Source organism: Pempheris klunzingeri, chromosome 17, assembly GCF_042242105.1.
Source record: "Pempheris klunzingeri isolate RE-2024b chromosome 17, fPemKlu1.hap1, whole genome shotgun sequence".
Lineage (NCBI taxonomy): Eukaryota > Metazoa > Chordata > Actinopteri > Acropomatiformes > Pempheridae > Pempheris > Pempheris klunzingeri.
The window spans coordinates 16,211,587-16,268,405 of NC_092028.1; the positions used below are offsets into that span (position 1 = coordinate 16,211,587).

Genomic DNA, 56,819 nt, shown 5'->3' on the forward strand with positions numbered 1-56,819 from the left:
TATTTCAGCGCCTCGTCTCATCCATCTCTCACCGCTCTCCATTGTCCGAGGCCGCATATAAATGACAGTGATACATACGGCACATTACAAAGACAAAGAGGTCGACAAGGCCCAGTTTTTGCCGTGACAAAACCACGCCACGGCTCGCCCTCGTAGCACTGCATGAAAAATTCACGGGAGCTGGGAATTTATCTGCCCCCTCTTTAACGGCGGCGTCCCGAGACTTAGCTGGCTGAGGTGTGTGCGAGGATCCCATTAAAATGCACTACAGAAAATGAGATTTGGAGGAGCCCTGTGAAAAACCATGCATGTAATCATCTCTCTTACCCTCTCAGTATATCTGCGAAGGATTTGGAGGAGGCTTTGGTTCCCCACCCTCTCTGCCCCTCAACCTCCCCCGTACCACACATTAATATTCATAGAGAAGATTCTGTCCTTGCTGTCTGTTGCTGCCTGTAGCCCACAGACTTGGCTTATTAGGAATCTAAAATACAGCTAGCAGACTCTCTGTTGGGAGAGGCTATTGTGATTTTCATAGACTGCCTGTGCAGACTGATAATGTGAAGTCAACACATGGACTCCTGTTTTAAATCCACCACACTATCCGTGCTTTTCTTGTCATTTCTTGTGTCTTTAGTTTCGGTAAAATGTCAGACTTTATTTCGCTAACCAGACTGAAACTGAAAATTCATGGCTCGCTGCTGCAGAGCGAGTTCACAGAATGACTGGTTGATCTTGTGGCTTGTTTTGGTCATCGCCGTGGCGGAGTGAGTCAGAGCGAAACACAATGCTCCACTTTGCCTTTCCTGCTTCGGTTCTTGATGAACATTAAATAGAAAGAGAGGTGACTCATGCCTCCCATGAACAGCCTCAGTAATTACATGCTCAAAGTCATTAAGTCCACCTTGCAGATCTCCAAACAACAAGCGCCACTTTGACTACTATCCATCCATCCATCTATCTATCCACACTGATTGTAAAATATATCTAATTTCTAAGCTCGCTTCTCTCCTCGTTTCTCTTTCTTTCTTAGAGGTTCAGGTGTTGTTGGCCTACATGCAGTATGCAAAACATCCACCTGTGCAGCACACATGAAATACAGTCACATATAAATAATAGGAAGCTCTAGAACTGTAAATATAGAGCAGGAGACTTGTGATTGCCTATTCCCATGGATGCAGCTGATATAAATGATTTAAAATGTTTTTTTTAACAGTTTTTCTGGTGGCATTTTGCCCTTATTTGACACAAGAGAGAAACAGGAAACATGGCAACAGAGCAAGTCGGTTCACATGCAGTGGAGGTTGTGATCACATGGTGTGTGTGTCTAAAACCACAAACCACAAGGACGCACACTCACAAATGTTTTTAGGCATACTAATGGCTGGAAGTTGGTGAGGTGTATTTAACCGCGTTGAAATTGAATTTAAGATGATGCACTGTGAGGCACAGCCCAAGACGACAACACGCGTAGATAAAAGCAAATGGTCAAAATGTTGGTCAAAGCTTCTGCAAACATTTGCCTGTGCCCTTCCTGACCCTCTTCTCCAGAGTACACCAAAGTGAGTAGAGTGCAGTGGAGTGTGGTCTCTCTCGCTCTCGCTCTCTCTCTCTCTCTCTCTCTCTCTCCCTCCCTCGCTCTCGCACTCTCCTCTTTCACATGTAAATTAGTCTTTAATCTCCGCTGCTCTAATAGACAACCATGGCAACAGAGGCAGGCCTAATGAGGCAGAGGCGCAGGTTAAAATCTGCCTGCGTGCTACCACCATTCGCACGATCAACAGTTTAAACACCCACACTCACTCATGTGACATATTCTCACATGCACACACACCTCTGCATGCAAGCAAGCATTGCACACATGCACATATCCACTCATCCCAAACTTCTGTTGCATTATGATTACAACAAAAAAAATGTCAGAAATCCCCGAAAGTTTTCAGAACAGTTTCTATATGAATAGAGAAATAAAGGGCAAAGCTGACAAATTGCCGTTCAAATTCAAAGCCGCAGCCATAACAAGCTATTTTTCTAAGCAGCTGTCTGAATAATTAAACAGTCCATTCAAATGAAGCAGGGAATTAATCACTGACTGTAATGTATGATGAATAAGAAATCATAGTGGGAAGTCAGTTGAAAATTATGAAAGAAAAAGATTAACTGAAGACATAACTGACCACAAACACACTCAGAATGAATTCATGCACACACACACACACACACACACACAGCTGATAAAGCTTTGAATACAGCGTTAAAAGGCTCTCAAGTAGTGCTGATTTCCATGTGAGTGGTACTGATGCTCCAGTGCTGTGGACTGTAATTTACAGCCATATTAAATCCATTAGACCAACACATGTTTTCGGAATAGTTCTACCCACAGACAAGCTTTTCAGCGTGCTGCAGTCCCAGACTTCAAACTCACAGACACATGCTTTACGTAGGCAGTGAGTAAATATGAACGTGGGGGGATGTGTGTGTGTGTGTGTGTGTGTGTGTGTTTGTTTGTGTGAGAGCTTCAATGCAACAGCATTGTGTTGCAATTATTTTAGGAAGAGTTCTTTGTTGTCCTTGACATTAAAAACCTGTTTTACTGGTTGTTTGTGGGACATTTTGTTTTTAGCTTCACAGACTTCCTGACTGTCACATCACCTGCCTCAAACACGCCCACACACACACACTGTATGAGTTAATATCTGCAGCATGGGGATTCATTCGTGCTCCTGGAACATGTGATACACGGATCCTAAAACTGAAACGGTTTGGTAATGAACTCAGATTGCATTGCTGATGCACTGCTGACATGTTGAGGGTTGTGTGTGTACACAAATGTGGTCATGGGTTTTTCCCAAACGTTGCATTCGTTCAGAGCTTCCTCCCGCAAAAGCTTGATTTAAATGTGATTGTTTCCCCAAGACAAACACGCCTAAAAAATGTTTATGCAGATGTTAAATGATGCAGTTTACATTCCAATAACACAAGTAGATTGGTTCTATAAGCTCCTGTGTAAAGGAAGGAAAATGTAGTTTCTGTATATATGAAATATTCACAGTTCCTGCTCTAAAATCTCTACGTCAACTGTTTTGCAAAATGACACATGAAATGTTTGCCTGCATTCAAATTTGCACAGATACCGCTGTGCCAGTAAGCACAACCTGTCACATTTGTGAGAGGCCCTCTCGCAAACCTTTTCTTTTCTCACAGCCAGAGAGCAGATGTTGACATGCTACTACAACACCTCTCATTGTAATTATTCTGTGTACACCGACACAGTGCTATCACCTCACACAGGGGTCTGTTGCTACACGAGCCTAATTAGTAATTAACAGTCATATAGTCATGAAAACACTGTCTATCGGGATTCACTGGGGGATAGAGGCTGTAAATGAGAAAACACAGAACATTTGAACAGAAGAACTGTATAACGACCTTTTCCACAATGTATGTAATATATAATGAGTGATAGGTTTTGCATTGATATGGGGGATACAGTGTGTTTTATCACTGTAACATGATTGTGTTGTTTTGTCTTCATAGAAAGGCGTAGGCTGCTGAAAGACTGAATACTCCGTCTGTCTGTCTTTGGTGCAATGTTATTTTTGCCCTGAGGCCCAACACAATTAACACCCACTGCCAAGTGGTAGGTTGTGTGTGTTGTGTTGTGAGTGTGTGCATGCATGGGTGTGTATATGCATTAATGTGTGTCTGCTCTAGATACATTAAATTGGTTTAATCTGATTATTCATTCAGACAAAAATTGCTGTTCTTCCGACAAACTGTGTGTTTTGCCGCAATTACGAATGCACATACATATCTGCAGCTGTATCATGAGGGAAATTTCAGTTTGATTGATTTAGATTTTCATAATTTCCGGCTCCTAATTAATTGCTCTTCAGATATTAATTTCTCAGCAAATGTAGAACAAACAGGCGATAAAGCTGTGTTTAATTTGGCACACAAAGAAGAAAATTACAGCAACATACACACACACACACACACACAAACATGCTCCGCTTGTCAGACAGCATCTGTTAAAAGAAACACAAATCTCCCCAGATTGACCACTCAGAGGCAAATCAATGGCATTTGGACATTTTGGAATGTGTCAGTAAATCAATTCAACCCCCTGCAACAAGAAACAATAAACCTTTCTTCAGAGGTAATAAAAGAGTACAGCCCAATCCATTAATTTATCGCTCCCTCCTTGAGTGTGTGTGTGTAAATGAAATATGAGTGGATAATCACAGGCCAGGAATTCTTCCGGCAGTCCAGCAGGCAGGTCGGTATGCCGCGCAGAGGAATGCGGAACCTGGAAAGTCAAAACAATGTTGGGTGATGGAATGAGGGGAAAAAATGATGAAGGACGTGAGGAGGGTCCTAGAGGACAGCAGCGAGGGAGAGGAAAAAAGGAGCGGCCACGGAGTGAAGGAGGAGGTGGGAAAGGAGGTTTTTATCACACTGGAATGAAAATATTCTCAACCTTTTTGTGGCATCCAAATCTGTCAAAGTAATGGGAGAGCTACGAGTCCATAACTCGTATTTAAACGCTCCTGGAGCCAAAAACAAATCCACCCTGCCTTGATTGAACATGCTTTTCAGGAACAAAAATATTTATAAGCACTCTGTTTAGGTGTTCTGTTTATTATGAAGCTCCAAAATCCCTCCATAAAGGGGGTTTACCACAATAATCACTCTTATTCTCCACCTTCTCCCTGCCTCAAACCTAATACATGTTACAGCCTCCAATGCCCCTTCCAGAATCACTCTAAATCTGTGTAAATAAGGAAATGCTCCCATTTCGATGCACACCGCAGAAGAAAAGATGCATGAAAAGATGCGTGAGCCCCGTAACACAATACAATTCAGAGGTGTGGAAATCTCCCCTCCTTAATCCAGAAATCAGTGCTGTGGAAAGAGGGATTTGGGGCTGTCACTGCTAAGCTCCTTGTCCCTGGTGTATTATTGGAGCTGTGGCATAGAGGAGAAACACTGGGAGGATGATGCCTCCGCTCACTGCATTGTAAACATGTTTCAGTGTTTGAGAAATAAGCATCTTGCCATAACTGAATTTCCAGGAGCAACGCAGGAAGAATGATGGCATCGACGGCGGAGGACGCTTATCTCCGCGCTGCATCTGTGTACATATGCAGCTCTGACTGCTGAGCTGCAATCTTTAGATGAATATACAGTATGTGATGGTGTATGGTGTAGGAAAAGTGGGAGAAAATGTGTGCAGAATGCAAGCGCGTGTAATTATTCATTAGCAGCCTTATACATCTTCCACAGCTCAAGAGCAGCCGAAAGATGATCTCACCTGAGTAGATAAAGTGCCGGCTGTTAATTAACAGAGAGATGTCTTGACATTATCCGAGAACTGTGAAATAGAACCTTGAACCTGCACATTCAAAGCATTATCAAATACATTATATGATTTGCAGATCTCTAAATATTCTTTGGAAACTAGATGTCGTAGCAGTAACAACAGCAGCAGAGTAACAGTAGAAACAGGGCTTGAGAGATTCTACATGCAGGAGCAATGCATAAGACATGAGCCATGTTAGAGAGGTGAGTGGGTCGCAGCTCCAACCCCGTGCTATTCATAGACCCTGCCGATAACAGGTTGACTTCTCTGGGAAAGCAGCAGGCAGGGAGGTGGGGAGCGGGAGGGGGGGGGGGGGGGGTGGTAGACGAGAGACAAAGGAAGGAGGGTGCAGGAGAATTCACCTGTGGAAAGAAACAGAGGAAGAGAGGAGGATGATTTAGGGTTGAAGCAAAAGGACGAAGCGGAGGATAATGAGGATGATTAAGCATCCTTCCATCCACCTGCTCATGACAGTTTCACATCTTTCTGTTGATGACAGGGATGGAGAAGAGGGGGACTGTGACAGAACGAGATGCATTGAGTGGAAAAGGGGAAAACTGGAGAGTTTCCAGACAAACAAACATCCACATGTCAGTTGCATTTCAGTGTAGGCCTTGAGGAAAAATGTGGAGGGGCGTCTTCTCTGCTCCGTGCCTCCTTAACGCGTGAAAATACACGTGGGAAACAAGATGACAGCGCGGTAGGACCGACACAACACGCAGCCACAACATATCAAACCGGCCTCATTCAGCGGTGGCAGCAGTCACACTGGCCTAATGCAGTCATGTCATCCATAAGCCCAGTGACTACGCCCTGTCTGTCTGCAGCAGAAGTTTCACACATTTTCTCTCAAATCTCCAATCTTAGACCTGAAGAAGTGACGGAAAAATGAGTAACCATTTAATACAGAACCAGGCCTTGCTCACAACACACACACCCCACTCTGTCCTGGATCTAGAAGCCAATGCATTTTCCATCCTGTGGGTCAGTTTCTTGATGCGTATGTGCTTTGACGTACAGTAGGATTTGGAGACTTTTACTTTTAGTGTTTTACAGGTTTGTATTGGTATTTTCATTTAGCAAATTATCTGAAATTATTTATTCTTACCATCTCATCTGTGGTCAGGAGGTCTGGAGTGTCTCCTCAATCAATGAAATCATCCTTTTTTTTTCTCTTTGGGGTTCTGGTTGGTTCCCTTAACTGCTTTACTCCATATCACGGTGTCCATGGCCTCCCCATCGAGGAGCTCTGCCAACGTAGCCGAGCCCTCATGCCAACGGAAATGGCTGCCCCTAATTTAGTTGAAGCGGCTGCATTCCTCGCCTAAAACAAAGCCGTAGCTGTTCACCATATTAAGGCGATCTTGCAACAGATACCAGCTCCATGTTGAAACGGACTCTAATCCCTCTTTTCATGCTGGCCTCTTGGTCCTCATCCAGTTGTACTAGAATTTGACAAGTGAACTCCCTGGGGCATACACACTCTCATTTTTTTCTGGCCTTAATAACAATAGTGATAATGCATTTTATAAATAACACATGTTTCATTAAATCTCAAAGGGGAAATGGGAGGGCAGAGGCACACAGTAATTAAAAGCAGGTAAAACAACAGGGAGACACAAAATCTAAAGACGGGACAAAAATTAGTGGTTGGCTTTTTAGTAAGTTATAAACACTGTGATAATTTAGAGAGAAATGTTTGATAGTCTGATTTCACTTCAGGTGGTCGGTAAGTGGGTTCAAGAGGTACAAAGCAGCTCTTCTGGAGGTCGAAAGCCTCTGTGGTTCATGTTAGACCTGGAGGCCTGAGCCAAGTTTGAAAAGTTATCTTCTTTTCTTCCTCGTTACTGAGTTTCACTCTTATATTCTTATTCACACTTGTCATTTTCCTTCCCTCCTCTCCTCCTCTCCTTCTGAGTCTCTATTACGCCTTCTCTGCCTGAGCCTGCCCTGACCCAGACGTCTGTTCCCTGTCTGAGCTCCTGCCAGATTCCTGCAAGGGGAGGAATGCGCGAGAGGGCCTCACAGAGCCACAATTAACATTTCGTCGGTGCTGCACCCACACCTATGCAGGGTGCTTAATGATGGCATATTCATGAAAGCAAATATTTGCACTGAAAAGCTGTCTCCCAGCGACCGCCGAGAGGTAGGGGAAGATAATTGAAAGGAGCTTGCAGCACTTCTAAAACAGCGAGAAGGGGAGATTAAAAAAAAAGGAGAGCTGAGATAAATGGAGGGCCGTGCTTTAAAGGGACTGCTGGTAGCGAGAGGATACCCTGTGAGGAGTGTGTAGTGACAGGAGAAAACCCTCTCTGTGGGGGACGGCAGCACATGCTGAGAGGGCACCGGCAACAGTGGAAAAAAAAATCCTGGCACATCAGTGTGGAGAGAGACGGAGAGAACAGGGGAGGTAGGACAGGGAGAGGGGGGAGGGGGTGACAGGTAGGGTGAAATATTTTTAGCGGATCGGGAAATCAGAGCAGTAAAAAAGACGTATTGTTTTAAAACGAGAAGAAAAAGACATTCCCAGTAAATAAAGGAGAAGGAGAGATGATACACTGACGGTTTTCCAAGAGGAGCAGACTGCATATCGTCCTCCATTTCCCCAAAGAACATCCCTCCCTACTGCTGCCCCCAGCTGGGAGCACACACACACACACACACACACACACACACACACATATACACACACACACACACACAGACACACACACACACCCACACACCCAGCCCGGCTGTCTGGTTGGGGGAAGGGTGCACTGAGATGCAGGGAGACGGGGAGGATAGTGATGGAGAGGGGAAAGAGAGGAGCAACAGAGAAGGATGCAACAAGAAGAGGGGAGGAAGGGAAAGGTGCGGAGGGAAAGGAAGACGGGATCAGGGAGGAGAAACAGAACGAGTGAAGAGGAGGGGAAAAACAAAAGAGGGGGGGGAGAAATTATGTTTCATATGATGTCTCTGTGTGTGTTCCTCCACCTGCACTGCAACGCTTACACTGTAAATCACCCACCTGACTCAGCATCCCACTCCGCACACACACACACACACACACACACACACCTCTCAATTCATCACCCATGTTCTCCTGCTCGCCACCACACACACACACAAAATTCCAACAAAATCCCCCTGCAGAGAAGTAATTCAGGAGTCAATAACACGGTACGCATGCACTCACTCAAACACAACGGCCCCCCCTCGAAACACCCCCCCCCCCACACACACACACACACACACACACATGCACAGACACCATCCCCCCTCCAATCACGCACATATACACATATATGATTGTGCACACGAGGGCACACACATGCAGCCCTAAACGAGACAGCTGGAGCTATCAAACCAAAGCCTGTGAGAGCCAGCTTTCTTCAGATGGATTTGAGATGTGGGCTTTACCGTATCATCTGCCAGCACACTGCTGGGAATGAGACGTCACATTCATAACAGCCTACTGCCTTATAAGGCAATTATCTCTCTCTCTCTCTCTCTCTCTCTGCCCATCAGTGGGGGGAGGGATGAGTGGTTTCAATTATGTGCGACAAAGACCAAATTAGGCACCTGGCAATTTCAATATGGCCTCTTTCTCTGCATTAAGCTGATAGGATGTGGTTTTGATGGGGAGGTAATGTGGTTGCATGCATCTCAGTTTCATGGATGAACGCACGCATTTGTTCACACAGTGGTAAACAAATGGCTTTTGAATTTATGAATAACCAGAAAAAAGATCACATTTCCCAACCTTGCGACGTCGTGCACATTAATCCTCCAAAAAAGAGATGTTCTTTTGTTATTATCATGGAAAGCAAACACTCCACACTACTGTGCACATTCCATTATGCCGGTCACACAAAGGCTCAGCAGCAGGCCGTGATCGATCCGTCCTCCGGCAGCTTTGAGGGCACATTGAGACTCTACTCTCATTGACTACTTCACAATCAATAGTGGCTGATTACTGGCTGGAAAAACTAGCTGGGGTATGTGATGCCGCTCTGCACACACGGACCACAGTGAACTCAAGATATACAAATGCAACCAGTTGCTGCTGGTTGAAACTCTCACCAGCTTGCACACAAAACACGCTGAATAATGTACGAGTGCACATTCACACAGACTGTAATGTAGATAATCTCTCTAATGAGGGATGGCAGGTTGCAGCTGCATGGAAGCTGTCATCTGTCGGACGGGGGCCATGAGAGATGGATTTCACTGCTGAAAAAAAAAAACTACAAATGTGTCAGTCGATTTAAATTTCTTCTCCCTCAATTTTGTCTAGCACCATCCACCCATAAAGTCAACCCATTACCTCCTGACACCTTATTTGAGTACCCTAAGTGAAGAACGGAAAAATCAACTCTTCATCGTGTATGAGTGTGCACTCAACCATCCCCTTTTTTCCATCTCCATGTATGGTGCTGCTGTGTAGCTGTGAGGGGACTCCTCTTGGTCTCTGCACCTCGCAGGCAGCTTTGCGTCTGCACGGCTCTAATCCACTGAGCTGCTAAGGAAAGAGTGCTGACGGTGCCCTTTTCCACCGACTATCTCCTAATCCAGCAGGCTGCGGGTCTGGGAGAATAATCCTGGATTAGGAAATCCTCCCCATGGAGCGACCATGGGGTCCCTTGTGGGGGCCCCCGTCACAGTCAGCTGTGCCTGAGGCGCCGTGCCTTTCACATTGTGAGAGAACATAACAGTCAATCCAAAAACAGGCAAACAGTGTCTGATTAGGATTGAATTGCATCAAACCTCGCCTTGTCGCCCTGAGGGTAGCTGCAGTGCTTATTGGAGATGAATAATAGTAAAGAGGGATAATGGTGGATAGGCCTTGTGATGTTACAAGTGCTTTTCATTTGAGGTGACAAAGATTTGGATTCAAAAGCGGCAGGAACTGAGCCCCCAACGAAGCACTTTGTTAGCACAGGATACACTCTAATTGGTGCATTGTTGGGGATACACTGTAAATGGTGCATGACAGCTATTATCTTAATGAGACATGTACTGTATGTGTGTGCCACACTCACCAAGTCTCGTCAGCAGAGAGGGAAGATGTAAGGTTGCACTGGCTGTAAATGGATCAAAAGGGCCTGAAAGAACTCATAACACAGTCATAGTTCCGACACATATCTTATTTACACACATTTCAGACACCAAGGTATTTCAGCTGTGAGTCAAATAAAATACCAGCATAGCTGTTTCACAAACAAATAAACCATAAAACGCTTTAAGCTGGGTTGTTGAGGCGACTATAAAGTTCTCCAGACATTCATAAGGAGTGACAAATGATTCATGTTACACAAGAGTTATCAGGATATTTTGACCAAGATAAGATGTGTCAGAGCCACAAACTCACTTGATGGTATGAAGTAACAATATGTCATCCAAACACAGGCAGAGAGTAGAGACGTTGTTCCACCTTAAATAACAGACAGTTTCTTCAAATTGATCAGTAATTAAGGTGAAAGGTTATTTTCATCATCTGCTATATTGAAATCAATGACTGCCGAGCACATGCGTGGATGCAATTAAATACAAATAAATGGTGCCGGTTGGAGAGGAATTTTCCTGCAGGTCAATGTAGAATTTGTATTTCAGTCACCATATCAAAGATTGATCCAGAGCTCATCTTGAGGCTGAGAGTCGGGGTTCAGATCATGATTACCGCGGCTAGACGATAAGTAATCAACAGGCTTTTTAATCCAGGTGCACGTGATGTTTTCTCTCAGCGTGCAATCACCAGTTTATTTACCTGCACGGTTGCCCAAGAGACACTGGAGCTTGCGTCAGTGCACATATCCCACAACCCCAGTGAAGCACAACAGGGGACAGCAGGGAGGCTTAATGCACTAATGGTTGTCAAGATGATTTTTAGCTCCGAGCTTTGAATTTCATCATCAGTGGTTGATTGTAATTACAGGGAAAAGTGATTTGTCCCTTCTTCTTGTCACAGTGAGCAGCTTACATTGAATGATGGGTAATTTTGTTTTCAATAGTTTGGTTATCTCTTAATGTAGCCATGTGAAGAAAAAATAATCGCAAAAATGAAATGCTGAATTATTCACATTTTTGTATATTTTGCAATATCTACACATGTCTCACTATTAGAGGATGAGGCTGACATTAGTCTGTTTGTATTAACAAGAAATGTCATTGAAAAAAAAAGACCAGAGCCAATGATTTGATTGTCCATCTCTCAGTCCTTTTTGATTTTCCTACCCTCTGTAGCACTCAGCCCCAAGTTCCTACTGAAGACTTAAATCTTTCACAGCTGTGTCTTTGTAAGAAAAGAATGAGTCACTGTCTAAAACAGCTGGGCACTGTAGTTTTACACCAACATTATTCAAGCAGGAGTAAATTATGAATTTGTTAGGGCCTATTTTCAGGAGTGGACTAATACACATTTGGTGCTCTGGTAGGTATTCAAAGCAGCAGAACGTGCATATGGGTCAAGTCAAATCAAACTACAGAGCTCCTTTTCATCACAGTGAAGGACCATATCACCCAGTACAACAGTGTGTCTATTAGTGTGTTATTCATATAACTATAACAGTTTTAAGAAAGGGGCTCTATGGCACAGTGGAATAAGACACATCAGACTTTGGCTGAACAGACAATACTCGTCAATTGGATCGATTGATTGTGGGTTTGGGTCTTTTCAAGGAATTTGTTGATAATTAGAAAGAAATATATATAGAGCCTAAGAAGATTTGCAACCGTGTGAATTAAAAACGCAGGGCATTACTACAGTACGGGATCGAAGCACTGTGCTGGTGGTGGCCTGTGATTTTGCGCTGTTTAAATATGCTCACATATGATAAGTCAACGTTGGGGATAATGGATTTTTTGGCAGCAACGTAAAAGGTCATGTGCATAAAAATAAAACATCTTCCAGGAGCTGAGTCATCCTAATAATAATAAGTAATAATTTTCAATCCTCTATGAATCATAGTGCTGTGTCTGAGTCATTCATTTCCCCTCCCTTGTTCTGGCTCCAACAAAATATGCAAAACACATACAATGTTTCAACCCACACACACAAATACACACACCAACAGGAAGAGTAATGGGCCGATGGGGGGGGGGGCTGAAAACTACACACAATAAAACATTCACGAGCACACACTCTCTCTCTTTGTCTCGCTCACTCTCACAATGTAAAAAAAAAAGAGTTAACGCGGCACATACCACGCTCCCCAATCCATCATAACACCTGTGACATATCTCAGAAGCATCGAGCATGGCAAAGACTCAAAACAACCCGTGAGCTCTAAAATACACAGAAAGTCATAACATATATCTTCACCCCCGTCACCCTCAATCCTCCCACTACCAGCTTCCCCTCAGTTCGCCTGCAGCTATTTTGAGAAACGCCTCATTTTCATTTCAATCTTCTGTATGATATAGAGCGCGGCTGCCATAAGCTGACTCCTTCACCTAAACGCCACCAACAGTTGAATAGAGCGCAGACGAGACAGGCTCGAAAGAGCAACTATTGTGATGATAAGAGGCCAAGTCAATCTATTTGCATTCAAGGGTGAAGAGACATCTATCTTTGTGTCTTCTTACACGAACAGAAAGAGGAGGGAGCGGAGGATACAGAAGACGACATGACAGCAGTGATCTTTCCATGTCATCTGTCACACCTCATCGCTTAATTTGTTTAAAGATACCACAACAGGCAAATTTACACAAGCAAACCCATTTGTTTCAACGCTGCATCTGAAGATGTTGTCATATATTGTATTAAAGCTGTTACAAATCTGTGGCTGTGGAGGAACATGGTTCTCATGCTTGTTGAAATAAGTCTTTCTGAGCTAAATAGGTGGCAACCCCACATTTCTTGAGTTCTCAATAGATACAGTTAAAAGAGTAACTCCAGCAAAATAGTACTGCGCCTCTATGAAGCTGGTGGACTTGCAAGAGGGGGATTTTTTTCTGTCTGTATGGGTTGTGTTTCTTTTTTAATTTCCTCCTTTTCTCAAAAATAGAAGATATTACAAAAAGACAGCACATATCACTTCTAAAACACAACAGGTTATTGGTTATGCTTATTATTCTCATCCTTACTGTAATGGTTTGAGCACAGTGATGCACAACATCCTGTGTTCCTGCTGCTGATAATTTCCCAATGGGAATATTTGTTTTATCATTAATTCATTCAGCCATTTTTAATGCATTTTTGCAATTTTTACTGTGAGTACGGTTATTTTATGTTTTTTGCAACTTATTTGTGTCTTCAGTGTGATTATTTGATTGTCCTGTTTTGTTTTTATTTCATGTTGGGTCACTAAATGGCAATACAACACATTTTGAATCTTGTAGTCTCTAATATTAGTAAAGCTCCATAAACACTTGATAATCTACACTTCAGTCCATGATTCAACTCAATAAGCCTGAGCCAGGAAAATCAAGTAATATCACTTCAGTAATTTTCTCACACTTCAACAGAAAACATTGTACAATTTCAACCAGGCAACATGCAGTGCTCCCCGTGGCTTTAATGTGCAAATTGGTGGAGTGCCCCTTTAATGTATCTCTAATGGATATACGGATAAAGCAAAATATCAGAGCATCGTTGCTCTTTCATTGCAACCTGTTCCAACAATATGATAATGACAAATAATGACATATCTATAGTAGAAATAAGCATTAAAATCCCAACAGCAGAGCAGCATGAAGCTCGTTCTTCTATGAGACACTGATGGATCAGCCTGCTGACTGTACCCCTGGAAGGCCCATTAACACCTCCAGAAGGTAGAGCCCAGCCCCCTCCATAAACAGCCCAGCCGGAGGTCCATCCTAATGGGCTAAGCTCATTCCCAGGCTGGCCTGCTCCAGGTGTGGAAGCAGCCCTGTAATTGATAATTAGGGGGCAATAACCCAGCATTCAATGCAGGCCTCACGACAGGAGAGTGGCCAGGCCCTAAACTGCCACTCAGTCGGAGGCAGGGGGAAACGAGAGAATTGAGGAGGAGGGGAGAGGAGGGCTGTAATTCAACAAGGGGAGCTATCGGTGGGTGGTAGCGGGTCGAGGTGGTTTCTTGGACGCGGTAACGTGTGCACACGGGAAGGCTTTAGTGTGTGATGCACGTGTGAAGACTGATAAAGCAGAGACGGAGTGTTGGAGAGTTTTTGACTACAACTCCGACATAAAGAACCACCACACAGCTCAAGTGCTTTGCGTAGGTTACTGATAGCGATGCTTGTGATACCGCAGGCTGCAGTAGTTGGCAGTAAGATGTAGTAAAACACCAGGGACATCAGGCTGGGCACATCTCACTCCACACACACACTTTTGTCTTACTGTTACACCACAGATCTTATCAGGAATAATGATGTACTAAAAGTCCTCTAATCTAACGCTGTGTAGAAATAAGCAAAGTCCTTCCAACGAACACGTTCACTTCAAGAGGGTCATATAGTTTTTATGGTGCTCATTGGATCCGTGCGTTGCTCCATCATCCACATATACAGTAATTTAGTTTTTTTTTCTGTGGATAAAAACTGCATTAGTCACTCAAATGACGCACAGGGAACAAGATTTGAGTAATGAGAAGTGGCGTTTTATTCATTTATGTATTTATTGTCATTTTCCCTTTATCTCGTTTTCTGCTATAAGCAATGCATTAGCCCTCAGAGAAGCTATCAATCAGGGGCTAATGGGTTGTAATTGCAGGCAGGCCCCCACATCAGAGCCAAGCGGGGTCTCTGGATAGCAGAATAATCACACGTACAGTAGAGAATTGCTTACAATGGATTAGGTCCCTGGGCGATCTTGGGGTACAGCACTGGGTAATTTGCAAGTCATTTTACTATTGAAACCCATAATACTCATCCCAGACATGTCCTGCATTAATCAACAAGGTTAATGTAGTGAGAGGTTAAAACAGAGACAAGAAGGAAGTGAGAGGGAATTTCAGACGTCACTGCGGATTTAAAAACTCTCCTGGTTGTTCGGTCATAATGTGCTTTTCTTCCAGAGAAAATGTTCCTAATTGTGTTTTCCTGGAAGCACCGAAACCAGAATACTTGTGCTGCCAGAGCCGTTCCCCGAGCCTTCCGTTCCCTTTCAAGGAGCCAGCCACCTGACGACGGTGTCTGATGCTATCTCCACAGCTGTTCGTGACAGTCAGTTGATCGCTGTCAAATGCCTGAGCCATCACACGCTGTCAAACAGCCACAAACAAACAGCAGAGGCTGATAAGACCGTGCTAGACTGTTTAGGGTTAAATTCTGGGCTGCCTGCTTTGCTGCCTTTTCTCCTGGGAGGCCTTATATTGTTTGTCAGAAAGCTGGAATGGAAATCCCCCCCTGAGGCAGAATTCACACCTCCATCTTTTAGAGCTAGTTAAAGAAGATACACTACAAAACAACGTCTTATCACATGCTATGTGCTTAGGGGAGTGCTTTGGATCGGCAGTGCCAAAGCTGGTCAGGTGTGGTGGATTTTTTCACACATTTCTTAAGTTGCTGAGAGCACAGCATTTAGGAAGAGGGCCAGCAAAATATTCACTTTACAGGTGAGACTGGTTTATTTCCTCAAACTGAGGTATGAGGTGAAAATGCCACAGATGAAAGTACGACATTTAAAAAAAAATATTTGATCAGCATCAGAGCAGTTTTTGCAATGAATCGAGATGCTCTCTCTGCAGGGGAGAATTTGTGAAAGATTCAGGAAACGGTGGAAAAAATAAACAATTCAAATTATATTTTTGTATCTGATGGGCTTTTGCATGGAATCTTTTTTTATTGTACTGCGTCAAGGAAAGACAAACAAGTTGAAAAGTTTTTTCTTTTCTTTTTTTTTTGATCAATCTAGTTACATTCTCCCTCCATCTGCAGTGAGTGAAGCTAAACCAGTTAGCTTGGTGCTAACAGCAGTGGTTCTCTGCTCTCCAGCCATGAGCTCCCTTGGTGATTGATGCAGGAAAACCAAGTAAAATATTTCCACACAATTAGTAAAACTGGTTATGAAATGTAATAAGGAGAATTATTGATAGACACGTAATTTAAAGGGAAATTCCACACTTGAATTGATTGATTGAAGTTTTTTTATATGCAGCTGCTTCATATAGTGGGATTATAGTACAACTTCCTCGTCTATTATTGGACATTTTACCAACATGGAATCTCTCACTTTGGGCGTTTTTTTTATGGATGCACACAGTAAACTTATAATTTAAAAAAACCTTGGTGACTGGAGAAATATAGTACGGACATTAAAAAGTCAAAATAGGAGAAAAATGTCTACCAATGTTTTACCAAGGGCAAAATGATGGCTAAAAACAATACACAGACTTTATGCTGTTACTTGAGCAATGTTTAATGATGAAAAGTATTGGTGGTTGTATTGTAAATCCCAGCATTGTTTTTACTTGGTGTCAGATCACAATCACAAGTCATTTATTGTCAGAAAGGCATTTATAAATTGTTTCCTTGGTACATTTTGGTTTTTAGTAAAACAATTTCTGCAGATGTTTCTTAAAAGTATGCCTGTTTTTTTTTTAAATTTATATCATTACCAAGAACAGGCTCTTTTTTTTGTGATGTGTACAGTAATACATCAGCATACCATAGAGCTTAACAGCAACATTTTACATTCAGTGATGACTGGTCATAACCCCTTTAAATAGGAGTAGTCGTTAATTAGGCTTGTGACTTACGGTGCCTGTGCAGACAATGTGGCTTCAATGAGGATTTTAATCCCACACACACACACGCACACACACACACACACAAGCACGATCACTTTCCCATCCTGCAATTTCGGACTCTGCTCATCTCGACGCAGTCACCCAATCGTCAAAACTCTGCGGGCTGCCAGCAAGCAGCTGCGAATGATGACTAATAGGGAAAAGGAGCAGTTATGAATGTCATTTGCAGAGACTGCTCGCTGAGTGCGAGAGCGGGAGACCACAAGAGAGACAGAGTGTGGAGGGGGGGGAGGGAGGGAGGGAGGCAGGGAGGGTGATTGAAGGTCTTAATGTTACATTTTAGCAGCAATTTGAAGACGTTTTCAACCCCCAGGAGTGTCACTCGAAAGCACTGAGGGAAAAGCCTCAGAGTGGAGACCATCTTTACATCTGGGACTTGCAAATCACAGAGGCAAGATTCAGATCACTATATCTCCCTGAATGAGCTCCAAATCATCCCTTTCTTCTCCATTTCTCTTGTTTTTTTTCTCTCTCCCAACTTTCCTGCTTTTCTTTCCTCTTTTCTCTCCCAGGTTCCCCCTGCGATGACTGCTACAATTAAAGAGACTAGTGTTTGGGTGGAGGGAGGGGGGGGGGCTGTCCTCTAACTCATTACCAGATGTTTAGAGGTCACTCCAGTTTATACACGCACACACACACACGCACAGAAGAGTTTGACACTGTCGATGAGTGTGAGGACCCCCCCCCCCCAAGAAAAGCCAGATACAATCATGTGGACTGATTCTTAGTGTTGATAGTGCGTTCTCATTCATCGTGAGGTGAAAGTGGAGAGAATGCTGGAGGTAAACAAAACAAAACACTGTGCTGATGATTTTTCACAATCCTGTCAACAAATGTTTCAACACAGAAGACAAACAGACGCCCTCAGTTTGGACAGCGCTGTCATGTCACCTCAGACAGGAAACTCAGACCTCTTGATGGTCAATGTGCCAATGTTCTAACTCCTATTGCTCGGCAGGTAAAGATGATTGCCTGCGTCTGACTTTATCAGAGGGAAATGTGCTTGGCTTCCTCCTGCCTGTGACTAAACACTGTTTTAACACAGAGAAATCATGAGAATGTTCCTTACCGCAATCAGATGAGGAAATATGCGGAGCCCTATCATGATGTGGGTGTTTGTCATGTAAACACATTCTTACCTTTGTTATGGGCTCAAGTGTTTTCCAACAAACATGTTGTGCCCTCTATATATCGAGAATCGCTCATGCAAGGTTATAATATTGCTAAATATTTGTAATTTTTGATATAAACGCAAACGGTACCGGTAATTTGTTATAATCCTATTTGTTGGTTAACCCTTCTTTGTTAACACTGAGGGTTCTGATATCATGTTAAAAATGTCCTGCTCCGGCTTGAGATATGCACATATGATTTGATATTCACACAAATATTCCGTTGTGAGAACACAGGAAAAAAAAATTTAAGTTCAAGGTCAAATCCTGTGAATCGATCTCCACTATTCATTTGACCCTCGGGCAGAGTCTGCACAAATTCAGGCCGGTAGCCTCAGACCCTGATGTGACCCCAGCCCACAAAGCCCATGGAAGTGTGCCAAGCCAGCAGCAGACTTGAACCTGAAGTAGCTCCAGACCAAAAAAAGCGCCTGGTGATTGTCCATTCTGCTCCAAGAGGAGAGCAGCCTCTTGACTTCCGGCCCGTCCAGCAGCAAACGGTCCTCATCGCAGATTCATGCGATACTGAGCGTTGCAAATAACATTCTGGTAAGGCAGTGTTCCACATTGCACCACATGAAAGTGACAAAAATCCTCAGAGAGATAACTAGAAGCAGGAGGTCTGGAGAGAGGAGTCAGAGGGCAGCAAACTAGTTCAGGAATCCAGCAGATGGATCCCAACCTTTGCTGCACTAACATGAGCCGAGACCAGCAAAGCTCCTCGAAGCCGCCACCTCAGGACTGTTTCCGGAAGGTGAAAATATCCCGGGTTTTGGAGCCTCTCTTGCCCTCCAATGGAGGTGTGGGGTTTGGTGAGGGCGCGGGTGTGGATGACGGGGAGGGTGAGGATGGCTGGGGGGTGGAGGTGCCTCCATAGGGGCAGCTCTGGGAGTCTGGGTGTTCACCAGAACACTCCACAGTGGGGATGTAGCGGCTGTCCCACATCCCCGGGCCACACAGTTTACAAAGGTCGTGTAGGCTGCAAGGGATTCTGGGTAGGAGGCGGAACTGGTAGAGAAGGCTGCGGGCCTGGAAGAGCGGGACGGAAAGTGGCAGAGATGAACTAAAACATGCAAAGAGTGGAAGGTGCTTTGGATTGAGAAGAAGCAGTCGGTGAATGCAAAACAGTCAGCTGCACACAGCAAATACAGTAAAATAAATCCCTACCCTTGACTCCCAGCTAAAACATAACAACACAGTGTCAAGGTCGGCACTGCGGTGGGTTACCTAAAGCTAAAAACCAGGCGTGTCTGCTCTTAGAACATTGCATGCAAAATCTCAGGCAACAACAAAAGGAGTTACGCCAGCTGCATGCTAACATGAACTGACTGCCTGTGGTTGCAGCAGTACTAACACAGCATCCATAAACATGAGCACAGCCTCAGTAGCAGGGATGCAGATCATAAATCCTCTGCATGGCATGGCAGCATCCCATTTAGCATCTCAAGGCCTCTGCGGGCAGGTTACAGTATATTAGAGCTGCTTTGCTGCCGCATTGGGCAGGGCAAACACAACACCACTTTGAATTAAATATAATGCAGTCGTGTGTGCAGGAATTGAAAGCATGATCATAAACCACAGACTATTTAGATATTCTGAGAGCGTTTAATGCTGCATACCTTGCGTAGCACCAGTTCTCCATTCATGTGCATGGAGAGGTTGCTGAAGTGGAGCAACATTTGGTCGGTGGCGAGCTGCTGTTCTGTCACGTCCTCCCCATAGAGAACAATGATGGCCACACAGAGGAACAGGTGGAAGTAGTCCGTCTACGAAGAGAGAGGGATTATTCACTTTCTGTTAGTGGAGGACTCGGAAAGGCAAGGAATAGAAATGCACAAAATTCTATTTTCGAGAAAAAAAGCTAATTATGAAAAACTTGACGAGTAAGACTTGTACTGTGTATTTTGTCAGTGTTGTGTATTACATCCAAATGTTGGATAGTCAGATTACATTTCAGATAACAAGAGCAGTTAAGAACAAACAATCTTGTTGCCTCCCGTTTCACAGAAAAATCAGATATCAATCATATACGCATGTTTCTGATCCATCTGGCATGTGGCATTCAACTTTCTAAACCAAGGTTTCGCTCTGCTATCTCCTCCATCAGCACCTGTAGCTGAAGATCAGAACCTCTTAAGGAGAGCCTGAACAGATGGCATGAGCCAGAAAGAACGATATTTGACTCTGCCTCAGCGACAAGAGGTGTTAAGCTCTGTGTCGTGGCAGCGAGCACGGCACAGATACAAGTTTACAGGAGCCTGATACAACACGGGGGGGTGGTGGGGAAAAACATGCTGCACAATTCATCGACTTAAGGTCGGAAAGCCGATCGTGCGGACTAAAATTTGGAACTGATAAAACTACAGACTACAGTTCATCTGCTTCAGCTTCCATCCTCCAGACACTGTTGTCAGAGGCTGGACTTTCCCCAGTTTTTTATTTTTTGAAAATAAAGGTCATTCTCTGAACTAGTACTTACGTAAGGCTAATTACTGTTAGTACATATATATATTTGCAATGCTGTTAAGCTTTTAGGAAGTAAATCTATCAATTTAAAGAGAGCCAAATCAAGAGGTGGCATTTTAAGACATCTTGAATTTTTAATGAAAGAATCACTAATCCCGGCTGAATTACCCCCTCAAAACTAAGAACTAATATGACATTTTAAAGGCATTTAGGGGGATTACAGTAGTCTGTGGTGACAGGCCTCAAAGGAATAACACGGGCTCTTTTACTGCAAACAATGTTAACTGTACATTTCCGCAAACCCGCTGAGAAATCTTCAAAAATCTGCTGCTGTAGTGAAACAGAATACTGCGTCTTTGCTCTCATTTATTCAGATTCCTTCTTACTAACTTGTGTATGCAAAGGAGGTGTTTAGACTTTGCCCTGACCTGGTAGTGTGCCCAGCAGGCCTCCCACATGCGCAGAGCCTCGGTGTCGGGGAACTCTCGTTTGAAGCAGAGCAGGATCCAGCGGTGGCAGAAGAGCAGCTGCAGGCCGTCCTCCCCGAGCCTGGTCAGGTGCTGATGGAAGCGGGGCAGCATGAGACGCAGCAGCTCCCGCAGGTACATCTGCAGACGGGGCACACGCTGTCTTACAAACACAATAAAACCTTTTCTAGTGATATCTTAGTATTTTTTAAGCTTGAATTAGTATTGTTGAGTTGTGAAAAGTGCATTCGCCGGATCCTCTATGAGCCTTTATGACTTACAGTTACCCATAACACCCCTCTCTGCGTTGGTTTGCAAAGACGTTTAGGTCTGATGAAGTGTTTGTAGCTGTTCTGAACAGCCTCGCATGAAGGTGGAGCGAAAAGCCAAGTTGATGTGAATGTCGGACCGACCATCCAACCTTAATTCCAGCTTTTTTTCTACATCTATAATACAAACGAAGCCAAAGACACACAGAAACATCCTACCAGCTGCCTCTCCATGTCTTCATCACGTGGCGAGCTAATGAAGATGGTGTTCTCCATGAGGCCGACAAAGCACCAGAAGGTGTCGCTTTCATCCTGGATCTCAGTGAGCAGAGGGGCCACCAGGTCAGACATGCCCTGGCAGTAGCCCATGTCTGGATTAAAAACTGCATAGTTGAGCAGAATCCGCCTGGGGCAAGAACAGCCACGGACATCTTAGTGCTGCTGTAACATCTCAGCAGAAAACTGAAAATCTAATACAAATTAGCAAACAGAGACTCATAAACATTTCAGTTTTTAGCGTTTTCTTTTTTTTTTTTTTGTTTGGAGTCTCTAACACAGAAATGTTCACGACCCCGCAGCGCAGCCAAACCGCTGAAATGTATGGTCCCACCCAAACACTGAATGATCCAACATGTGTTTCAGCATTGCTGGTAATGCCCAGAAAAACATGACAAGCCCTGCTTAAGCGGTTGCTATGCCAACTCCTCTGGTAGCCAGGGAGCTAATTAATGATCTTTCTTGTTTTACCTTTTTTTTTTTTTTTGTATATGGATACCACATTGAAGCAAACTTCCCAGGCAGTCCTCATGCATTAGTAAGGATTATGTAAAGAAAGGCGAAACCATGAGGACGTTTCTTATTGTAATTAGTGCAACATTAACATTAAAAATTGATGCCATTAGGAAAAAAAAGAGGATGAGTGTTTTGGGGAAGCAGACTTTGCAGTTAGAAAACTAAAGATAAAAATGCTAAGAAGATGTCAATATATTTAGTTCAAATTACACGCTTAGACTGAATAATCCTGAGAAAGTTATCTGTGTCATATGAGTACAATAGATGTGAGATAACTGAGGAAGCATCTGGACATGTGCAGTGCTGGTATCACCCCACCCCAGACGCAGCACGACATAATACCTAGACAAATACCAGGAGCCTCAATGAGAGTCACTAAACTAATATGCTATTTAAATCCTCTTGCTCCTCGTTTAGAAAAGCCATTAGCTCTGAGTATGCATCAAAAGTGCTCAGACGGCTTAGTCAGAGTCAATAAAGCATGAAACTCATTTGTGACTCCCCCAGGGTTCAAAATATGAAATGAAAAAGGTACGCTGTGCGTTGGGCTGAGGAATGGGAATGAATAGGACCGGTTGAGAGAAGGTGACAGAAGAGACACAGATAGAGATCAGAAGCGGAAAAAGAAAACATAGAGGAAGGAGGAAAACTAAATGTTCTGACCTCATGATCTCCACATTGGGGTTATTCTCGCCTCTGAAGAAGTGATTGCTGCGGTCTGTTCGCACCACGTCTTTGTCCACCGTGAACTGGACCTTTCTCCAGAACTCGCTGTGCTCCTCTGGGCTCATGGACAGTCTGAAAAACACACGCAAACGACGGGCAGAAGAGGAAATTTTAGATACACGTAAAAAAAGAATCCTATTGCTGTTGGTTTTTTTTTGTTTGTTTGTTTATTTAAATCAAGACTACTTTCCAAAGTTACGATAGATCAAAAAGACAGTTTAAGAAAGTTTTTACTGCACAATCTCTGAGGAAATTAAGCTAATTAGGATGAAAAATAAAGCCTTATCAAATAATCTTTACCCCAAATGTAACTCTGGTGTAAAACACTAATGGTTGGCGACAGTGGACTGAAGGGGCATTTCACCAATAAGTACTCCACTGAGGATAATACCACAACCATAAACCCCCCCCGTCTATCCCTCTAAATGTTAGGGACGGTATTAGCAATGCATTCTGTTTATGGCACTAATGTACTCAAGTCCTAACAAGCAGAGGGGATTTAATTAACAGTGTTTGTTTTCCATGTGGTCCCACCAGGAATAATGAGCGCACACCTGATGCAACGCCACGCAACTGTTTAGTTTCAGTACTGTATGTTTGTGTCATTGCCCCCCCCCCCCCCCTTCCTGTCTCTGGAGGATGCTGCTCAGGAGTTCACCACATGTTTTCATCGCTTAATATTTCTGAGGCTGCTATTGTTAAGCAAAAACATCTTCATTTTAGACCCCACCACTGCCCTATAGAATAGTGTCTATTCTATTCTATTCTCAGATATGAGCTGACATGCTTTTTTTCTATTTTCTATTCATTTCATTTCACATTTATTTTCACAAGGACAAGTATATAGCACGGAGCAATGCCACATACCACAGCATTTATAGACGAAGCTAGTTTGTAGTGTTTGATCCCAGATCGGCCTTTAAAATATACAAATCTAAAATACCAACAAAATGGCACAAAGTACAAACAATGATACAATAAGATTAACACATAAAACTCAATAACAAGCACCAAATCATTCAAATGGCTCATCCCTCCCTAATAGATGTTTCTACTTGATTCCAGGCTGAGTTAGGAATCAGTTGTATTACTTTTCAGCTCAATAATAAAATGAGAAGATGCATAGTCTGGTGGACTAAACCTGAAACAGTAAAGCCATTAGTTGAAGATCAGACAATTAATCAGCAGTTCTCTTAATAATCAGTGACTCCTTTAAGGCAAGGCATTTTTCAAGCAAAAAAACCCAAATGTCCTCTGACTCCAGCTTCTCCAATCTGAGAATTTGCTTTTTTTGCCCGTTTAGTGTAATTAGAAACTGAAGGTGTTTAGATTTTTTAGACTCATAACAAAACTGCAAACAAAACAATTAACAGAATATTCTGAGAGAAGGTGCATTTCTGAACAAAGATACAAGCAGATAGATACGAGAGAAGTGAACTTCTTCTTCTCTTCCACAAATCTAAACCACAAATCGAGCTCCTTTGAATTTTAGTCACTGTGGGTCTAAAAATTTAACATAAGCACTTCCTCTTCAAGCCAACCAGAGAGGACGTTTTCTTATTTTAAGCAAGCAGCATGCTGACAATTGATAAATTCAAACTGTAGCACTGATAAAAATGTGACTTTAAACAAACCAGGGACGTTCCGGAAAACTAAGTGAACCAACCCACTCTGGTCTTTCAGATGAAGCTTTGTATATATGTATGTTTTGTTTCCACAGTGTGAATTGATTTTTTTACCCACATTGCCAATATCCTAAATGTCCTTCCCTGTCAATGTCATTTTCACTTATTCTGTTCACTTGTTGCCAAGCATCTGGTGTAATCCAGTCTTTGGTTGGTCAAAGGTTTGCAGCTGCTTAGTTATCCCAGCTAAGGGAACGTCACATGATGAGGAGATGAGGGACAGAACATGTATCCTTGCTCCTAATGATCAACTAGTGGCCCTGAAGGTTGCTCTGGTCAAATGGTCTTTATTGGAATCCACACCAGAGTCAGAACAAGGGCTCTAATTACCCGACTTCAATAAGACCTTCTGATGTACTCAGAATGTTAATAGACCATACATACGAAACCTGCCCAATTACCATAGTCATTATAGACAAAGCAGCGCTACACTCAGGGATGTGCTTATGTGTGTGTATTGGTGTGATGAGAGAGGATTATCAGATAAGTGCTGACATGTTTTTTTCTCCGGAGACCTTTTATTTCACAAACGGCACCTCCCTTTCACACTTCCCTGATTGTGCCTATTGATTGCTCAGCGTCTGCGACGAGAAGCAACAACATACGCGCATATGGTTTTATGTTCGACTGATTGAGCACTTGGCAGCCGATGCTGCAGCCGCGTGGCAGTTTATCTGCTGTGTTATGGTGCCGAGAACGGTGCTTTGTCTTTGTCCGAAAATGAACCGAAAAATAACTTTCAGCTTGTGGCACATTTGTTACCAGCATCTCCATATTTCTATATAAACACACACTTATCTGTCTATAGTTATGAGGACATTCATTGACCTAAAGCATTCCCTAGCCCCTTACCCTAACCTCAACCATCACAACTAAATGCCTAACCCCAACTCTTACCCTAACCTTTACCTAATTCGAACCTGTTCTTCTAAACCACAGCGTGCAGACAGAGGCAAACAACAGCTGCAGCAGCCATGTCTGGTGCGAGAAAAATAATGTGTTTTTTGAACATTAAATGGTGTAAACCTATTCTAGTAGGACCTCCAAATACTAGTGCAAGCCTGAAAATGAGCAGAATATGGGACCTTTTCACTCATACATGTCCCTTTGAAGCAGTGAGAACAACTTGTCTGGCCATTTTTGAGGGAAATACAGGGATGTCCTCACTATGATGGTTTAAAAACAACATTTGTTGTCACAACTGTTCTAAGACATGCATGGGCACACACACACACACACACACACACACACACACAGACTTTTTCTTTAACATGTCTTCCTCCCTATTCCCCACCTCCTCTGCTGGATGTCATGGTAGTGGGTGCGTTTTTGCAGCCTCCAGGCCTCCCTCTCCTGAGAAGTGGAGTCATAGCTGTAGTAGTGCAGCAGGAAGGGCCACACCTCGCCACGGATGGATGGGTCGATACCACCGAAGAAGATGGCCTGGCGGAGAGTGGGAGGTGAACAAACACAGTGAGCCAAGGGGGCAAACAGGGGGCATGCAGCGAGGCGTTACTTCTAATGGATAACTGTGAGAACATAATGAAATGTACTCAAACAACATGTGCAGACAAACACTTTAGGTGCCGCTGCCCACATGCAGCCATCATCTTACCAAACTGCAGCAGATGTCGTATTTCATGAGTGTTACAAACTGCTGCTCAACTGAAACTCCTCAAAAAACAAACACTGAAAAATCTGCATGTCCAGCTCAACAGTGTTCTTCTGTTTCCACATTTGTGTGTTTACTGAGAAAATGTCTTGGTCACAGTCTAACGGCCGCTGAGTCATTTCAGTAACACGGTAAACCTTCAGCTGAGTCAAAGCCAAACTTCTCAAATGACTCGCAGGGGGACATTGGCCAAGACCAACCCTCTCATTACTTACAGCGCGGAGGTGCTGATCAGAACTGAAAGTTATGCTGTGCGGATGACTTTCGAAATGACTCTGATTCAGAGGAAAAATGCGCGAAAATTGACTGTATGGAAAGCAGCAGGTGAGGCTGATGCGACTTCTTTTTCTAAATGTTCCCACAGGATTGTAAAAACATCTGTGAGCCCTTGCACACGCACCCACAGACACACCTTTCGTAGCTTATACTCCTCCTCCACCTGCCCGTTGTGGTTGAGGTGACGCAGCCAGGTGGTGACATCCAGCCGCCGATAAAGCTTCTCCTCTGGGTGGGTCTCAGCCGAAGGCAGGGTGGGCCTCTGGATGGAAAACTGCATGCAGGATTTCTCCACCGACACCTGACGGAAAAAGAGATGTTAAAAAAATGGAGCAAAATGTGGGGGCAGAACCAGAATTTGAAGAGAAGATTGGGAAACAAGAGCTGAAAAATTCCTGCATTTCTCAATAAAACTCGACGCCAAATTCAGATTTCAGATTGTAACCCGACCTGGTCTTTAAGCTGAGTTTCTCTGCAGCACTTCCACTGTTGGAAGACCTCAGCCAGCTTGTCCAGGCCGGCATGATGGAAGTGGAGGATCTTATACTGACTCTCTCTGCTGGCTATGACCAGCTGGCCACTGGTGCACGCCTCATCACTGCAACAGCACGATAGAAAGAGATAAAAACAAGGAATTAAGATTTATAAAACCCAACTATGATAAAAAAAGTTTTTAAAAGGAATGTGTCAAATAAAGAAGTCATCAAAGGCAGCATTAATTAACCACTTTTTTTAATCTTGACTTTAATTCCTCAATCAAATCCACCACCGTCCTGCAACCTACGACACAGCGCGAGACACTGAACAGTAGCAGGACAAGGTGACCTGTCATGACCTCCCAGCTGACCTGAAGAAGAGTCTCAGCGACCTCATGTGACCCAGATCCACCCTGAACACGCCGCACAACTGCTCCAGAGCCAGCACCTTCTGCTGCTCCTCCCATCGCACACCCTGCGACTGGCCGCTGCTCTCCGAGGGGGCGTGGCTGTCCAGGCTAGAGGCGGAGCTTACGGAGTGGGTCATGGACTCCTCGCAAAGCTCCCTGGCAACAAAAGGGAAAAAAAAAAAGAAACATCAAAAAAAAAAAAAAAGCAAAGGAGTTTGTATAACCTGAGATTGCAGAAATTAATTTATGGAGCTTGGTGGTGCTAAAGGGAGTTTTTCAGTGAAGTCAAATGACTCTCTCATGTCCCTCATTAGGATGAAGAGCCAGTCTTCTGTGTGGAACATGAATAATAAATATCATGTAGACGGGGGCCAGCGGTGTTTAGCCCAGTGATAACTGTACAGACATATAGACTAATCCTGAGCTCAGTTCTGCCCTGTTGTTTTGTGTCTCAATACGGTTCCGCCAAAAGGCTGAGAATGGGAGGAATGCATGGAGGCTTCGGAGGACAGACACACACACACACACACACACAAGGAAAGCTGTACACACACAAATCACACTGTCTGCCGTCCAATTTCCCCTGTCATTCCCCCATGGCCAGCATGTTGTTCCCGGCACTGAAACCTGAGCCGAGGGTTCCTCTGCTGCAGGAGGACACACACTACACATATATCTATGGAGAAGCACACACACACACACACACACACTGATGCGACAACACAGAAAACAGACAAAACTATGTATGTGAAAAGGACAAATACACCACCTGCACCGCAGCAAACACACACAGGTTTTTGTAATTATAAGAATTGCCGGTTGACATGTTCAGTGTCTTCCTCTCCACACACACACACACACACACACACACACACACACACACACACACACACACACACACACACACACACACACACACACACACACACACACACACACACACACACACACACACACACAGCTGAATGGACCATAGCTAATGACCATAATGCACTCTCAAACACGTCTCAAGACATGCTAATGCTGAGAAACAGACCAACACAGAAATGCGTTAAACCCTGTGACATTTGAGAAGTCGCCATTTAAATGAAGTTGTTTGCCTCCTGCTTACTATCACACACACTTATTATCTATTTAGAAAATTAAAACCAAAACCCATTTAATTTACTACTACTATTTAATTTAATTTTTGTTTATTATATCTCTGATATAAAAAGAATGGAACGGGAACTGTTTCTCCCTCTGGCTTGAAAGTGTGTGTGAATCCTTTTGCATTTTAAAATGACACCCAGAAAACTATTTTCTATTTACAAAAATTGCGCAGGTGAAAACAAGCGGCATGTTGGTACTTTAAAAAGACGAGGGAGGCAGGCCAAGTCTAATCTATTACACCCTGAATCAATCATGTCTGGCTAATCATTTCCCCGTTAGCAGATGGGAAAATAACAAGGTTGATCAATCCAAGCTGCACAGTTTCCTCTGCTATCTGGTGATTTACTGCTCTCTGTCTCATGTATCACGCCACAAACCAGACTGTGGAATATAGGGAGAGAGGCACAGAGAGGTCTGGTGAGGGAGTTAAGCAATCTGAAAAATGGAGGAGCTCTCTTTAAAAAAAAGGACTACTGTACTCGCTTTTTCAACTCCAATGACTGTCAAGTTCGGGGTGTTAACAAGGCCTATGAGCCCATTCACAGCAGACGTTTCCTACAGTCTTTTTGCATGCTTCAATTACTTGCGTGCAAAAAAAAACCCAACAGTTTTTCCGTGTTTTTCTGCATAGAAATAAAAGTGCAAAAACCATGAAAAGCGTGGTGAGACGGCGCACGATTCTTGACATTATGGCACGGATCATGTGCTGTGCTGCACCCAAGAGGAAACTCAACGGACGATTAAAAATGTCTGTCAGTGTCAACAGCCTGATTTGTTCATGTACTGTAGGCAGTAGCCCGGCCGCAGACCGTACAGAGAGCGCATTATGTAAACAAGATGTTTTGATGGAGTCAGGCTGCTGCAACCTGCGTGTCCCACCAGGCCGGGGTGAGATCAAACTGCCCTGAGGCCCTTCATAACACCTCTCTCCACGTACATGAGGCTTTACCCTGGAGGAGGGTCCTGCCTGGTCACCCTGCGCTACAGGCCTCCAGGGACAGCCAGGCCCTTCAGCTAATCCCCGGTGGGAGCAGAGAGACGAGGGAGGGCACGGGTGAAGGAGGTGCTGTGGGCTCTGCAGGCACACACACTGGAAAATGGTCAGCACAGTTTGGACTTTTTTTTATTTTTTTTCATTTATTAATCATCTGCTGCTCTAAAGTCAGATGTATTCTTTTCCAGATGTTTTCCAGGACACACTGGGCCTCCTCCTCCAGAGAGGGATGGCAAGATAAATGTGTGGGGTCCGGAGATTATTACAGTGCCTATAAAAAGCATAACCCCCTTTTCAAGTTTAATCCTTTGACAACATTCATTCCAGATAACTACAATCAATCAAAACTCAAACATAAGATCCCCATTAAACTAAAGATCTGTCCTCCAAAAGCTGTTGGCTGCACAAGTGATGTTAATGTGTCCTATTAAATGGGGGCGAATCCTTAGACAAACATGTATTTTATATTTGTAATGCATTTAGATCACTTTGTAGAGATCTGTTTTCACTTTGAAATGAAAGGGTATGTTTCTGTTGATCAGTGTCAAAAAGGCCACATTAAATCTGCTCTGGGTTAATGTTGTGAAACAATGAAACGGGAAAACGTCCAACCAGAATGGAAAGCGGTGAACAACCGTATTTCTGCTACATAAACTCATTTTTAAAGGTTTGTTTTAACTTCCTATGGGACGTGAAATTATTTAAACACAGCAAGGGAAAAAAGCACAGTATGTAACCAGTGTTAAATGGTTGAAAGCACAAAATTAGTTTGCTTAAAAGGCGTCAGAAAAACATTAGAAGCCACTTATCTGGGATGTAATTACATGTTAAAATTCTGCCATTAGAGCTCCAAAGAAGGCAGAGCACACCGACAGTAAGTGGTTTCATGAACTACAGTTAAACTTTAAAGAAACTCGTTAAGAAGCTTGACAGAGATTGCTGTGGATTTCTCTTTTTCACTCTCTCCCACCACTCTCCTCTTTCTCCCCCCTTTTCATCCGCTCTCGCTCTCCCATACGCGGTTCTTTCTCTTTGAGTGATTCCAAGTGACATGTTTCCAGTTCCTGGCCCCTTAACAGTGTCAATTAAAGCAAGAGAGAGAGAAAGAGAGATTGAGTGGGTTCCAGGGTTTTGGCTGCTGCTCCGCTCTCTTCAGTCCTCTAATCCGGAGAGCTGACATTCAGCCCAGCACAACAACCCCGGGAGCACTGGGAATCAAAGGGCTTCACACAGACTTTAGTAAGGGAAGGGGAGGGGGGCAAGATATTTGAGAGGTGGGCAACACCGAAAGAAACAATATTGGGAAAAACAGAGAGAATGAGCAAGAGGGAACGATGTAGCATAAAGAGTGGAAGGAATGGACAGATAGCAACCCAGATAAAGTGAAAAACAGGCTAAGGAGGGGACAGATCCGAGAGCCAGATTGCTAAAGAGGGACCCTAACGGCGAGCGAAGCACAGAGGAGCGCAGGAAGAGAAGGACAGAGTAAAGGTTAGAAGCTGTGAAGCAGAGAGCGCTGCCAAGTCACACACTGACTGCACTTACAGCAAGCTGGGGTCTGAGAGTGGTTAGAAAGGCTTAAACACACACTGACTCACTCTCTCACTCTCCCCGACACAAACTGACACAGGCTCGCACATTCTGGGCAACATGTCAGGCCAAATAGCTGCGTGAGGAAACGACCACGGAGGGAATCATAAAGTCAAACGGCCGAGAGGTCCGGACAGCAACACAATCGCTGTCCAGATGGCCTGCTTGATTAGACAACAGCCTCTGGAAGCACTGAGGTTTTGGGTTTGTGGGATTTGGGGACTAATTTGGGCCATCTGTGACATTCTAAAACATTTAGATGGAGAGCTGCTTTAAGCGAGTGTACCCGTCTTGAACTCGCTAATGTTTCATGCCTTCTACTGAGGTCATCTACCTGCTTTCACTCCCAGGGGACATTCAGTTGTAGTGCAGTAAGCCACCATGTGGCCTCAGAGTGTAAACTATCCCTCAAGCAATCAATTCTTTTCTTTTTGGCTCCACCTTGTGGTAGGTTAGAGTAACTGAAAAATAAAAGTCATTTATAATAATAAATGCAGTCACTTGTCTACAATTACAATTAGTACTGTGCTACAATTACAGCTTCTCATTCAAAGTTCCAACAGATGGAAACTGCTGATATTTTCTGTCTTAAAGCATAAAAGCAATCGAATGTCCTGTCCTGAAGGAGGGCAGGTGCCTGGATCATATCGTCATGCGACAGAATGGAAAATTCCACTTAGAAATCAAGCATCAGAAGCATCTTCACTGAGAAATGTGTCTTTGCAGTACTTCAGTAAGACAGTCGCAGAAATGTAGTAAATCCCGCTCTTCAAAGTAAAGGGGATAATAAGATAAAATGAGATACATACACACACACACACACATAAACAAACATACAAAGCCTTGCTTTGCTTTACAGCATACACACATTCATAGTTCTTCCTTTGATTTGTTTGGTCTCATTTGGTCTGTAAATACGCCTCAGAAGTCAAACTATGCCAAACTGCGTACACAGACACACACTTCTTATATTCTTTAAGCAACATAAAGGGAGTTTACAGCTAAAATTATAAGGACACTTTGGAATGTCTGATCTAATCCAACCTAGTTTCTTCTGTATGGAAAATAAGAAGAAGCCACTGCATCACTTGATCAGGTTTTTAATTATGCTTGGGAAAAGGTATTTTACTTATTATTGACTATTATCATTTACTTTCACATGATGTATAAAAACATCCAAATAAGGCTTTTCTTTTCAGGCCTTTTTGATATCAGAATGTAATTAATTTGCATAAATGCTTTTTCAAAAGTAATTCAGTCACTTTCAAGTTGACAATTCTTTTAATGCTGTGCTGCCAATTGTCCACCATCACAATTAAGTACAGCAATCAGCATATTTTTACTGGTTTTATTTCTTTTAGAGAACATTAAATGATATGGAACTACCTAGTTATATTGTACAGAAGAGGTTCTGCTCTTAAGATTTCTCCTCCCTGCATCAATGTGGCAGTAACACATTCAGCAGCGAGCACCATTAGAGCACAAAGGGCCAAAGATCACCGGGATAGTAAATACACATAATGCACGCAGCGAGAAGATGCCATCACAAAGTACAGGACTGAACGGCTGACAGCAAGCGCTTGGAGCTCCACCAAGGCTAAAGTGGTATGAATGTCCGCGGCAACATAAAGCACCTTCATGAGGAAGAGGGAAACCAAATAGCTGTTGGCTGAATAGCTGGTACAACACTCACAAACGCTGCAAAATTATGAGATATTGTTATAGGAATTATAATGTGAAAAAAGCCCTGGAAAAGAGGAAACACACAAAACTCTTGCAAACACTGACTGCAGGAGGTTTGCTTAACAGCACCAATGATAACTAGTTTAAAAATGCCATATATTGAATTAAGCAGCAAACAGACGGACATATGAAGGTTATATACCTTTTAAGAGCAACAAAAACAGTTTTTTTTAAGGTTATTTTTTTGGATCAAGGAAAAAATACAACTCTATACGCTATATAGAAAATAATACCAATCATGAACGAAGCCTGTTTAAACCCACTCACTGACCTGCTTTCACCGTCCAGGAAGACAGAGCCGCTGCTCTCACAGAGGGCCTCGCTGACGGGGGACAAGCAGAAGGGGGAGGAGAACGTGTCCGAGTCCGAACCCATGGTGCTGTCCCGGCTCACTTCGTCCGACAGCTCACAGGAGCCCTCGTCGCCCTCCTCCCCCGCAGAGGGCAGCTGCTGCTGGTGCGAGGAGGGATCCGCTCCCGCCTCCACCACCAGGCTGTGGCTGTCTGCTGAGGTGCTGCTGGTAATGTTCCTCTCGTCATCCTCGTCTTCCTCCTGGGCTGCTGGGTGACGGGACTGCGGTCTGGAGGGGATGGTTGGTTTGAAACACCATCAGTGTTCTGTATAATTCTGACACAGGGCTGTACACTTTATTCATAATGGTTTTAATCTCAGTTTAATCTCAAGACACATTTAAAACAATGTAAATCAGAGAGAGACTTAATGTTTTATGACAAGGACGTCGTGGGAAACCACTCATTGCTACTTTTGTACTAACAACTCTTTGTTTCCGTGCATCCAAGGCCTTGAGGATACACATTTTAAAAAATGACATTCCTACCGTCGGCCTCGGCGGCGTGCGTTCCTGCGTACAGGGGAGCTCTCCGGCGTGATGTAGCGCAACGCCTCCTCATCCTGCCTCTGGATGCGGGAGTTGGGCACCCAGGTGAGAATCAGAGTAGTGCCCAGGCTCTCATCCTTCTCTGTGTGCACACACAGGTAGCCTGCAGGGGGCGACATAAACCACAGTTAAAAGTTGGGAAGGATCACAATGAGAAAAATCAGGTAGGACAAGAGGAAATGACAAGTTTTATTAAGTAGCAGGCGGCAGCAACTGAAAGACAAACATGAAACTTGAGAGCAGATTAAGACACAAGGAGATGATGACACAGAGGGAAACCTGAGAGGGGACTACTGTAACGGCCTTACAACACACTCACACACAGACGGAAATTGAGAATCACAGGAGATAAGAGGTGGAAACGTTTAGAAATGCTTAGTTTGTGTTCATACTGGGGGACCACTTGGCCAGAATTACATTGCATTCAAAAGTGCACCTCTGACCACTCTAAGCTTTACAGGATATATTATCTTTTTATTACAACCTTTGGTCCCCCTGGCGTGATTGTAGACTAAAGCTATATACACAAGGTGTCTTTCACTTGTTGTAAAACTGTTTTCACAAATGTAAGATGGCGGTGAAGATAACAGAAACGGGGATTTATTCATGTCGTATTAAGTGCAACTTTAGTGAATCATAACATATTAGGTATGGAACTGATGTGCAGATCCTCCGGTTTAAAATGAAACCAAACATTCCTATGGATGTCGGATACAGACTAGGTAGTTAGGACTTGCTTTCAGCCTAGCCAGTTTCCAGAAATGCCTTTTGCACTGTGATGTCACTACTGGTTGGTTAAGAGGAGTGAGTGAGGAGTGAGTGAGTCAGCAACGGAATAAAACAGTCAATAAAATATGTTCTTCAAACACAGCGAATCACCGCAAAACAAGATCTCACTCAGCATACAGGCATAAATGTGCACAAAAAATATTAGGCTGATCGGTCCAGCAGTTTGAGAGATTAGCCGCGGACAGGCAGACAATTACACACACACACACACACACACACGACCAAACACATGATAATAAGGCAAGTAGACTGAGGTGATATAATTTCACTCTGTGTTGCAGTCTTAGTAAAAGTGTGTTTAGAGTCAGACAGTAGCAGACGTGAGAGTCGTATAAAAGCCTGAATGATGCTGACATCTGGCCCACAGCTGTAAATATGCCACGTGTTTTAGACTCCTGTTTTAGACAGCTTTTAGAAAGCTTGACTTCTGCATAATTGTATATATATTCTGTATAAATATGACAAAAAAATGTAATGGGAATGGGAAGCTGGTGAGGGATAGTGCCATTCTCACTGCACTTCTATAAGTACTGTACATCCAATGATTCCTCACCTTACATCTTGTCTCACTAACAACTCGGCTGAAAGGAAAGCTGGATTAAACCCTTGACTCTGCATCTCCGTTCACACCACAAAGAAATATATGTGTCCAGTCTAACCTGGGTGGTGCTCTGCCAGGCCAGGCAGGGGCTCCGCGGGGTGCACACAAACATTATTTTTGGAGAAGATGATCTCGCCGTCCAGGCCCGAGCGCAACGATGCGCCCCCCGCCCCGGGGTTAAAGGTCAGGAGGTCGGAGGCCTTGGAGGAGGCGCGCCGCAGGAGCCGGCCCAGAGACATCTCCTCAGGCACCGGGACACTGGGCCCATCCTCTGAAGATTTGGGAATAGAAAGGGGAGTTTTAGGCAGAGGACAGTGCATGATAGAAATGGCATGGGAGTGTTAGAGAGAAGGAAAAGACTAAAGACAATAAAGGAAACATGACAGGTAAATATCTGAAGGACAATGTGACACAGCTTGGCACCACGGGACGGCACAGATCCTCTCCTCCACCACCTACCTCTGTCACATGTGTGCCTGTATTTACTGCAGTGTCCTTACTGCAGAATCTCCTCTCCTCCCTCTACTTGATCAGCACTTCCCTGTCCCACATTTTCTTCGCCACCACCTGCACCTCCTAACACAAACACAGGATCCGTGGATACTGTACTGGCGTGGAACTGAGCTCGCCCCACCTTCTGTAAACAACGCGCACGCACACATACCGGTGTGTACACACACAAAGACATGTGCAAACACACTTCGCTTCATCCGTGTGAAATTCCAGGCAGTTATCAGTAGCTAACAGATGTCATCGGCGTCAGTGCTGAACTGGGATCAGCATGTCACACCACCACTGTTTAATACGTCTGCTTCAGAGAGTCACTGTGGTGAGATGAGACACTTCAAGTCAAGCAAAACAACTCTTTTGATGATGCTGAGGACTTTCTCCTTTGAAATGGCTTGGAGGGAATCTTTACTTCTTTACTTTTCAGGCTCAGAGAACAGTAAAAGCAATTAATCTCTCACACTTTCTTTTGCTCCTGTTCAGTCACCTCACACTGACCTCACTTATGAATTTTCTTCCTCTTAGTTTTTAGACAGTTGTGTCCGTATCTGTGGACCCACTTCATGTGTGTAACCTTGTTTTCTTGCTGGCTGAGCACCAACATGTACTCCCCACTCCATCTGAGGAATGTTCCCTCCTTTTTCCTCACAGGGTGTGTTTACCTCTGCCTGATTAAGCAGGCACCCCACTTCCTGATGCCAGGCCCCGGGCGGGAAGTCTGCTGGCACAAAATCCAGGCATGACCTAGGAGAGGAGGCTCACTGTAGGCTCTCATTTGGCTTACATTCAAAAATGTGGGAGTTTTTTTGGCCGAGAGTTTTACCACTCACGCAGTACATGGCTGCTGTTTTGCTGCTGATGTCAATAATCCTTGGCTGCAACAAGTTATTTTCATCATCTTTTTTTTTTTGGTTAATCATTTAGTCCATCAACTGTCAAAAAAAGTCTGTATAAGTGGGAGCTCAAGCTGATGTTTTTTGTCCAACCAACAGTCAAAATGATAGAAATCCAATTTTAAATGTTAGTAACCAAATCAGAAAAACATCACATTCAAGAATCTGGAGCAAGCAAGTGTGTGACATTTTTAGCTGATGAATGAGTGAAACTATTCATCTGAATTTATATCATGACAAGCGATTCAGTAGTGATTTTCCAAAAGAAAAGGGACTGAGAGCATATGATAATCTAAAACAGAGGAACCAAGTATTTGCTGGCAAAATCACCACTCCTTTGACCGCAGGCCACAACATGAGACTACTGCTGAATATTAGCAGCCACCGGGCTGTTTGCCTGCTGACTGCTTCAAATAATGCCAGGCTAATCCACCTGTAAATAAGCCAGAACGGACTGACACGCCGTCTGCATACACTGATTCACGGCATTCCTGCAAGACACACACTGAAAAACATGCCACCTGAACATAATGACAGGCTGGGATGTTAAAACGTGACACGTAGCCGTTTCCAGTAGCCCCACAACAGCAATAACATATTTGCTGCTGGGCTGCAATCCAGTGGTTATTTTGGTCTGTATGGGATTACAGGGCCACCCAGGTCAGTTTGATAGTGCTCGTTCAGACTGGCTGTTTAGAGACAGAGCCCATCATACACACACCTTCATCATTTATGCTGTCAACACCTCAGTGCGCTCACACGCTGCCTCTCCTCTCTGACCTTTCACTGTTTTATCACATCCTTAGTACATCCCAAACTCAGTCTAGGCTCACTGTGACCTGCAAAAAAACTTTACTCATGTTTTTTTTCTTTACAAACTTCTCACAGATTGCTTGCAGGAATGAGAACTTTTAACAAGAACTTTGAAACTTCCACCGTGGACACGTAGCTTTGAGAATAGAAGGATCTCAGCTTCTCACCTCTGGGCTACATTAATTAAGTTGTCACGCTGACATTTGAACAGAGGAGCCAATACTGAACACCCCTTTACATCCACGCTGTACGGTGACGCGCCCCCGGCAGCTGAAAGGAGAGCGGCCACAAAGAAGCCTGAAAAACAAGGTTTTTGTGGACGCTGCTGGGCAAGTTTGGAGGAAAATTTATAGGATACTCAGTGCGGCACATTTAAGGCTACATCTAAATATAGATTTTGGAGGCATGTAAAAACATATTTTTCGAAGCTTCATGTGTCCTCGAGTTTCATCCAAACAGAAGGTTCAAAACAAGCTATTCAATAAACACAACCCCTGCAACTACTAGCTGGTACTGAGTGGTATAATGGCTAATTAAAGGGAAACTAAACTGATTTTCATAAGGAAACAAAAGGTGATTACATAATGCATTCTGGGAAAAGTGATAATTGTGGTCTGATTTTTCCCCTGAAATTGTTCAACACTCAGCCTGATGTATGAATCCAGGATTATCTGTTGATGTTAGTTTATATCAAACATATCAATATCAGCCAAACGATAGAGGTAGTCTAGAAACAATTAAACCAACATATACATTCCCTTCCAGAGAGCATTAAACAATTTCATTTTTCCACTTTGAAACGAAGCGACCCTTAAAAAAATGTGTGTTTATGGTGCATTTAAACTCTGAAACTCTCAAATATTAATATCTAAAACCTGCTCAGACCAAGTAGTTTGACTGTGGTGCCGTTTCAAACTGCATTTCACTGAAAGGTGTTACTAATGCATTTCCACCTGTAGAGAAAAGCCTTAAAACAAAAAGGTACCAGACACAACAATGCAGCCCATTACAAAAACAGGCTGAAAAGGGACCACAAAGTCGGATCACCTCCTCTGCAAAGCCATGACAGGAAAATCTAGGTAGTATTTATGAAAAAAGCTGTTGTATTCATTTGCATGATCACCCACAGGGGTTTGCATCCTCCGGCTCTGTCAGTGCAGTGCAGCCCACACTGTGCATTTGGGTGAAAGGGGTCTATGGGTGCTCTTACAGCTGGTTGGAGGTGGTCTGTCCCTGTCTTGGACCAGAGGAGTGCCATCATCCATCAGCTACCATCACACAGCACAGCACTGTTTACACACAAGGCCCATACACACACACACACTCACTCACACACACACTGTCTCTATCTGCACCAGCTTGAGTATAAATATTTCAGTGTAGCTGCTAAGACCATGGCCGAAACCCTGTGCTATAGTTGCATGTCACGGTGTCCTTTAAAGTTTGTTTTACCAGACGGCAACGACAGACGACAATGTCACATCATTCGCCCGCACAGCAGAAGAAATGTGTCCCTCCTCGGCTTGTTGGCACACACCTGCTCCAGCTGCAGGAGAAATGAATGAATAGCGAGCGGCGTGTGGAGGAACAGGGGGGCCAGGCGGCTCACCTTCAGTCCCGCCGCAGGAGCCTACAGCCCGTGTCGGACGTCCATGTCGCCGGGCGGCCGGGGACCGAGCAGCGTGCACCGGCGTCGCTTAGACCGCCCTTCTCCCGGATTTGGCTCAGTTGTTACGGGCTGTAGTCTTGTTTGTATCCCTGTGTTTTCCGACAGTGACACCACACGTTTGACTGCTGCTCTTCCTACAGCAAAAAACACACTTCCGGTTCTACCTTTCAAAGTAAAACCTCCTCTTTTGACGACTTTATTTCTGGCGCTTTTAGATATTTTATGTTGCTTTAATTTGTAAGGAAAACTTGTTTTTAACTTCCTCTAACTACTCGGTTGTGTGTGTTTACCTTGACTTAACAGCTTCGGACCAATACCCCCTGTAAATCTCGCTGCTTCCGGGGTGTGAAAGGATTTTTCTACCACACAAACCGGGAATTTTAGATTTCAGATTCAACCCACAGAGGAGCATTGAGGCATGACTGCACATTAAAATAATAAAAACAGATGTATTTTACATCATCCGACCCAGCCTGCCTTAAAAATCTGTCCCCTCTTCATCCTAAGTGACGTTTTAAAGGTCAGTAGCAGAAGCTTGAGTGCAGTTGGTCCATCATCAGGACCAGAGCTGGAGTCAGAGCATCTCCTCACACTGCTGCCTGTCAGCATAAAACCTACTTCAGTTTCTGCAATCTCCTTACCACATTAATAATATGCAATTTACTGCCTACACCTATTAAAATTAGCCATGGGTAATTCATCTGCTTGTTCGATATATACTGAACAATAATGGTGGTACATGCAAAAGGCAGAAACATATGATGAAACCTGAGGCTAATACAGGTTATACAAGAATTCTGACGCACTCAAACAGTGCTGCAGACAAATTGATCTTTTTTTCCCCACTGTTTTTATCTTTAATGCACCTCAGTAACAAAGTTGAAAAAACATATAAACAACACTTGTCTTGATCCAGTGTAGCATCTAGCAGCAAAACCTGATGCGTCAAGATGACGGTTCCCTTTGTTTGATTGAATCCTCCAAGTCCAAGCGTTTAAAAATGGGAATGCTTCCTAAGATTCTTGGGTAATAAAGTTCAGTGCATCAGAGAGCCCACTGGACTGTGAACACATTCGACATGGGCAAAGCCAGGCGGGTCACTGTCAAAACCTGCGGGGAGAGAAAGACACAGTTTGACTGACAGAATGGTTCGATTTCTTGGGACGAAGAGTGAGATATTAGAAGCAGAGACAGACGTGAGGAGTAAAAACACAGCAAATAAACACACATACAGGAGAAGACAGACTTCTCTGCAAAATGACATCATTACCTTTCAGAGGATGACAAACACCAAAAGAAATAGTGCTGAGTCACCATGAACTCACCTTGGTGTCACTGCGGTACGTGAAATCCCTGACTTTGTCTCCATTAGCTAATACATAAAGGGGTGGTGAGGGCACTCCAAACACCTGCAGCCCTCCCAGCACCAGACCGTCCAGGGCCCCATTCAACCTGAGAGGATCACTCACCACCTGAGACTGAAGTAGAATCACAGATATTTATACCATTTATATTTTTCTTTTGTCCCAATATATGTACATATTTGTAATATCGAAGAGAAGCCGGTGCCGTCAAAGACTTTAAGCATTTAAACAACAATGTATCAGTCAGTATAGAGACATTCAAAGCAAGTAGTAGTGCAGTAAAATGCAAAACAGATGCAAATATCACTCCTACCTGTCCAGCCATGAAGATAATGTAACAATAATTTCCCATTTCAAAGGTGTCAAGACTGTCCCCGTCATCCCAGAACAAGTCGCCCTGGGCCCAGCCGCCTGCTGACAGCGCCACCGTCAGGAAGAAAGGGTTTCTGCGTGAGGCTGTGGTTGTCAAAGCGGGCTCCTTCACAAGAAAAGGCGTGTCAAAGAAGACGCAATGAAATGAAGAAAAACGAGTTCTCTTCTCCAGAGTGTTTCTGTTGGGATGTCATGAGTTATACCTCAATACCGCATGATCCAGCATTTGATCATACACAGCCACATCAAAGCCGTTTTACAGAAAAATTAGGTTACTGCTTAATTAAAGGGGCATCCACTGAAAAATATCCACTGGAAATTAATCAACAAGTATATATTAAATTAAATTGAATTTCAGTCTGCTGCAGAGGAACTCTGTCAATTACTGAACAAAGCCTAACAGCGAACTGAACTAATGTACTGATGACACTGAACTGTAAAATTTGAATGAACAGTTACACAGTCACTAGCACTTACTGCTTGTTTACTTTACACCAGTCTCAAACTTTATTCAGGTAAATACAGGCAGAGATTGTAAGCAGGATTTCTAAGTACTTTTTCCACCTGCTTCAATTATGACTTGTGGATTTTCCCCATCTGCAAACTTTTTATTAATAATTCATCTACCGCATTTAGTCTGTTCCTGAACCAAAAATGACACAGAAACTGCTAAACTCAGCAAAAAGAGCTGCGTATTGGCAGTTTCTCCAGAGTTAACACCCACCTGCTGGGGGATGATGTGTCCCTCCCTTACATGGACGTTGATGGTGTCCAGAGGGGCAGGCAGGAGCAGGTACTGGCCCTTGCTGTAGAAAGGCTGACCCTAGAGAGCAAAGCGCAGATGACAAGACCCAAAAGAGAAACAGGTGGTAGGACTGTGAGGGACAGAAAGCTAAATAGGGTTGAGACTCACATTGTGTAAGCTGTACCACGTGCCAGGAGGCAGGTAAGCGGCCAGCTCTACTGCTCCTTGCTCTAAGACTGGACTGATGAGAAGTGAACTCCCCCACAGGAACTGTCGGTCTATGTTCTGACAATTAGGGTCTTTGGGAAACCTAAGAGGGGTGGATGGACAAGGAGCAGAAAACAAGATAATGTTATGGAGAGTGCCGTCTTAATCATTTCATTTATGTGGGACAATAGAAAATACATACTCCACGAAGAGAGGCCTGGCCAAGGTGTCAGCAGAGGAGTGTGCGTGGTGGAAGAGTGTGTAGAGAAAGGGGAGAAGGGAGTAACGAAGGTTCAACGCACGCCGCATCGCCGCCTGGGCCTTCTGCCCAAATACATAGGGCTCCTGAGGCTGCGGGACACAGACACATAGAAACACACAGACAATGAGATGATATAGAGTTACCTCCATTCATAATACATGAAACAGATAGGTGCTCTAGATGTAGCGGGAAAAACATACAAAGCGAACCGTTACAGCCTAAAAACACACACAACAGTGTCTGTCTCACAGCGTTTGGCTTGTCATTGTGGTTTCTCATAAATGGGTAGAAGGCCCCGAGCTGCATCCATCGCACACACAGCTCCTCAGTGGTGTTGCCTCCGAAGCCACAGATGTCCGCCCCCACAAGGGGCACCCCGAACAGGCTGAACTGCAGCACAGCTGGAGGCAGAGGAGTGCAAAAGGTCAGTCTAAACCCATCAAATGATCTGAAGTGACTTCAAAAATATGGAAAAAAAACTCTTTTCAGTGGTTTGTTTGAACCTTTTATTCTACCACAAACAGATCTGTCAGAAACTACAGAGGAAACCATCTCAATATCAATATCCCAAAACTGAATCACACGCATTCAAATCTGTGAAAATATTTCAAAATAAGAACACAGTATTGTGACTTTTGAGAAACTACATCTCCTCACCCGGGATGGAGTATCGAAGCTGCTCCCAGTCGCTCCTGACGTCTCCTGTCCACACTCCAGAGAAGCGTCCGATGCCCGGGTAGGAAGAGCGAGACAGGACGAAGGGCCTCTTCTCTCGTACCTTCATGAGAGCGCTGAGGAAGGCGACCATCATGAATACAGCGTACAGTAGAAATAAATAATAAACCAGCTCCAGCTAAATTAGCTCTGTCGGACCCCGTGTGGTCTGACCTGTGCGTGGCGTAGGCCTCCGTCAGTCCGTACATGTTGTGCAGGTTGTAGTGAGTGGACAGCTTCTGCTGAGCCGACATACAAATAGTTCCTGAGTTCAGCTGGCCTCCAACCACCCCTGTTGGTATGACAGTCACAGAGACACACAGGTTACACAGTAATGCAATGAAGTAGGTTAAATATCCATAGTCAATACATGGTATCTTTTAGATTATCCATATATGTACTTTAATGTATTAACTTCCTGTAAATGTAAAACCACTAATGTTTATATGCCTTTAAATGCTACTAAGGTGTGACACTGATCCAGTACACCTACTGGGAGTGTAGGGCGGGTTCTCAAGATCATTGTCAGGACAACCCTCCACCGAGCCCTGCACAAAACTGGCTGGTTCGTTCATATCCTGGGTGGAGCACGGGAGAAAAACACCGCAGGATAAGTTATCCTTTATGTGATTCTGAGGCGCAAACTAATTAAACACACAACTGGAAAATGAAGCACGTCTCACAGCTGAAAACCTGACAGACCTGATGTCTTGTGTCTGAATGATAGCACTGGTGGCTAAATTACCTGTGCTATGTGTGTGTGTGTATATCGATACTCACAATCCACAGACCGTCCACAGGAACTTTAGAATGAAAACCTCTGATGCAGTCCTCCCACCAGCGTCTGGTCTCTGGGTTAGTGAAGTCTGGGAAGGCCGTTGGGCCCGGCCAAACCTACACACACAGTATTGGAATGTGTGTGACATACAAACCCCACAATCTCACAGAAAATCACCCCCTGAAAAAAAAAAAAAATAGTCTAACCTTCCCTATCAGGATGTGTCCTGTAGCATTTTTAATGAAGACGTCTCGTTTCAGTCCATCATCAAAGGGTGCGTAAGTTCCAGGGGGGCTGGTGCTGCTGATCCCTGGGTCCTTTAGACAGAAAGACTAGGACAGCATGACTCAGGCACAAGTTAAGAAAGCTTTGCTGCCATCTACTGGAAAAACATTGTTATGATTACTTTTGATCATTTAGACAATTACACAATACTATAACCAAATTTAAACATCCGGTGTATTATGTGTATACGATTTTCTTCTTTGAGTTGAATGCTAAAATACTGACTGATAGTTCAACGGCATCAGTTTGTGAGATCTTTTAAAATTTAAAATGTCACACCAGGATAAGGATGTACTTCATGCCTCTCTTGTGGAACTCCTCCACCATCTCTGGGAGGTCCCCGAACCGCCAGGGGTCAAAAGTGAATACTCTGCGCTTCTTTGCATAGTCCAGATCGTTCCACTGCACATCCTGGTGGTGAAAAAAAGCACAATAATCTCCAGTGCTGATGATAACTAGAGGAGATGAAATTAAAATGTTCATTTGTGTCAAAGCGTTGACTGGACTCACAAACAGAGGGATATTACCATCAGGTAAAATCTGCACATATTAAATCCACATATATAGTAAAAATTGTGAGCTTCCATTCCTTCCATTACTTCCATTTTATAGAGCTTTGTGAGTACTCGATTTACCATGGGAAATTTTGCATTGTGCATGCGTTGTGCCACCTGCCGGGTTGTATTAGTGGTTGTGTAACCCCAGCGACACAGATGAAAGCCCAGCGACCAATAGGGAGGCATCATAGGATAGCCTGGGGAGAGAAAAATGACAAGAAGGAAACGCATAAACACATCCAGTCTTCTCTAGATCGCCTCAGGGCTCCTTTAAATACACAGTTCACAAAGTGACCTGCTTTCACAGGTTTTCCACTCAAAGCAAGACTGTAATTTCTGATACGCAACAACAGCACCGTCCTCTGTTGCCACAAATGGTAATTACAGGACGCTGGTACGTTAAATTCTGTTGATATCTGAGTGACTGAGGGGACGACGTCGTTCTAACGAAAGCAAAAAGAAGACATAAGTCATGCCACTTGCAGGTATGTCACTAAATGTCAACGCTGAGAAGACTTACCAATGAGCTGAAGGTATTGTCGTATGACACTTTGAGGGTCAGGACCCAGGAACACGTAAAGATCCAGGACTCCACCGAGAGCCACCCAGGTGAGAGCCGGGCTCGGCTGCAGCATCACCTCTACGGAGACATTTGGAGACAAACAAGTATTTTCATATGTTGGAAACATTCATTCTGTGCGTAAGGTGAAGGTGATAAAAAAAAATGGCAGTGTGATGCTGTGTGTGTCTTAGCAGATAGCTTGGTACCGACGGCATTGCTGTTAAGAAGAAAAACTCCATGTGCCAAGCCGTCGCCCTCCTGTACAATGTAGAATGGATGGGAGCCATAGAGGTTAGCGTCAGCCTGCAGAGAAAGATGAACATTTACAACTGGAACGCTCAACAGGAAAAAGGAAGGCAAAATGACAGAGGCTTTATGAGGATTGCTCTGCAGGGACTGTTTGATTTAAAGTGTTTTAAGTCCCACTATTTGGGGAACTGTTATTGTGCTGTAGATTAAAAGGAGAGGATGATAATATTTTTGCACAATGGACATTAATGACATCTTCCGTAGAGCAGGGTTGACTTGTGCCCTTTAAAGCGACACAGTGACTACTTGCAACCCCTTGTCAAAGGTTGCATGTCTTTGAGTTCCCTTCTCAGGTTTCTTTTAAGTTTTGTGTTTAATTCGGATTATTGAGACTAGAGTAAACTACCTAATATTTATAATCTACCTCGTATTTGACCAACATTAGAAGAAAATAAGGTTGCAGGCCACTGCAATTGACTCACATGAGGCGCCATGTCTCTGTTCCAAAGAGTCAGAGAAGTCCAGTTCAGATCTAGTAAGAGCGAGGTGTAATGCTCCCCGAGACCCGACACTTGGGAGGAGGCCAGAGCAGTGGACAGCTGCAGGTACTGATCAGCAAAGAGCAGAGGAGCCACCGTAGTATTCATACTGGCCAGGCAGGACACAGAGAACAAACATGACGATGATTTAAAAAGTCATCACATCCCCTAAAATACACTATATATCTGAAAATAACTGAATAAAATACACAAAAGTGCAAAGGAGGGTCCAATGCATTAATGAAAGCGCAGGCTAACGCTTACAATGAAGTGCAACAATGGTCCTGTATGACTTGACAACAAAAATAAAGAAAGTCTGCATTAAATAGACATTTCAGGCATATAAATACATATTATGAATGTGAAATTAAAAGAAAACTCTACATCAACTGTAATAACTGAACTGTATGTAGGAGTGATCACACTGAAAGTAGAAAATGGGGCACAAGTTGACGAAGAAGATTAAGTAAATAAGTTGCTGACAATGACGGACATAGGTAAGGCTATACAGACGTTACTGTGATGCCATCTCTATAACACATACTCACATCACTCTTCCGTTGGATTTCCGCCGCACTACGAAGCCAAATGGGTCAGACTGGTACTCAGCGGTATAGAGGGCCTCCTGGGTATCAGCTTTGCTCTGAGGAACACCAGCTGGGAGCTCAACCTCATATCGCTGAGATGATGGGTCCTTTAACTGGAGAGAAAACAAATGTCAGATCAGTTGTTAACCAGCCCGTCCTCAGGAGCAGTGCGTATAAAACAGTGTATTTGGCACCCACAGTGAGGTGGAAGCAGCCTGCGGTTTCTTCTATGGCTTCTAGCTGCAGGGTGGAGATGTCTCTGGGGAGATAGGACGGGGTGGCACGAGTCAGGGTGGCAGCCTGGCCTCGCTCGGTGGGAGTGAAGGGGCCCATTTTGTAGCTGGGGTACAAACTGGGGTAGAAGCACCAAGGCGGACCCGCAGAGTCAGGCAGGGGGGCATAGCAGCATCCTCTGTCCTCACACTGTCTCTGGCTGACAGGTCTGTCTCTGGCACAGTCAAAGCGGCTCTCTGGGGCCATGGTGCATTTAGGATCTCTGGAAATATTAGTCTCTTGGGAGCTTTTTGGGTAAAATCCCCCCATCTCCACTGAATTGTTCTGTAGTTTTGCTGAAGTATTAAAAACAAGTCTTTGATATGCTTTGGTTTTATTTTGCCTTACAGAGACTGATCTAACCAGTCTGGTCGGATGGTTAGAGGAGTGGTTAATGTACAAACATGTTGACAAAGCAAATGCCAGAAAGAGCACAGCTGCGCTAAAGTTAGACAGCAGATCCATGTTAAAGGGCACTTAAGGTGAGTAATACACGCCTTGTGCCCCGTGTGGTGTAAATAACTTGTAGTAGAGTAAGGTTTAGCTATCGCAGAAGGCTTTCATTATCCAGTAGCTGATGTTAATGGCGACCGTGTAGCTTTTAGAGATGTTCACACTCACGGTTTTGTTCATTTTGTGGATGTTGATGTTTAGTCGCAGTTGCATTAGCTAGATGTTAGCTAGCAGTTAGCTGTCGAACAGTTCAGTGTTGGAGCTCTTTTTTTTTTTGCATTTCCCTTCATATAAATTACGTGCAAGCAGTGGCAGAGAAGAGGCAGCGGAACAAGTTAATTATGAAGTCTAAAGTGGAGATAATGTGTTTATAGAGGGTGAAGTGACGAGCAGGCTAACTTTAAACTAAGGCGAGCGCATTGGGACAAAAGGGCTCAAAGTCTGCGGTTCCTTCTCTCCTCCTCTAAAGTTTGTGAATTAGCGTAAACAACAACTATAATCATGTCAGTCACAAATCATTAAAGTTACAATCAAGAAAATAAGATATATGGCTTGAAAAACAAATGCTGTCAAACTTAAATCAACAGCCTTAATGTGAAGTTTGGTTTGCTGATTATTGACCACACTGATGAGGTTAGATTTTCATCATCTCAATTTAAATGTTCATCACATTTTAGATTGTGTAATATTTAATGCCTGAATTATATCTAATGATAAAGTCCGAATTGTAAAAAATACATTCACTATGTTACAGAAACATTATGTGCCCTTTATTAAATTTATTTCATTAAGTCTAACACATTCAATGTGAACATTTGTAAAGCTGATGACCACACACTAATTAAAGTGATGTAGATACACTGATACAGAAAATTTCCTTATTTGTTCAACAAATATCAAAACCACAACTACTAACCATTAACTAGAGATAATTATTTTATTCATGTCCAGTTTGTAAGTTATAAAAAGTATTGTAATGTTTTATGGACACAAGAAGACTGCCTTTATCACAAGAAACTCCATTAAATATATGAAAAATTAAAAAGTACAAAAGTGTTTTTATTATTTATGTAAAGAATATTTAGTATCTACACAACCACTAAATTCTATAATAAAAAAAAACCTGCTGCTGCATATCACTTCTTCTCCAACTGTATATTTTCATACATCTATAGTTAAAACACTGATACAATTCCCATTCAAATAGTTGCATTTAATTTCATTTCTTTCTACATTGCATTCAGGATACAGAATACAGAAAGGCGATTATAGGATATGATGATCTACTAGAAGTCCAGATGTTTAGTAACAGTTCACACTTGATGCCAAAATTCATCCTCAGTGCTGGGATCACAAGAGAATTTGCTTTAAGCTGACTGTGGATACATTATGATCTGATTGCTTGAGGTACCAAATGGCCTCCACACACTTTATTTCTGTTTAGCATCCCCCGGTTTGAAAAGAATAACACCAAATAACAAAAAAACTTAACAAAATCCATGTGGTGGATGAGGTGTGAACTGCAACCCGTCTAAAGTGGATCTACAAATGATCTGAAAATAACAGCGTACTAGATACAAGTATAAACAGGGACTTAATCTTTCTATTTGAGAAACACTGAGCAAACCAGTAGCAGTCAGTTTACATTGTTACAACTCTGTGAATGCAGGGTGAATCATATCATAGTCCATATTCATATATACAAAAACCAGTTTGCCCTTTTTCTGACACTTAAAACTGTGTTAGTCTTACACTTAAGTACATATATATTTACACACACAAGAGGGTAAACATTTTAAATGTAAATATCAAGCTATCTCACATCTTACAAAATAATGCAATACTCAAACTGTCATAGAAAGGCATGTGTTTGAATTTATCTTTTCACAACCTGTTACTATTCTTGGTAATGAGGGTGACACTGGGTCCACACTTTAGCAAGTTGACCGACAGCCATACGTGACCATTGGATCATTGTTCGAGGACAAGCTATTTTGTCACAACGATGTTGCAGGCAACTGGACCCCTGAATGTGAACCCCAGGTAGAATGTGATGTTTTCATTACTATAAGGCACTGAAGGTACATGAAGAGGCAACAAACTGAACTTCTTTTTCTGGGGGCCCTCAAGGTACACCACTCCATCTTCAGTCCACCCAGAAACACTTTTCAGCATGTTGGCAATCTCAGGCTTTTTCCATGCCTCTCCCCTAAACCACTTCATGCGTTTCTCCGACACCGAGAACCCTTTTGTGACTTTTTCAAACTTTCTCTTGTGGACAAATTTATCCAATCCATTCCCATTGCCCAGAAAGAAATGGGTGTAAATCCTTCTTTTCCTCTGAGGAATGTCCTTCATCTTGGCCCAGTAGCCCTTTTCCAGGTGTTCAACTGCTGATTGTACAATTTCATATTTGTTTTCTCTCTCAAGGCCTGTGTCATGATCCTCTGGCCAGTATAGTAAGGTAAGCACAAACAGGGAACTTGGTAAACATTTCCTTTTATCAGCTGGGAACTGACGAGAAAGGGCCTGCAGATCTCTCAGAGGAGCTGTCTTCTGAGTGTCTGGTGACAGACAGTTCAGAGAAATGTGGGCTACTATGTAATTGATTATATCCCTTTGGATAAGCTTGGCGTTTCTTGGATTGCTGGGGTAGAGAGACAGGATGGTCTCTAGAAAACGAACTGGATCTTTCTGGTCAGTTAGCTTGTAGAGGATGGATGTTGTGTTACCGCCGCCAAGTTGATAGATGATCATGCGTTTTTGGAAAGGAGTTAGAGTGCCTGGGACTGATTGACCTCGTCGTAGAAGTGCAGTACAATCAGCCTCACTGAAGTAATTCCCATACTCAGAAGATTTTTTTGCCAACCATTTCAGTGGATGGCTTATCTTCTCTTCAGGACTTTCAGAGGTCTCTTCTTCCCCTGCATCAATGTCTGTCTGGAAATAGCTGAGGTCCTCTGAAATCCATTCCAAGGCATCTTGCAGAGTCTGGTGAAGTTTTTTCAAACGGCCATGAAATGGTTCCCAGGCATCTTCAACTTCCACAGGAATGTAATTTGTTACCAGGTACTTCATACACTCTGAATGGCCACTGCCTCTGTTTGCAAACACTTCCAGGGAAGAGATCAGTTTAAGAAGGCTGCATCCAACTTCAACTTCGGCAAAAAACCCTGAACTGTTAACATGTACCATATCTGCATCAGCTGCTTTCTCAGATTCCTGAAAACACTCCATGGCTTTCAGTGCAGTCTCCACAGCATCTGCTATATTCTGAGCTGTCTTTGGCACGTTCTCACTGTCAATAGCTTTGCATTTTGCTTGGAACCATTTCTTGTACACCTGCCCTTTTGTGTCGAGTATGTATGAGTTGTTGGGCAGCTGTATGGCAGCTGTCTCTGCCCATTGTTTTGCCTCTTCAAACTTTTCATAAGTATAATGAAGACGAGCGAGTTGTTGTGCAAAGAACGGATCTTTATGGAAACGCTGGAAGGCTTCCTTGAGTAACTCAATTGCTTTGCCTGAACTTTCGTTTTCACACACATGCTCAATCAGAGGAGAGAAAAAACTGTCATATTTGTCTCCTTTGCTTATTCTGGATCGCCTAATGAAGAATGCTCTCAGAAATGATCGATATTCTTCCCTTCCAAATCTGTGCTGGAAAAGCACATCCTCGTAGAGCAAATTCATTGCCAAACTGCTTTGGGTCTGTTGGGTCCCCAAAAGTTGTTGGAGAATTTCCTTAGCAACAAGTGGGTGGATTATTTTGATCGATTCAATGTGCGTCTTGTCATCTCTAAGGTGCAAGAACACTAGCTTAGCCTGGGGACTGAGTGATTTCTCAAACTCATGCTGGTGGAATCTTTCCAAGTGAATGGTTAAAGCAAGCAAAGCCTCACAATGGGACTGAGAGATGAAAGAATCCTGAACATAAGTGTTCAACAGTGCTACATAGAGAATGAGGCGAGTGACAACAGATTTTCGGTCAATACCTTGAAGCAAATGCTCCACAAACTCTTGAACATAATCCTTATTGAATTCCTTATTCATCAGACAAATGACAAATGTCAGGATGAATTCAGGCTCATATTGTTCCTGAAGCACCTCTAGCTTTCCAGAAAACTTTCTCTTCTCTAGAGGGGACAACTGGTGTGTGACAGACACATTCTGTAATGGAGACTCTTTACATTTTTTCTCTGGATCATAGGATCGTCTGCAGGTCAACAAGATGAAACATGGAGTTAGATACTGGAGTCTTCTGGTGTGGATGGCAGCTTCTAGTTCATTCCTTAGATCATCAAGATATTCTTTGTCTGGGTCTTCAATGAGGAGCAGCACAGGAAGACACCGCTGTGGATCTTTTTCTTCATATTCTCTCAGTTCAACTGCATGTTGGGCAACAACAGCAACCGAGTATGAGGGCTTCACTACTGCACACCTTAGATCTTTCCTGTTGTTCCACAGCACTTGTCTTGCCACAGTGCTTCCACCACTTCCTGGATGATGGTAGATGTTTATGATATTCACTGAAGGTTCATCAGGATTCCGTTTCAAAGCGTTATGGAGAATTTCGGAAACTTCATGGTAGGCATCTCTTTCAATTACCTCTCCAACATGTTTGTTCTCAGCAAGCCAGAAATTCAACCAGTTTACTCTGCGACCACGGTAGAACTGGTGTTCGATGTTCACTTTCTCCTCATCAATGAAGTCTTTGCTTGTTTCATCACAATGATTGACCGTCAGAATTTCCAGAGAACACATCTGTTCCTCTTGTTGTGTTTCCAGAAGACATGTCCCTTTCACAGAGACTGGCAAGTGTTTGCTGGCACATGCATTAATGGGTTGTATTTTCAGCAGAGTTGCATTAATATGACTCATTTTCATCCCAACAACACTGGAGTTGTTGACAGTTTCTGCACCACACGAACCCTCTGCAAAGCTTTGCCACTTCTGGAAGTTGTCCTGTGATTCACAGATGCAGATGATGTCTTCATGGCCTTCCATGTCTGTGAAAAACTCATTAAAGGTGTGCAAGAGCGGCTTCTCAACTGGCGATGTAAGAAGAAAAATTACCTGGAAAGTCCCTTTTGGCAAGATTTGTTTACAGATCAAGGACACTGATTCCCGCAGAACAGTCATTTTTGTCTTGATCCAAGTCATTTCATCGCATGGAGCTTCACTTCCTTTGAAGTCAGCACAGCCATTACAAAAGATCCAGCTTGTTTGCTCAAACAGATGCAATTGGTCTGTGAATTCTTTGATGGTCATGTCACCAGATATCCTATAACTTTGCAGGGAATGCATGTTCGCAGAGTGATGCTGGAGGTATCTTCTGCAAAGACCTGAAGTCTTTGAGTCCGGGTCAAAGTCAAACACACAGAACAAGGACATGTTAAGCAGCCAATCAATGTTGCAAAGGTCATCAGGATTGAATTTGTTTGTGATGAATATGAACCATTTGTCCTTTTCAATGAACTTCTTCCCGCTTGTCATTAGCATCATGAGTTTTCTACCAAGGTCTTGGCAGGAGTATGGAGCACTGAAAAACTGACATTTCTCTGCTTCCTCTCTTTGGGCATCCCGATCCTTGACTCGCTCATAAAAATCACTTATGTCACCCACTGGCTCTGTTTTTGCACCCACTCTCCGCAGAATTGTTTCTTTCTCAAATTCTACCTTGTTAGATGACTTGTTGAAGTTTGGCAGACGAACTGAATACACCTTGCTCTTTACAACACTCAATGAGGGCACAATGTCAACCTCTATCACATATTTCTTTTCAGAACTTTCTCGATCCATAACCTCAATGAACCTTGGTGGCCGAACACATTGGCGTACATGCTCCTTGTCAGAGGAGAAACTCCTTTCAATGTAGTCCAAAGCATCTACATATATGTCTCTCTCTATTACTGGAACACCAATTACCTCACCATGCATGTATCCTGCATCCTCCTTGCTGTCCATCACACCAAAGTGTATTGTGCCATTTGATCTGATGTTCATACAGCCAGTTGCAAATTTAAGGACCTCTTTGGCAAACTTAGCTTGGAGTCTTGTGCGGTCCAATGTAGCCGCTGTAGAAAGAGACTTAAATTCATGGCATGGAGACGTCAGATTAAAAGCACCTGATTCAGGTTGAAGGACTCTGTGCTTTACATAAATGAAATCAATTCCTTCTTGATCAAATGGTCGTGGTCTGCAGTCGTCCTTTGAAGTCAACACACTTTGTTCCTGTGAAGCTTGTCTCCCCTTTAAGACATTTTGATCTCTCTCAGGACTCTGTGCCACAGCACCTTCACTCGTGCTAGGAAGACACTGCGCTGATTTCGGTACCGACTGAGTTGTTTGGCCACTGGTGGGCTTTTTCTTCTCTTGAGACTTTTGCTTGGTGTTTATTAGCTCACCTCTCTTTTCAATAATCAAATGAGCAGGCCCTGATTTCATACAAATCTTTGTCTTCAGAAAGTCCTCATTGAGTGCAAGAAGGATTTGTCCATCTACTTCTTCCTCATAGAGCTTTTTGATGTACTGCTCCTTCACTCCAATATATCTTAGCCAAGTGCTTACTTGAGATTCAGTCCAATCCTTGGGTGGCTGCTCAAGTTTGTCAGCTGCAAAGTGAGAGAACACAGAATCAGAGAAGCACTATAGTTCTCTTCCACACGTGAGACATATTTGCGGTTTGCACATTTAGAGATGCATGGTAGTGGCATATACTTAAAATGTGGAAAATATTCTAAATGTTCCATTTTGTGATCAATCCCTTGAAAGCAGCTCAAACTACAACCCTCCCTGCAAGTACTGAAAGAAAAGAAATCTCATGAAAAAAAGCTTGTCATTTATCTCACCCATGATTTTCTGTTTCCTTTCATCACATTCACCGTCAGCCTTGGTGTTTACTATTACAACCTTCTATCTGCAAAAGAAAACATTATGCAGTTACGTCCATTATCATCTTGCAGACAAAACGTGTTCAATACTTGCTCACAGATTTATAGTAGTGAAACATTCAATCTGGGATTACAGATAGCGTTAGCTCACTTTATCCCCCATGATGCAGTCATTGTACTGACAGACAGTCAGTGCCAAGCTCCATGCGAAATACTGGTTAATTATCATTTTAAATTTTACACTCCTCATCAAAGTTACTCCAGGGTATAGTCCCACTGACAGTGGATTTTTGAGGCTTCCCATGAATATCAATGTTTGAGAGTTTTAAAAAATATACCAGCTGATATTAATTTTTTTAAACATAAATACATAGCGCGCGCACACACACACACACACACACACACACACACACACACACACACACACACACACACACACACACACACACACACACACACACACACACACACACACACACACACACACACACACACACACACACACACACACCTTTGGATCCCTTAAACTTGGCTATTAAAGAATTGGGAGTGGGTCTTTCTAAATTACCTCAAACATATCTTTGAAAGATTAGTTAAAAGATTAGTGTGGAGCTTTTGCTATCACTCTGCCTTTCTCTATATCCCTAATATCCCTGTAATTATAGTAAGTGTTGAGATATTTGTGTGTATGTGTTGAGTTAATTAATGACTTGCAATAGCATTAATTACAACCATCCTGGATATTTGGAACAGTTTAATTTGCCTGTTCTTGTGTTAACTTGCAAACTCTGGATTTATAGATAAATATCAAAAATAAGCCAGTTTACCTTTTTTACAAGCACATTGACACAGCTCTCTGTTGGACAAATTATGTGATGGTGACGGCACTTTCTAAATTACCTCACCGTAGTGATTTCCTGTTACTTACTGGCCGACATGATGATAAAGATATGATGAGGTCTGTATATTGGACCAGCCGAAGGGCTTTTTCAATTGAATCCACCAGTTAAACTTTTGTTTTGACTGAGTTTGACACAGTTTTACTGGCAGCAGTGCGATAAATGTGAAAGATAAGTACAGAGCCTCGATAGCCCATGTCTTGATATTAGTCCACTTTTCTCTGAAGCCATGTGATAAGTGTTCAGGTGTGTGTTCAGTTGAGTTGATTGAATTTAAAGATAAAATAATACAATTGATAATTTTTTTTAAAAATGCTTTGTTTTCGGTCTTCACTTACTCCTGTTTATATGGGAAATAACTGGTTATTTAGCTGCTGAATGCTCCGTTCACCAGCTACTTGGTAAATTAGTCTGTCTGCTAATTGTTGGTAGACTGGTAGAATAAAGTTTAGCTTTTTTTCGTTGGCATCAGCTGCCTGCTGGGGCAAAGAGGTAACCAAAAAAAGTAAAAAAAACAAGGACTTAAAACACTCTTTAATGCGGCTGAGGCTTGATATCAGTGCAGTTGTATATCTGCTGGAGTAAACCGCTGTAGCAGGGAGATAGGAGGCAGCCACTACCGCACCTCTCCACTTATTCAGTCCGTAAACCAGCATTGCATTAAAAAAGGAGAAATGTACAACAAGGACCGAAGGGCGGAAACAGCTAAAGCTCCTGCAGCTTCCAGCTCTGGAACTCCACCTCCTCCATTTTATATGATGCGTACTTCCCTTCCCCTCCTGTGCAAAACTCTAGTAGAGATAAAATCTGAAAAAAGTGGTAACAGCTTCTATTGTAGTGGAACTTGGAGTGTTTATTGTAAACATTGGAAGAGGAGACACATTATGAAATCTTGTCTCCGTAGGGTTAAAATTCTATTTCTGATATTCCTCCAAAACAGATGAAAACATGTTACATAAAGCCAATGTTTTGCTCCTCATACATTTAATGCACCACCTTCATTGTTTTTCAATCACGTGATGGCCTGACCTGTGCCAACATACCATCTAATGTTACCAAACAGTGAAAGTAACTTTCTTTTAACTTTTCTATCCATGCGATCTTAGTATTTAAAAGCCAGCAGATTTATAATAAATACACGTTTAGATGCATACTGTGTGTAGGTGTCAAGGCAAGATTTAAATTGTAGATTCAAATTGAATTATGGAAGAAACGCTCTTATTTTGCTCTACCTCGGGTTTTGGGTATCTGACTAAAACTCCAAAAGCCTTTTTAGAGGATTTGCGCCTGTTCTGGTTGCACCCCCGCCCCTCCATATTGGAATGCACCAATATGGCAAAAAAAAATACATTTCATTGTCAAAATCAGTGAGTAAATAAAAAGGCGATCATTGTTCTTACCTCGATTAAATACGGAAACAGATCAGACTTTGTCCTTTCACGGTCTGGATTTCTTCTACAGGCCTGCAGTCTGGGTCTCTGCTTGCAGAAGTGCTGCGACTTTCCTGGACCTGCTCACTTAACACCGCCTGGCTGCACCCACTGCGCATGCGCACTCCGCCAAGTTTCGTTTTTGGGGAAATAATCGGAAACCGCGAGATGCACGATCACGTATATGAGTCACAGAGCCCAATCTCGTCAACCGGAAACCACGACAAGTAGAGATAAAGCAGGGGAGTGCATTACCTCCCTATATTACATGTTTGTTTGGTTTGATAAGTTTTAGAATCGTTTCACATGAACGGAGCTGTGTGGCATCATCACCACATACCTGAGCCACTCCTAGAGCAAAGATCAAACTGGCACTGAGCTCCTCATCGGATGGTGATCTAGCACATTGTCCATGATGTTTGAGTGTTTTTCTTTAAATAAATCCTTGGTTTGATTTCTGATATGAAAATCTGATTTTAGATTTACGAACACACACACACCTAAAAGTTGTGTCAAC

The 56,819-nt window shown here is 43.3% G+C and overlaps 3 protein-coding genes across 3 annotated transcripts; all 3 read right to left on the reverse strand.

Annotated features, from left to right (window-relative positions):
- Positions 1 to 16,870: 16,870 nt before the first annotated feature.
- Positions 16,871 to 39,175, reverse strand: tbc1d16 (TBC1 domain family, member 16). The gene is made up of 13 exons (XM_070847774.1): positions 39,077 to 39,175; positions 35,313 to 35,525; positions 33,805 to 33,967; positions 33,238 to 33,546; positions 27,449 to 27,643; positions 27,052 to 27,199; positions 26,738 to 26,902; positions 25,948 to 26,096; positions 22,906 to 23,040; positions 21,670 to 21,856; positions 21,143 to 21,322; positions 19,868 to 20,014; positions 16,871 to 19,277 (listed from the first exon to the last, which is right to left on the reverse strand). The coding sequence occupies exons 2-13, from the start codon at positions 35,491 to 35,493 to the stop codon at positions 18,984 to 18,986; spliced, it is 2,253 nt and encodes a 750-aa protein (XP_070703875.1). The 5' UTR covers positions 35,494 to 35,525; positions 39,077 to 39,175; the 3' UTR covers positions 16,871 to 18,983.
- An 807-nt stretch (positions 39,176 to 39,982) lies between these two features.
- gaa (alpha glucosidase) lies at positions 39,983 to 47,289 on the reverse strand. The gene is made up of 19 exons (XM_070847606.1): positions 46,556 to 47,289; positions 46,319 to 46,470; positions 45,714 to 45,879; positions 45,189 to 45,285; positions 44,941 to 45,060; positions 44,499 to 44,617; positions 44,143 to 44,274; positions 43,785 to 43,895; positions 43,581 to 43,694; positions 43,294 to 43,378; positions 42,975 to 43,092; positions 42,744 to 42,877; positions 42,336 to 42,487; positions 42,027 to 42,175; positions 41,786 to 41,927; positions 41,597 to 41,695; positions 40,814 to 40,978; positions 40,462 to 40,614; positions 39,983 to 40,246 (listed from the first exon to the last, which is right to left on the reverse strand). Exons 1-19 carry the CDS (start codon positions 47,093 to 47,095, stop codon positions 40,181 to 40,183), a joined length of 2,814 nt encoding a protein of 937 aa, XP_070703707.1. The 5' UTR covers positions 47,096 to 47,289; the 3' UTR covers positions 39,983 to 40,180.
- Positions 47,290 to 48,275: 986 nt separating this feature from the next.
- Positions 48,276 to 56,353, reverse strand: samd9l (sterile alpha motif domain containing 9 like). Its single transcript, XM_070847903.1, has 3 exons — positions 56,273 to 56,353; positions 53,932 to 53,999; positions 48,276 to 53,694 (listed from the first exon to the last, which is right to left on the reverse strand). Exons 2-3 carry the CDS (start codon positions 53,933 to 53,935, stop codon positions 49,073 to 49,075), a joined length of 4,626 nt encoding a protein of 1,541 aa, XP_070704004.1. The 5' UTR covers positions 53,936 to 53,999; positions 56,273 to 56,353; the 3' UTR covers positions 48,276 to 49,072.
- Between the last annotated feature and the right edge of the window lie 466 nt (positions 56,354 to 56,819).

Coding starts and splice junctions, on each gene's coding strand:
- tbc1d16 (XM_070847774.1), bottom strand. CDS start 35,493: ATGTCTCTGGGCCGGCTCCTGCGGCGCGCCTCCTCCAAGGCCTCCGAC. Junction 26,097..26,737: donor AGGAGTATAAGCTACGAAAG/GTGTGTCTGTGG, acceptor ACTCTCCGCCAG/GCCATCTTCTTCGGTGGTAT. Junction 23,041..25,947: donor CATGACATCCAGCAGAGGAG/GTGGGGAATAGG, acceptor TGTGTTTTTCAG/ACTGTCCATGAGCCCAGAGG.
- gaa (XM_070847606.1), bottom strand. CDS start 47,095: ATGGATCTGCTGTCTAACTTTAGCGCAGCTGTGCTCTTTCTGGCATTT. Junction 43,093..43,293: donor GAACCCGCCCTACACTCCCA/GTAGGTGTACTG, acceptor TCATACCAACAG/GGGTGGTTGGAGGCCAGCTG. Junction 40,979..41,596: donor GACACATCATCCCCCAGCAG/GTGGGTGTTAAC, acceptor TTTCTTGTGAAG/GAGCCCGCTTTGACAACCAC.